Source organism: Carya illinoinensis, chromosome 3, assembly GCF_018687715.1.
Source record: "Carya illinoinensis cultivar Pawnee chromosome 3, C.illinoinensisPawnee_v1, whole genome shotgun sequence".
Lineage (NCBI taxonomy): Eukaryota > Viridiplantae > Streptophyta > Magnoliopsida > Fagales > Juglandaceae > Carya > Carya illinoinensis.
This window is the reverse complement of record NC_056754.1, coordinates 16,454,703-16,526,791: the sequence shown is the minus strand read 5'-3', so window position 1 is coordinate 16,526,791 and position 72,089 is coordinate 16,454,703. Positions and strand designations below refer to the sequence as shown.

General features: G+C 34.5%; 4 protein-coding genes across 7 annotated transcripts; 2 read left to right on the top strand and 2 right to left on the bottom strand.

Annotated features, from left to right (window-relative positions):
• The first annotated feature begins 17,175 nt into the window (after positions 1-17,175).
• Positions 17,176-24,334, top strand: LOC122303499 (26S proteasome non-ATPase regulatory subunit 12 homolog A-like). 3 transcript variants are annotated; one of them, XM_043115305.1, is made up of 12 exons: positions 17,176-17,330; positions 17,431-17,625; positions 19,312-19,419; positions 19,520-19,624; positions 19,760-19,816; positions 19,967-20,163; positions 22,785-22,884; positions 22,956-23,068; positions 23,181-23,334; positions 23,433-23,510; positions 23,705-23,945; positions 24,124-24,334. In XM_043115305.1, exons 1-11 carry the CDS (start codon positions 17,328-17,330, stop codon positions 23,921-23,923), a joined length of 1,329 nt encoding a protein of 442 aa, XP_042971239.1. In that variant the 5' UTR covers positions 17,176-17,327; the 3' UTR covers positions 23,924-23,945; positions 24,124-24,334. The 3 variants fall into 3 exon arrangements, with proteins under 3 accessions (XP_042971239.1, XP_042971238.1, XP_042971240.1); XM_043115304.1 differs by having other exon boundaries at positions 24,073-24,334; XM_043115306.1 differs by having other exon boundaries at positions 24,060-24,334.
• Positions 24,335-25,798: 1,464 nt separating this feature from the next.
• Positions 25,799-26,461, top strand: LOC122304562. Its single transcript, XM_043116824.1, has one exon. It carries the CDS (start codon positions 25,799-25,801, stop codon positions 26,459-26,461), a length of 663 nt encoding a protein of 220 aa, XP_042972758.1.
• Positions 26,462-37,151: 10,690 nt separating this feature from the next.
• On the bottom strand, positions 37,152-45,506 carry LOC122303497 (protein FAR-RED ELONGATED HYPOCOTYL 3-like). 2 transcript variants are annotated; one of them, XM_043115301.1, is made up of 4 exons: positions 42,312-45,506; positions 38,362-41,085; positions 38,130-38,267; positions 37,152-38,025 (listed from the first exon to the last, which is right to left on the bottom strand). In XM_043115301.1, the coding sequence occupies exons 2-4, from the start codon at positions 38,869-38,871 to the stop codon at positions 37,996-37,998; spliced, it is 678 nt and encodes a 225-aa protein (XP_042971235.1). In that variant the 5' UTR covers positions 38,872-41,085; positions 42,312-45,506; the 3' UTR covers positions 37,152-37,995. The 2 variants fall into 2 exon arrangements, with proteins under 2 accessions (XP_042971235.1, XP_042971234.1); XM_043115300.1 differs by having other exon boundaries at positions 38,362-45,506.
• Positions 45,507-47,376: 1,870 nt separating this feature from the next.
• On the bottom strand, positions 47,377-49,705 carry LOC122303496 (ethylene-responsive transcription factor ABR1-like). The gene is made up of 2 exons (XM_043115299.1): positions 49,137-49,705; positions 47,377-48,348 (listed from the first exon to the last, which is right to left on the bottom strand). Exons 1-2 carry the CDS (start codon positions 49,582-49,584, stop codon positions 47,612-47,614), a joined length of 1,185 nt encoding a protein of 394 aa, XP_042971233.1. The 5' UTR covers positions 49,585-49,705; the 3' UTR covers positions 47,377-47,611.
• Positions 49,706-72,089: the final 22,384 nt, after the last annotated feature.

Sequence of the window (72,089 nt, the reverse complement as noted above, 5' to 3'; positions counted from 1 at the left end):
GGAAGGGTTTGGGATTTTAGGGTTTTTCGTGAAATGGACGGCCAAGATATGTTTGCGGTGGATCTGGCGGTGGAACATTCTAGACCGACTGTAGTGTTAGGACCTGTCTTGATTTTTCTTTGTTTTCACGTGGGCTAGTCTTCTATTAGGATACCCATTTGGGTTGGGCTTCACGCCTTATTGCGAAACTGCAACTTCAATGGCCACACACGTACCGGCAGCTTAGGCACTAGTAATAATTTATGAATCTTTATTTTTAAAATTATATCTTAAAAATTTATATATTAGATTATGTATTTTTTGACTAAATAATAATAAAATATTATTATAGTTTTTTTTTTTTTAAAATCTGGATAGTCCAATAAATTTAAGTTAAATTCAATATCCAAGTCCAACAAATTCCGATCTACTATATATATTCAGCAACATAGAAAAATCTACACATACTCTATGTGTGGTCTAATTTCATACAAATTCATAACTTGGACAAAGAAAAATAATAAAAATAATGTTTGAAGAAATAAAATGACACATTAAAGATAAATAATGATTGTTCATAGTTATTCAAAATTATAAATATAGATAAGCCAATGCAGATAGTTTTAAGGGAAATTTATTCAAATCTGAGAATAAATATGAAGATAGATAAGCCATTTCTAGTGCTCTTACTCAATTTCAGCTCTTCAAGATGCAATAGTGATGCTACAATACCCTGCTTTTCTTATGGGCACCTAGGGATGATATCTACACCCGGATAGGGGTGCCCCTATCCCACCCTTGCTCCTCTATAAAGGGATAAATTTGGGCCCAAGCTCCGGCCCTGCCTTTAGTGGGTGGGCCTTCTGTTTGGCTATCAGGTGGCGGATTAGCCCCTTGGTTTGTTAGTCCACCCTCTATCCATGTATTAGAATGGACCTTGTAGCTGAAAAGTTCTTATTTTTTGAAATGTAAGAGTCGAAACGAAATGAAAGGTTTTGAAACAGAGCACCACCACTTATCCACAGCTGCCAAAAAAATAAAAACTCACCCAAACAAAAATCAGTGAACCACCAACCATTGGTTTCTGCAGCTACTTTGACCCCAATAAACCATCAACCAACCAGTGAAGTATTAACTAGAGAGATACTTGTTGGGGGTGACGGCGAGAGGGAGAGAGACCACAATAGTGACCAAATTATGCAAAAGGACGAGGTATTTCCAGAGCCCATGCCTCATCCCTTCGTGGGCTCTCAAGTGCGAGCAGAAGTCTGCACCTCGACTATTGATGGCCAAGGGTGCTTGGCTGCCCAAGTGGTGGCAGGCGGACTAACTACAGGGCCCTATCGCCCACCTCTATGGGCACCCCACACCAGATGCAATCACACGTCTTTCTCAAGTGCAAACGAAGTTATAAATTGTCAAGTTCTAACGAGATAAGTGCTCTAATTATAAAGAGATCCTACAATAATAAATGTACAAATTGATATAGGTTCATATAATACGTTAAATCTATTTTACAATAAAAATAATTTTACAATCTATCATATCAAATCGCGTCATTTTATGAGTTTACTTTTATGATATCTCTTTGTGGTTAAAACGTTTTTCTTCTAATTATTAAGCAATTTTACTACTTTTTCTAAATGAGAAACCAACTATAACGGAAAATGCTCCAAAATAATATGATGTAGCACTATTTTATCAATTATAGGCATGTTTGAGGTTGCGGTAAGAGTATTAAAAAGTGTTTAAATAGTCTTAAAAGCACTTTAATGGTAAAATTGTGTTGTTTGGGTAATATATATTAAATTACTTTTTATCATCCAATAAGTTAGAAAGTATGTTTGAGGATAAGCATCATTTTAATTTTTTTCTGAACGTGATTATTCTCCTATCCCAGAACATGGTGACACTTTAAAAAAAAATTGTAAACAGACGAAAATACCTATATTAATTTATAATAATTACATATTTTGCCTTTCTTTATTCGTGAAACACGACACGTTTCTCTCTAGCTCTCTCTCCCCTCTTTTCCCTTTGCAGATTAAAGAGCTGCTCCTACATGTTGTGACTGTGGAGGTCTGTCAACGACATACACCCAAAAATAGTAGGGTATATTCTTCATAGCTTTACCCAAATCATCTTTTCTATCTTCGCAAGTATTGCGATGGGCTTTAAATCACTAGGCAAGGTACTAATGATTTCTTGTTTATGGAGATTCTAAATGGTCATTAAGATAGATTTCATCAACATTTTAGAATGGAAAAATATGTATTTTATACTTAATGCAAAGAGTTGAATGGAAGATATAACTTAACTAGTACTATAAACAACTATTGAAGAAACGAAAAGAATTCTCTTGATTACATTAGGTCATGGATTTGGGAATAAAATGGCGATAAAGATTTTAACATTCGGAAGAGACTATTAGTAGGCATTTTAATAGTATATTAATAATTGGTTCACGAATATCGGTCAACATTGTCAGTTCCATTGATAGAGAATTTAAAGATGTTCCAAAAAAGATCCGTTAATATAAGTGATATTGGCCATGCTTCAAATAGTGTATTGGAACTATTGATGGAACTCATGTGCCAATTACTATTTCTTCAACAAAACAAATTCCATTTATTGGTAGAAAATGAATATCTACTCAAAATAACATAACAGTTTGTGATTTTCATATATGCTTTACCTTTGTTTGGGTTGGATGGGAAGATATAACACATGATATACTTATTTTTATGGAAGCTAATCGAAATGAGGAACTACGCTTTCCACATCTACCTAGAAGTTTGAATTTAATAAGAATGACATTAACAAACTAAATAAAATTATTAATTATTTTTTCATTACATATTATTTATTATTATAAATTTTATGCAGGTAAATATTAAATTGATAAATATTGGATATCCTTATACGAATGAATACATGGGGGCCATACAGAAGGGAACGATACCATCTACGTGAATTTTATTATGGTCCTTGCCCAATGGTTATGCATGAAATATTTAATCATGCACATTCTTCGCTCAAATACACTATTGAGAGAACATTTGGAGTTTGAAAAAATAGATAGAAGATATTGGATCACATGCCAAAATTTTCTTGTGATAAACAAGTTAAAATTGTCCAAACGTCTATGCATATTCATAATTTTATTAGAAATCATTCATGGAACGATCTTGGATTCAAGTCATACAATGATGATGTGGATTATACCTCCTAAAAATATGGAGGATGAAGAAGTATAAGAATACTCAAGCATGCAACAATTAGAGATATCCAATGAAACTGCTATGACTATTAAGTGTATTTGTTTTGCTCTTTCGCTTTTGTTATTATGCTTATAAAAATCATATTAGACTATTTTCGTTGTTATTTGCTTATAATATTTGATTTCTATTAAAGATATTGTCATCATTTGTGAAAAATCAAATGCCCTTTTGGGCTATTTCTACCTTAAAAAGTGATTTTTTTTAATTTGTTTTAAAAAAATGTAATATGTTTTAAAGTGTTTTAAACATAGTTACTATAATAAAAAACTTTTTAATAGTAGAACTTATTATGCTAGACTCTTAAGTTCTGAGTGCATGTTCGAGATTCTGGTGATAAATATAGTTTATAGTTTTAGAAAAATGCTACTGTCATCGATGATTGGGTCCAGACAAATTTATTTTTACTTGGTGATTAAAAAAATATTATTTAATGATGTTGTGAATTTAAAAAATATATATATTTAAGGGTATACAAAAATGAATTAAAAAGAAATTGCCCAGTGGGAGTAGCACTGTACATAGTTTTAGGGTTTATAGCCTACAACTTAAGTAATAAGTTCTATTATTAAAAAATTATTTACTGTTTGGTAACCATATATTTAAAATACTTTTAATCACATTATATTTATTTGAAAACAAATTAAAAAAACATTTCCGAGGTAGAAATTACAATTATTTGATTTTTTAAAAAATTTTGACCATATCCCTGAAAGTTTGAAAGTTGTGATTATCTGAAAGTTGCATGAATATTTTTGTTCATTGATAGTATTTTTAAAATTCAAATTACGTTTCACATTATCTATAAAAGTATGTTTGAGAAAAAAAAACTTCAAATATATTTTTTAACCTATTTGAGATTAAAAGTATTTTAATATGTAACACCCAAACAATATAACTTTTCTATTAAAGAGCTTTTAAAGTTATTTAATCACTTTTTAAGACTTCTACCATAATCCCAAATAGGCTAAAAGCCTTGAACTAAAAATTATATTTTCAACTACAATTCCAAATATACATTATGACTTGTGATTGCAACCGTTGCAACAAAATGCTTCATTTAGCCATCTCTTTTAGTTTTTGGCTCTTTTTTTCTCAAAATTTTCAACAATTATGGGCTCTAACCTTTGATCAATTGCCTCCTTTTTCTCTTATTTTCTAGCATTGCTTCTATCCAAATATGACTATCAATTTTTAAAAATTTTTAAAAGCCTTTTTCTTTTACTGTAAATTTTTCAAGAAATAAAATAATGTTGAAAAAAATAATAAAGGCAATGAATTAAATCTCAAAAAATCAAAATAAATCTTAAAACATTGAACATTGTCTAAAATAATAAAATCACATTAAAATAGAACTAAAACTACAAACAAATAATTACATTTTTAATTAAATGCAGGTAAAAGAAAAAAATAAATCCAATATTCATATGTAGAGTGCACGCAACCCAAACAATGCATATATAAAATAATGTTGGAGATCAAAACTATGTAGTTTTGTAAAAAAGAATTAATTTTTTAAATAATAAGACTCAAGTACTGGTTTTTACCTTATATCCGTATTCTATATCCGTTTTCGCCTCCATATATGGAGAGATAGATAACCCAATTATCAACTCAAATTTTAACCGCACATATGAACCCATATTTTTTATTCTGAATTGGACAACAAAAAATGGGACCTAGATAAATAGTCTTAACAAAGCTGCTTCTAAACGGTCCGGTTGATATTGGGTTGTTAACAGCCAACCAATAAAGTAAGGACACGTCAGTTATTACACTACAAAAGAAATAGACCCGATCACACATGATAGAAGGCAACAACAAATAAAACCGAGTGAAAAACTTCCAACCCTGAGTGCCTTCCACCTGAGCGCCATCCACCTCCACCAGTCCACCACCACGATTTCGAGGCTACCACCTCCACCACAGTGCCTGAAAATACACCAGCTTTGCCCACGATTTAGTCACCCAACGAAGTCGATATTTATGTCCACCTCCTGAGCGCCTTCCACCTCTTGACGCCACCTCCACCAGTCCACCACGATTCCGAGGCTGCCACCTCCACCACAGTACCTAGGGCTGTACAAATTATCGAAAAACCGATCGGAACCAACTTAGACCGGCCGCCGGAGATCGGAACCGGAGTAGAACCGGTCGGCGCACAGTAGCTTTTATGAAAAACCGATGTCCAGCGGTTTGGTCTCGGTTTGAACTTGGGCCGGACCGCTGAACCGATCGATGGTTTAAATCTATTTTTTTTGAATTATACATATATGAAACGACGCCGTTTCACTTAAACTTAAGTGAAACGGCGTCGTTTTAGGACTTAGTATTTGAAAAAAATAATAAAAGGAACGGCGCCGTTTAACCCTAGGGTTAACACAGCGCACGTCCCCTTTCTCTTCTTCCCCGTTTCTGTTCTTTAACACAGCGCACGTCTCAGACATTTTGCCGCCGCCGCCCCCTCCTCTCTCTCTCGCTTTCTCTCTCTCTCAAGGCACACGCAACCACGCAAGGCCAGCTCCCTCTCTCTCTCTCTCTCTCTCTCTCTCTCTCTCTCTCTCAAAAATCTCAGTCACCGCGGCTTCATCTCCCTCTCTCGCTGTGACGCCCCCAAATTCCGTTTGGGATCGGACGGACATTTGAAGCGTCGAGACATGCAACACAAGGTTACCTGCCCCCGTTCATGACATATAAGATGCAATAATCCTAACATGCATCTAACATTATGCAATATTCGCAGTGGATAATTTTTTTTTTTTTTTAGCAATACTATGCACCAAACTGAAAATATCCCAATACTTAAAACATATTTCATACATAAAGATCCATTGAATAACTAAGATCACAGCACTATTCCAAAATAGTTATGATCTAATAGTATTAGAGATGCAACTCCATCGTACAAGTAGTAATTTAACTACTATATTAACATTAACGACGCACCGTCGTTCAATCGACTGTGTCTAGTTGGTTAGCTCCTGATCCTCCTTCAGGTCCTATAACAAGATCTACCATTCGGGGGGAATGGTAGTTGGGACTACCACAGTGAGATTTGATTACAAATCTCAGCAAGTTAACAAAAAAACTTCCACACAGACTAATGATGCATGGATGATAGTAAAAGCATAAATGCATAATCAAATTCATAAGTAATTCAAGAATAACTTAGCGTACAGCATAGCATAATTGACATAACTTAAATTGAAACATGAACTGGACTTGACTTAGCATGAACTTGCTCTGAAACTTGAATTAACATGAAAAATACATACTCCACAGTTGTTGTGGCCCCATGTATTCTACGTGTAAATACATACTCCACAGTTGTTGTGGCCCCATGTATTCTATACAAACTTGACTTAACATTAAAAATACATACTCCACAGTTGTTGTGGCCCCATGTATTCTACACAAACTTGACTTAACATGAAAAATACATACTCCACAGTTGTTGTGGCCCCATGTATTTTACGCATCACAATTGTAGTTAAATACATACTCCACAGTTGTTGTGGCCCCATGTATTCTAGACAAACTTGACTTAACATTAAAAATACATACTCCACAGTTGTTGTGGCCCCATGTATTCTACACAAACTTGACTTAACATGAAAAATACATACTCCACAGTTGTTGTGGCCCCATGTATTTTACGCATCACAATTGTAGTTAAATACATACTCCACAGTGGTTGTGGCCCCATGTATTCTACACATCATAATGTACTCAAGATGAAACGTGACTGGAATATGAAAGGACTGAACCCCTGACGTAACATAACGTGACTTGAACATAATTTGAAATACATAACCAACTTGAGATAGTAACATTTCGTAACATGGCATAACATATAACAGACAACATATTTAACATGACATATTTGTAATGTATAGTAATACATGACAGAATATATTGTGTAACAGATAAAAATTGATGACAGAATAAATTCTGTATAATAGACAATTACATGATAACTTGACATGGCATGACACATATGATAACATACATACATACACTGTAGTTCTTTTACTTAGCACACATACACAGTAGACTGCTAGTAAGTTAAAAGCTAACTTACCTCGATCTCCGCATTTCTTATAAAACTTCAAGTGCGATCACGAGGAACTGTAATTAGTGATTCTAAAAGTTAGAACTAAATCACTAATAATTTGAAATATGGAAAATACTAACTTAAAGAGTAAAATTTTCATTTTACTCTCTACATGTGGGAAAATGACCGTTTTACCCATAACTTAAGGATTTTGCATACTAACTCCAAAAGTTTCCAAAATTTATATTCCTCATGTAAATCTTGTCCTAAACTTAAATATCAACTCAGAAAAATTTAAAACAAAACACAACTATGAAGAACACACTATGGTCGAAACATCCATAGGCCATTTCCCCTTATTTTTGTTGCAATTCCTTCCAACTTCAAAACTCATGCTTAAACCAAAATTTTGCAACAAACATCTTCCAATCCTAAGTTCAAAACCATACTTAAAACATCCATTTAGAAAAAGCTAATAATCAACACCAAACTTTTTTGTAAAAAGATCCAAGCACTTGAATCACAAGTTTTGACCTTAAATCAAAACATCTTCAAGAATTTCAAAAATCAAATCTTACTTCTAACATATTCATAATATCATCCTAACATCAACCATGCTTTAAATCATCAAACTAAAGTCACCAAAATCACAAAATAATATTTGGAGTTTTTAGTTTTACACTTAGTCCAAAAACATAAACTTTTCCCTCAACTAGTTTTGATAAATCTCTTGATCTATGACTTATAAATATATGATCTTCAAACCAAACCATCACATGGTTTAAAAAGATGTCCTAAAACATATATAAGCTTCTAATTCAAGATCATATGGTTAGAAATTAACCAAAACATAAATTTAGCCAAGAATATCCACACTTTGACTTATTTAAATATCTCTTTGCATAAAATTTCATATCTTTGAAACTAACATCAAATATCTTCAAAATAATAATATAACATGTATATAAGATGTTTAGGATCCTCCAATAAAATTATCAAAGTCATTAGAATAGGTTTAGACCACCAAAGAGTTAAACTTTCTCAAAACAGAAACTGTTTTTCCTCTTCCAGTTTCTAAGTTTCTAAATCTAAGAAAATCTTTCATCAAAACCTTTAATCATGCAAAAATCCTCAACCAATAGTCATATATACATGTTAAAAATACTCCATAAAAATTTCGGACCAATATCTATGCATTAGCTTGGTCAAAAACTCCAAACTATAACATACTCTCCAGATTCACGCCCAGAATGACCTTTCTATGGTTAAAAATACTTTTGACCGACCAAATGACTATGTAATGATACGAAAAATACATCTACGGAAACTAGACTCAAAGAGGAACAACTTATATGAAGGAGATTTTATGATAAAACACTTACAAAAGCTTCGAAATGGGTGTGCAAAAGAACTTCTAAAAGCTGTCCGAGAGAGAGTGTTTGGTATTCTTTCAATGGAAAGCATAAATGAAGTAATTTCGTGGGGAGGGATGGCTGGAGATATTTGTGGATAAGATATGGAAGAGATGAGGCTGGAGTGAGAGTTAAGTGTAGGACTCTCTTACCCGAAGTGAGAGTTAAGTGTATGACTCTCTTACCGGAGTGAGAGTGGAGTGTAGGACTCTCTTACCTAATAATATCTACAAAAATCAACTCAAGATATTTTTACCCAATAATATCCACGAAATTAGTTCAAAATATTTTCTAAATGTGGAGTAGACTTGGAAGAGTAAGGTGGTTAAAATCTTTCCATGTGTATTTTAAATCTATGTTCTTAAGATATTTTCCAAATGTGTATTTTGCTTAGGTGTCATGATCTCACACCTTGATTTCCTTCACAATTCTATCTAATGGTTTCTCTTTGTGCTAAGTATCTAATACTATTCATTATGTGTGGTTAAGATCTTGCCAAGTATCCAAATAACATTTCGCTAACCTACTTTGGACATTTCACACTGTGATTTTGAAAATACTGCATTTAGTACGTTTACCGAGATTACTATTCACCCCAAAAATAAACGTAATAAACTTAATACTGAAAAATCCTAAATATTCAATTAAGCCTAGTGGTGTAGACTATAATGTATTCTGACACTTCTAACTATCTCAAATAATTAAAATCGCATTTCTGACACCATAGTGAGTGATAACACTAACTATGTTGACAGGCTAAAACCTATGCGATTAGTCGATTCGTGTAAACTTACGGAATTTTCACGAGGTTCTTAAGGTCAAAAGAAATTTCACAATTGAATTTCTAGCGGGCTGTTACACTCGCTCTCTCTCACTATGCACACAGCAACCGATGACGCCGACGAACCGACTGAAGTTACGCCGAGACCGAGGATGACGGTTTCCTCCCCATTCTCCGGTCGATTTCAGTCGAGATTTGTGTTGTTTTCCCACGTCGGTGGGGTTTCGGTTTGACGCCGAAACTGATGCCGACGCATCGGTTTACACCCCTAACAATACATGAAAATACACCAGTTTTGCCCACGATTTAGTCGTCCAACGAAGCTGATATTTACTCTTCTCCAGGTAATTTTTTTTTTCACCCACTTTGTTTTTTTTGTTTTTAATCAGTTAACAGAGGAGAAAAAATAGCTGGGTAAAATGGGATTTGTTAGGTGTTTATGTTTTCCTCTTGGATTTCTCATAATTCCACTAAGAATTGGCCAGACCGCTTAGATTCGGTTATGATTGTTATGTTTTTCATATTTCCCCTGTATATGACCAAAATATTTCCCCTATACCTCCCATTAGATTCTTCCCACTACTTCCCACGGCTTTGAAACATAAATGCAGTTTGAGATGAAATATACGACCAAACAAAAGCTTTTTATTTTCAACCTGAAGCTTATTGTTGAAATGCAGTTTGAATTACAAATATTAAGATGAAATATATTTTTTTATTATAAATATAACCACATACATAGCCCGTGCACTGACTTTTTATTTCTTACTTTATAACAAAGGACCAAACAATGAGTTCTGATAGTGATGAATTTGAGATATTGATGAGTCACACAAGTGTACAAGGTGTTGTGAATTTAGAAGATGTGAATTTGGAACATGTGAATTTAGAAGATGTGAATTTGGAACATGTGAATTTAGAAAATGTTGTGAATATGAAAGATGGAGTCCGAGTGGAAGATGGAGCGAATGTAGATGGAGGAGTCAATGTCATTTCCTCGTCAAGTAGTGGTCCTTCGCAGCCATTCATTGGTATGTTATTTGAGGATGTGGAAGATGCCCAAGCATTTTACAAGGCATATGCAAGATGAAAATGTTTTGCAATTAGGACGAATCATATTCGGTTGTCGAAAGATGATAAAACTTTTTGTGCAGTAGACTATGTATGCACAAGAGAAAGATTTCGGCGGGTAAATCGAAAAGAACAAGATTGAACAATTCCCGAACCAGCCAAGATGAAGATTAGATGTAAAACAATAATGAGAATAAAAAATGATGGTGAAAAATGGATAGTCAACACGTTTATGGTTGGACATAACCATATTCTACTTATACCGAGAAGTACTAGTTTTCTTCATGGACATAGGGGAGTTAGTAAAGTTCAAAAAAAGCTTATTATGACTTTGAATGAGTCTGATGTACCAAAAATAAAGATTATGTCGGTCTTGAGTAAAGAATCTGGTGGTGACCTTAATGTTGGCTGTATTAGCAATGATGTTAAAAATTACGTGGGAAACAAAAGGAAAAAAGTTTTTGAAGAGGGGGATACACAAAGGTTATATTCCTACTTTGTTGATTAACAACTCAAAGAACTTGGGTTTGTTTTCTCCATGTAAGTTGACAAAAATGGGTGAATGAGAAGTTGTTTTTGGGTTGGTGCGTGATCAAGAGCTGCATACTAGTATTTTGGAGATGTTGTTACATTTGATGCCACGTACTTGACTAATATTTATAAGATATCATTTGTGCCATTTTCTGGAGTTAATCACCATCATCAAACCATTATGTTTGGTTGTGCTTTATTAGTTAGAAAAACAACTGAATCATATACATAGTTATTACGAACATGGCAAGAGACAATGCTTGGTCGTACTCCTTCAACTATAATTATCGATGATGACAAGGTGATGTCGAAAGCCATTGAAGAGGTACTCTTGAATACAATTCATAGATTGTGCTTATGGGTGTATAAGAAACCGACAAACCGGTTGTGACCAACATAGACCGGTCGCCGAAGTCAGAAACCTGCTGAAACCACCAGGGAACCGGTCGGCGAGTGGCAGAAAATTAACAAAACCGACATCCGTCGGTTCAGTCTCAGTTTGAGGCCAGCTCAAACTACTGAACCGGCCGACCACATATACATATATATATATATTTTTTAATTTATACCTACATAAAACGACGCCGTTCCACTTAAACTTAAGTGGAACGGCGTCGTTTGATGCTATCAGTTGTGATTAAAACACATGTAAACGACACCGTTTGTATTAAAGTAAACATTATCGCTTTATCTATGAGAAACGAAAAAAAAAAAAAAGTAGAACGACGCCGTTGGATTTAAAACCAAACGGCGTCGCTTTGATTTCCTTCTTCCTTCTTCTTTTTCTTCCTCAATTCACCTGGGTTTCATAGCCTCTCTCTCTCTCTCTCTCTCTCTCTCTCTCTCTCTCTCTCTACTCTTTCCGAGAACCAGCGCCGCTAGAGGAAATGAGAACTGACTGTGAACCGCCAAAGAATCGCTAGAGTAGATACGGACGATTTTCCTCCTCCCTATCGACCGGTTACGGTCGGTTGCTCTAGCAAATCTTACCTTGTCGGTCGGCATAGGTTTTACCCAAAAACTGCGCAGATGAGGTCGGTTTTCACCCCTAACTGTGCTTGTGGCACATTTTACAAAAGTTTCCCGAACACTTGGCTCATGCATATAACAAATATCTGGAGTTTCAAAAAGATTTTCGTCATTGCATCCATGAGACAATTATAACTAAGGAGTTTGAGCAGGAATGGGCTTTGATACTAGTGAAGTATGAGTTATGAGAAAATACTTGGTTGCAAAATCTTTACGCCCGACGAGATAAGTGAGTTATAGCCTACTTGCGTTTAACATTCTGTGCTGGTATTTCAACAACTTAAAGGAGTGAAAGCATGAATAAATTTTTTAAAGACTATGTCAAATCAAGCACTATGGTTAGTGACTTTGTTCATCAATATGAAAAAACTATGGATGCACGTTAGTTCAAAGAGAAAGAGAAGGATGTGCGGACAAAATCTACATAGGCGATAATGAAGATACCTCTTAAAAGTGAAGAGGATGCGGCAATGATTTATACAAGAAAGTCTTTTATGATCTTCCAAAATGAACTATTCGATAGTCTACGATACCAAGCAAGAAAATTGTCAAAAGAATGTGAGACTAAGACATATGAAGTCAATGCTTATGGTAAAGAAACACCTCTTTACCATGTGACGCTTGAGGGTGATGAAGAACATGCAACATGTACTTGCCATAAGTGGGAGTTTATGAGAATTCTTTGTAGGCATATCTTGTATGGTTTTTGCAAGAAAATGAAGTTAGATAGATTGGCACAACATTATATTCTAGAAAGATGGACTATTAATGCTAAGAGTCAACCCATTCCTAACATACCATGTCCCGAAGGGCAAGTTCAGGAAGGACAAAATGAGCTTATGATGAGGAAAAGCAAAACGATGTTACAACTTTACGACATTGTCGAACTAGGGTCACAGTCAGCAGAGAAACATAATCACCTCACACTTGCATTGAAGAAGGTTCACAAAGAATTACTTGACATGGAAGATAATGTAGAATGTTCGCCAGCATGGGAACCAACCAATGACGATCACAACATGGGAAGTCAAGTTATATCGAACTTTTCACAAACGGTCCAGGATCCTCCAAGGGTGCCAACAAAAGGACGTCCAAAATCTTTGAGAGGGAAGAACCCAAAAGAAACACATGCAACAAAAAAGAGACACTGTAGCATTTGCAAGAATGAGGGTCATGCTAAAAACAATTTTCCTTCTGTGAGGTAATCTTTATTTATGATTATTTGTCTTTTTTTAGTTTTTAATTGAAGAAGGAAATAAATTTTGTGTTTTCTTGTTGTTTATGTAGGGATCTTGGGCCAACAACTGACAACATATCGTAACATGTGGATTCATAGTGCAAAATTTATCATATGTGAATTATTTGTCTTTTAGCTTTGTATTGGTCGGCATTGTTAATTTAATCCGTCTTTATTGTTAATGTGATAGGGAGTAATGTGGGTGGAAGCTTTGGAAGAGTGGGTGGAAGCTGAATCCGAGCTTTGTAAGAATGGGAACCAAGCTTTATGTTTATAAAAAATAAAATGAATGGTAATTTTTTGTTTATGCTACTTTATTGTTTATTTTAAATTTTTTATTTGAGCTTTGTATAATGAATGATGTAAGGATTTTGTAAGGCTTCCTTATTATGTTTTTTTTTTAGGAAGTACTGATTTTATAATGATGTGTTGAAATTTTGTAAGGATATGTTTTTTAAAATTTTTCTTGGTTGATCTAAATGTTAGACTACTTTACCATGGATTAGGAAAATTGTTTAAGGAAAATTGTTTCACTTTCAATTAACATGGATTGCTTCTGTTTATGACAAGATGGACTTCAATTTGTCACAAAAAGAAAAGATAAAGCTCCAATACGTGGTCCTTCTACTAAGAAAAGTCAAGAACCACAATTTCCACAACAAAAATGTAACTTCAGAATCAGTTCAATTTGAAAGCCTATTTTTAGCTCCAATTACCTCGGTAATCAAGTACAGGTCTTCCAATTTACAAAGGTTACATACACTAACCAAAACATGTCTTAAATTACATTAACCAAAACATGTCTTAATTACAGCACAAACCAAAAAAAATAAAACCATGACAAAATTAACACAATCAAGACTCTATTATACTTCTTCTCCATTGATTTGAATTTAGTTTGTTTGATGCGTAGATGCTCATGAAGTACTCTCTTGTTCATTCTTTCAGCTAACTCCAATGTCATTTTATAGCAGTTGTTTTGGTCACTTTGAACATCAATTCACTCAAAAAATTCACATTGTTGCTTCATCTTATAATTTGGACAATTATAAAATCTTCTACCAAAACTATTGGATTTTCTTCAAATCTGTAGCGTTGCTTGGCAGCCACAATAGCAAAATGGTCGCTCCAAACTAGTTTTGTCTTCCCCTTTTCCATTACACTCACTTGAAGCACAAGAGGATATCATTCTCTAGAACTTGCTATCAAAAAGAGGCATGAAAATATTTCTAAAAAACTAACCAAAGTTCCAAAGTCTTAGGGAATAATCATACTAAGCAGCATATATTAATTAAATGTATGTTTTTCATAAGCTTTTTTAGCATACACGTTATATCTAAAAATACTTATAAAAAACTATGCCACAAAACAAAATGTTGAGAATAATAAGTGTTGGATTGCTGAGAAATAAAATGCAAAGTGAAATACTTGGAAGGGCTATGATTTATGGCTGCTAAGTTTTCAACTTTGGAAGGCGTATAGTCAACTATATTTCCATTGATCCTACTCATATTTCATTTCATTGTTAAAATTTCAAGAGTTTATGTACTCAGCTTGCATTATTTTTTTATATATTAAGTTTTTAATTTTTATCAAAAAGATGCCCAAAATTAAAGTCTTATACATATGTGATCTGTTAATTATTGACATATAGAAATCTTTCAAATAAAGTAGAGCAGGAAACTAATTCATGGCTTCAAGTAGGACAAGAAATGCATCCAAATTCCTTTTAAATTTGAAGAATAAGCGTGAAAGGTGTATTTGTGCTATCTGATAGGGGTGTTACTGATCTGTTTTGTGAACTTCATGAGGGCATTAACAATTATATCCACAAATCTAAGCAAGTGTATATAGAAAATTGCAGAAAAATACGAGCCAAATGTTGGAAATAGAATACTAGTCCTACTCAGAAATCTTTCAAATAATGTATTCAAGTTTATATAGGACATTCAAGTTTTAGGTTTTCAATTTAAGAGCGGCAATGGGCATACCAGGAATGGGTGTCACGACTCCGAAGGGACTACGTAGATCTACTCGAAGGGATTGTGTGCTGCTGTGAACGGAAGACCCGATTCCGAAGCTGCGATGGGGATGGGAATGGGGTTTCGTTTTCGCTTATGGGAAGGGGTGGGGTTTTAGATTACGGGAAATGGTGTGGTTTTAGCTTACAGGAAGGGGTTGGGAGGGGGGTTTTGTTCGCGGAGGCAGCTTACGGGAAGGGGTGGGGTTTCAGATTACGGGAAGGGGTGGGAGGGGTTTCGTTCGCGGAGGGTAAGGGGAAGGCAGTGTTGCGAAGGGAAGAAAGTGGTGGGCGAGATTTGTTTCGTAGAAGGACAGAGAAGTCTGAAGGGCACTTGAGACGATGAAATTCATTTTCAGTATTCAGTGTAACAAAGGTTCATATTAACTATGGTGGAAGTCTTACGTATATAAATATTAGTGGGTGGCTGTTATATGGGGAATGTCAGCCCGACCGGCTAGAATGAATTCTCTAGTCTTAATTGGCATTACTTGATATTGTTTATCATATTTATTTTATTAATAGGTGTCTACAAGTAAAACAACATGATCGCAAGTTGAACTAGGTTGGAGAATGTTGTGACCAAAATGTTTTTTGTTGTTGCTATTATTAATCAAATGTGTGTTTGATATGTATATTGTGTACTGTGCACTAAAGACTAAACACCCATAAATTGAAAGAGTTTCATTAATTAAACATGATTATTTGCTAAATTTGTTACATATAAGGAATGCGATCAAAGCTACCTCTTTCAAATAAAATGGAGATCTTCATTGAGGTTGTTAGGAACATTTAATATTAATATTAGTAATTGATTACATCATATCTTAGACTATTAATCTTTTTTGTTAATATATAATTCTATTTAATGAAAATATGAATTTTCTTATATATTATTGGTTTGGATATTGATAATAAAATATTTTATCAGGAATCCAATTCTAATTATGAATTATTTATATAATTATTATTGGATTATATATAAAATTATATTACTTGGATTAAAAAATAAATATGCGGGATAGATCAACCAGTATAAATGAAACAGGTTAAACAAGTTGAAATGAGTTAACCAGATTGAAACATATTAAATGGGTAATATTTAGGTAAAATCATTAAAAACTAATTACTAAACAAATTAAATGAGTTCTTTCATATTATTCGTTCATTAATGAGTTAAATTTAAGTTAACTAATATAATTTAATACTCATAATTTCACATGAAATAATAGGATCCGCATAAATTGTTACTCTAGTCATAGACTTGACATGTAAGTTTGTAACTTTTGTCTTTTTAAAAAAAAAACATATAATTTTTAGAAAAAATCTATTCATCGTCTTAATATTTATCATTTTATAATAATATTATATTAGATAATAAGTTTATAATTAAAATATAATAAATAATTTTTAATTATTTAATATTATATTATGAAATAATAAGAAAATGATAGGAATTAAGATAATAAATAAATTTACTTTAACTTTTATCGCTCTTTCTAATTTCTTTTTTGTCAAAGGAAATATATAATTGCAAGTATAATTGTGCATTAATTTATGTATTAATTTGATGTGATTAGTTAAAAAATAGATTTTATTAAAAATTATGTTAATTTAAATTTTAAATATGAATGAATCAATATTAATACACAGATTAATACGCGACTTTACTTGTATATAGTAAAACTCTTTATCAAAATTTTCCGTAAATGCAACTACTAAAAATGAAATATAAACAAAGATTCGGGATTCCGGTAAAAAAAAAACACAAATATAACGAATCTCAAGGACATTATTGCAATTTTAAGTTTTAATCAAAGTGCCTTCCGTGTTCTTCAAACAATTACAATCGCTTTTATCCACGCGCCTCTCTCGTCTGTAGTCGCTTCTTTTTTCTCTCTGCTAGGGTTTTGATCGAATTTCAGAACGATTTCAATGGTAATCTCCTTTTTCCTAGATATGAAGTTCAATCTAATTCATAATCTCTCAGATTATTATGAAGCTTTTATTTTTTCTACAATTCTTCGAAAATTCTCAGGAAGGCGGGGGCAATCTAGAGGCTGCGATAGAGCAATTGCTGAATGTGGAGAAGCAGATGAGGCTGGCCGGTGATGTGGCCGGCACCAAAAAGGCTGTCACTGACATTCTTCTGCTCTGCTTCGAAGCGCGAGCCTGGGCGACCCTCAACGATCAGATTGTTCTCTTGTCGAAGCGCCGGGGTCAGCTTAAGCAGGTATCTCAGGGTTCTGGAGGAATTGTATCTGTGGTTGATTTGTTGGTTCGGTTTAAGTTTGTGTTCATTTCGGTTGCTGCTGTGGTGGGTCTATAGTGATTTAGGAACAGTAGCCTGGTTGAATCTTTAATGTTTGATTCAGGGTTTTGGTTGCTTTTTCTCTCTGGGTAGGGTTCTGGTTGTTTTAACAGTGTATTAGTTTCCCTTTAACGACGATTTGACAAGAAAAACTGGGAAGAGGGGGGTCGAGGTACACATGAGTATGAGACTTGATTTTATCGGCTTGAGTTTTGTATACTTAGGTAAGGATTCTTTTTGTTCCAATTCTCTTCTTAGGCGCCGTTTTTTCAAAATTTATTCGAGTTGACAGGATAATTGGGACTCTATGTATGGTAAAAGAGAATTCCTCCTTTTAAACATGAGTTCTACAAAAGTGATTTTACATGCCGAAGTATTAATCAGTTTTCCCATGAGTTCAATTCTTTAGTTAACTTTTTGCTGAGTCAAGACTTTGCCAACTGAGCATGTAACTTAATTTTTATAAAAAGCTTGTGTAGATGTAGTAGTTCTCATAATATTTGGTCGGTAGGCTTTCAAGTTATGCGCTTAGCTTGGATATGCTTACCGTTTCATGACTTTTTTTAATCTCATTTATTTTAAATTGTGGCATTAAAACACTAATTGAAATATTTTGGGGCTCTGGATAATTAGGTAGGATAAAACATATCCATTTTTGAGACGCATTAGTTGGAATGTACGTACTTGTTTGTCTATGTTTGTAAGTATATGTTGGCATTGTTTGTTTTAGTTTTAGTCATCTTGAGCAAATAATAACACATCAACATATTGATCAGTAATATCTTATTTTGGAAGTTTTATACACCGTGTGCTGCAATGGATCATAAAATGATATGGACTACAGACTGCAATAATATTTAGAAGGGAATATTGGTTTGTTGCAAATTAACAGACAGGTTATTGAGGCTATTGACTGTATGAAGGATTTTTTTAAAGTACTATATGAAGAAATTAGGATGGTATCTCTATGCATATTCTTGCATGCAATCGTATGATCTCATATGAATTTGAGTGGATCTGTATTTATGTATGGCGTGCCAAATGAATTTGCCTGCCCTAGGCATGGACTGCTTTGAACTTCATTTAATTTATTGTGGTATGATTCAAGAGTTTCAATCATCTATGCATCAGTTTTTTTTATAAGTAGATATAAGACTCGGGTTACAGAGTCCTGAAATAATCTACGCTTCACTTGAGATGCTGAAAACAATGATAATTTTAGTGGTAAATTTTGTTTTCACAAACCAACTCAACTCATCTCATTTCATCTCATCTAATTTAATCAGTACAACTTTCCTAAGTCCCCACACAAAATAAGATAAAAAATTCAAAATTTTCAAATCCCAAAATAAAAATAATATTAAAAAAATATATTCTAACAATATTTTATCCAACTTTTAATTTTAATTTCAACTCATCTCAACTCATCTATGAAAACAAACGAGTTAAATTGCAGCTAACAGTTATTTGGTTCTTTCCTCTCTCTCTCTCTCTCTCTCTCTCTCTCTCTCTCTCTCTCTCTCTCTCTCTCATGTGGGTGTCTTGTTTTTCAATGCAAAAGATGCTTTGGTCGATACTTTTTTCATGGAGCTTTCTGTTTGTACACAGGCTGTGACTGCCATGGTCCAGCAAGCAATGCAGTATATAGATGAGACACCAGACCTTGAAGCCCGTATAGAGCTCATTAAAACACTAAATAATGTATCTGCGGGGAAGGTAAGCATATTTTGATAGGTTTCATGCCTGTAATCAGGTAGCTAGTTTACCACTATATGTCTTATTGTGCTTTATTTAAATAAAGTCCATTGCCCTTTAGATATATGTGGAGATTGAAAGAGCGAGGTTGATCAAGAAACTTGCAAAGATCAAGGAAGGACAGGGGCTTATAGCTGAAGCTGCAGACCTGATGCAAGAAATTGCTGTAAGTTTAGGTTGTCTCATTTCGTGATAGCATCCTTATATATTTTATTCTGATCTAAGAACTCAATCAATAGTTGGAGTTATGAGACATGCATTCTTTTTCCTTGTACATCTTTTTGATTACCAAGCTTTGCAGGTGGAAACTTTTGGTGCCATGGCAAAAACCGAGAAAATTGCATTCATTCTTGAACAAGTATGTGCCTGCCTTTTCTGTTCTCAGGACCTGTGGTCGATAGAAGGAGACTTCTCTTTTTTGATTTGTTTTTCTCGTGGAGCCCCGAGTGGACGGGGGAGTTGTTTTGAAACTGATGGTAGTAACATTGCTTGGTTGATAAATTCCCAGGTACGTTTGTGTCTAGACCGCCAGGATTATGTTCGTGCTCAGATATTGTCGAGGAAGATCAGTCCAAGAGTTTTTGATGCTGATACTTCAAAAGAAAAGAAAAAGCCTAAAGAAGGTGACAACATGGTCGAAGAGCCTCCTGCTGACATACCATCTTTGTTGGAGTTGAAGCGAATCTATTATGAATTAATGATAAGGTACATTGGTCCTACCTTTTTTTTTTTCTTCACTGGAATTTATTTTTTATCTTTTGTTATGATCTTCTTGTTTATGATTGATTTTTTATTCTCTTTGTGAAGTTTTAATGAAGTCACATTCTTAGTTCTTCATGTATGATTGCCCTGGTTCTCTGTTTAGTGTGCTTTGTGTTGGTGAAAGTATTTTGCACTGTAAAAGTTTTTACATATAAAACCACCTTCAGAAAGTGAAATTGATACACAAGTACCCAGTGAAATCTTCCTAGAAAAAATGTCTTGTGAGAAGTTGAATTGTTTCTAATTCCAGGGGCATGGGTTAATGGCATATATTATTCTGGTACTAGTTGTACTCCACATGCTTTCTTACTGGATTTGAGGTTTTTTTATTTTTTTTTATTTTATCAGTAAAGAAGAATTTTATTCATGAGAAAAGTAGGCATAGCCCAAATACATGGACATAAACAAGAGCAACACCTATGCATGATTGTCTAAAGATACAAGTCAGTCATGAATGTTCATGCTATTAAAATCTATTACAAACGACCAATGGAATAAAGATACTGGATTTGAGTTATTAATGACTTGATTGTTTCCACATTTGTTTTCCTTCATTCACATTATGTACTGTTTACTTGTTTCTACAAGAATATCAGGCTTTATTAGTTGGCCATATCTGTCTTAGCTGCTCCTGTGTACTTGGGCTTTGCCTTCTCTTATGAATAAAACTTCTTGATTACCTATCCAAAAACAAAAAAAAAAAACAAAAAATGTCTTGGCTCCTAGTCAAGTTGGTTTTAGCTATACTATGTAACTATGTCAGTTTTATTCTATGAACCAGTAATTTGTAAACCATGCCAAACCAAGACCGATCAATATCTGAACAAATGAAACCAATTTGAACTTCTATAATAGTTTCCATTGCAAAATCAATTCATAGGATATATATATATATATAAATGTATATATACGTGTGTGTGTGTGTGAGTAATTTAAGAAACATGAATGTTGGATTGGATTTGATTTATTCCAGGACTAACAAAAATAAATAGGATTGATTATGTATCACAATATCCAAATAATAGTTTCCTATTAAATATATTGGTACTTCAAATCCAGGATAATATATTGATACCACATGCTTTGGTATCACAATATCAAAGGCTTTTCTGTAAATATATTGATAACGTAGTTTGGTACCCAAACTGTATCAGTGATTGTGATCCTCATTACACAAATGATCAAGATCCATGTGTACATAATTCATGTTAGGATCTACCTAAGATTTGTTTTTGGGTATGGGGCATACAACAAAAGAGTTTTCCATTTGTATGGGTCATAAATCAAAAAAAGAAAAAGCAGACAGGAACAGTTTGATCCTCCCTGTAAAAAAAATAAAAATGAAATATACCTATCAAAAGTTTGATCCTCTAAGCAAGCAGGTTTTGGGTTATTGTTCACTGTCTCATGTCGTGAGCGTTGTGATAATGATGATTTACTGTTACTTTAAGAAGCAATAAATTTTTCTTTATTTTACACAAGTGCTAGTTGTACTAGGCTGTGAACCACAATTGAATTCGGTTTTGAGCTCTGTGAATTTCATCTGTTGCTTGGTGCAGATGCTAGAGGTAGAAAATGGATTAAACAGTCCTGTGATTTGGTAGGAAAGAATAATACACATGAATTCTTGTGGTTACAATGTTTTTGGTGGGCATGGGCTTACAAAAAAAAAATTGTCTTTCTTATAGAATGTATTTAGCTGTTTTCTTCTGTATACATCCTGTGTACATGGGCTTCACCTATTTCATTCGATGACTAAAACTGTCTTTCTTATAAATAAAAAAAATGTTTTTGGTGGGCAGTTCTATCTTCTGTAAAGATAGCCTAGTGCATGCACATTAGAACGCTCACAACCACCATCTCGGAACTTCCACTATCACTATTTTCCTTGGATTTGTAGTACTAATTATTAAGTGAATGTGTCGGTGTCTTCTAAATGGCCTGCTGGATCAGAGAAGTAACTCTCTAACCATATATCTGCTCAAACCATGTCAATCCTGATATCTGGAAAGACGTCCAAAACACAACATTATTATTTTTTTGATCAGTAATCAAGGTATTTTATTCATAAAAGTAGGCAAAGCTCAAGTACAGAGGGAGTATACATGAAAAATACCTAACTAGAGTTCACAACTGATAGTGAAAAGTCAAGGACATTTAGTCCGTTACAAACAATGGGCCCCAGCCATGAGAACAATGTTTTAAAGAAAAAGATTTTCAGCTCCTCCATTGTCTTCTCGCGGTTTTCGAAGCTTCTGTCATTTCGTTCCTGCCATATACACCAACACATGCAAATAGGGACCATTTTCCAGATTACTGCAACCTGTGAATTACCTCGGAGACCTCTCCAGCTAGCTAGAAAATCCACAAATCTAAAAGGCATGACCCACGATACGCAAAGTCCTGTAAAAAAATAATCCCACAAAGTCCTCGTCACCTCGCAGAAACACAACATTATACCATTCACATAATTGATTCCGTAGAACTGTCTTTATTGATGATGCTCGATGTGAGGATTATATTTTTGCTTTTATCGTATGCTTGATCTTTCATTATCTCTGTAGGTATTACACCCATAACAATGACTACCTTGAAATTTGTCGTTGCTACAAGGCAATTTATGACATTCCCTCTGTCAAAGAAAACCCAGAGCAGTGGATTCCGGTAATGCTCTTTTACATTCCATCTCTTTCCTAATACTGTTGGAACTTCCTCTGACATTGCCCTTCTTGAAGATTCTGAGGAAAATCTGTTGGTACTTAGTGCTGTCACCACACGATCCGATGCAGTCAAGCCTTCTTAATTCCACCTTGGAGGACAAGAATCTCTCCGAAATTCAAAATTTCAGGCACTTCTTTTCATTTGTGTTATTCTTGTTTTCATGTCTTCCTCTGGTTTACTTGTTCAATAACTGCTGTTATTATTGGTTGATGCTGGAGGCTGTGTTTGATGTGCTATAGGTCACTATTAAAACAGCTGGTGACAATGGAAGTCATCCAATGGACGTCACTTTGGGATACATACAAGAATGACTTTGAGAATGAAAAGAGCATGCTTGGAGGTGATCTAGGCGACAAAGCCGCAGAAGACCTTAGACAGAGGATAATTGAACATGTAATTTTCTGTAGTTTCAAAAGTTAGATGCCTTCCTTTTCACCTAATATTGTTGGCAATCACTCTATTCATTAGCAATTCATTTGACGATTTTTCAGAATATTCTCGTTGTTTCAAAGTATTACTCGAGGATTACCTTGAAGAGACTTGCAGAACTGTTGTGCCTTAGTATCCAGGTTTGTTATTGCAACTTTCCTAAAACGCACATGAATATTTTATGACATCCAGTCCTGGTGATTAATCTGCCTGACACTGCTCTAATTCATTAGAGTCTGGAAAATTGTACATGAATATTTTAATTTGCTTGGTTCCTATAAATTCAATTTATCTTCCAGTATGAAGCATTGTAATTTTCTTGTCCTCAATTTAGGAAGCTGAGAAGCATCTCTCAGAGATGGTTGTGTCAAAGGCACTTGTGGCAAAGATAGACAGGCCAATGGGAATAGTCTGTTTCCAAACAGCGAAGGATAGCAATGCCATCCTTAATTCGTGGTCAATGAACTTGGAAAAGCTGCTTGATCTTGTCGAGAAGAGTTGCCACCAAATACACAAAGAAACAATGGTTCACAAAGCTGCTCTAAAAATTTGAAAAAGACACTCCCCGATTGCTGGTAGAACTCTCTCTCTCATCTTTATCCTGAATTAGAAATACAAGAAAATGAATTGAACACTTCTTTCAGGTGACACTGTTGCTTAATACTTCTTTAAAACTTGCTATAATGAAGATGTCATTTTCAGGACTTAAGAGGCGCTTAAATCAGTATTGAATATTGATCATCGCCTTTGCAGATTGGATTGGTCAGGCATGCATTATCAGGTCTTCTCTCCGCAAGTTATTATTTTGTCTGTCGGGTCAAAAATACCAAACTTGGACATGGTTCTGTATACTAACGGCACATACCTTGCCACTGACTAATAACAGGAACCTGAATGGGCTTGCTTTTAGCAGTGGAAGGAAATTTTAGTGCACTATTTTTTCTCCGTTTATGGAGATTGGTCATCTTCCAGATAGTTTCCACCCGATTTCTTTCATCATCTTTTTTTTTTCTTTTTCTTTTTTAAATATCAATTTTATTTTTACGGTGCAACATTTTGATTAATGAGTGTGATCAGAAATTATTGCTTTCCCATGTGAATCTTCGTAGTTCAGTAAATGCAGAATATCCAATTAGGAAAATACTAGAATGATACTCAAAAAATGTCCACTAAATGTGACCACTCATTTTATTTTATTTAATGGTTAACGATGCTGAAAAAATGCTTAAAAGAAGAAAAAAAAATTATTTGCATTGGTGCACATATTTGGTATTCAATAAACTGTCATAATATAACTCAATGGAGGCGTGGGCGCTTCATTCTGTGCAACAATGCCGTTTAGGCGATGCTTGGGTAGTAGAGTGTTCTTTATTATTCAATATTTTATTATTATTTACAGAATTGCAATCTTAAGATTCTTTTGGCAACACGACTGTTCTAAAGCATTTTTTAGAATTTTTTTTTTTCATATATCATTCAAATATATAATATTTTTTAATTTTTAATTTTTTCATTTAATTACTACTTAAAACACAATTTTTTTAATTTCTAAAAAAAAAATCTAATTTTTCTAATTTAAAAATAAAAATTCTATTCAAATAAAATTTTAATTTTATAATATTTTTATTTATTTTTTTTCAAATTACAATAAAATACTTTTAACTCAAATAGCTTTACTACTATAATAATATATATAGGAGTAGGCTACTCTGCCGCTTGAGTAGTACGGTTCCTTCTAACCGTTAGCATTTATTTATTTTTTTTATTTTTTTCATATTTTTTAATAGATTTAAATATTTTTAAAAAATAAAAAAATATATTAATATATTTAAAATTATTTTTTTAATCATTAAATAAATATATATATATATATATATATTGACCAGCGGTCAACATTGGGGCAGCAAAGAAGCTTTTCTCATAAATATATATATATATATATTAAGATATTCTAAATATTTAAACCTCATTAAACAGATCAATATGCCTGTTCAACCTAGCATTTAGTTGCAACGCAAACAACCAGGGCGCCCCAACTTTTCTACACTATGCTAGATGTCAGAGTTGTAAACAAAAGCGAGATAGAGTTAGGTTTTTTCCCACGGCAAAGAAGCTTTTCTCATATAAATATATATATATTCTAAATATTTAAACCTCATTAAACAGATCAATGCTTGTTCAACCTAGCATTTAGTGCAATGCAAACAACCAGGGCGCCCTAACTTTTCCACGCTATGCGAGATGTCAGAGTTGTAAACAAAAGTGATATATAGTTAGGTTTGAAGAGTGAGATGAGAATTTTTTTATTAAAAGTTTAAAATATTATATTTTAATACTAATAAGAAGTGCATGCAGTCTCCTCTCTAGTTTTCTCTCAAGAGAGTTAGAGGTGGTGTTTGAGTGCATCCTCACCGGAGGTCATTTTCCTATGAAAAAACTTCAAGAGATATGGGAGAATCTACAATTAAATGAGGATGAATGGGTGGCCATAGATATCGAGGGAGATGGGATCATTGAGGTCCTCAAAAGGGGTGATCGAAGTTTAATTGGGAAGATCTGGTCTGAGAGACAGATTGGGAAAGCTGTTGTTGAATCAACTATCACTGAGATGGGGCAAAACATTTTTATTATCACTTTTGCTACCCACGCAGATAAACATCGGGTGGAAAATGAGAGGCCTTGGCTCTTTGATGGTAATTTGTTCGTGATGAAGGAATTTGATGGGTTTACTACTCTCGAGAATGTGTCTTTTGATATGGCAGCCATGTGGGTTCAGTTTCATAACTTGCCTCTCGTTTGGATGTCAGGAACAAAACTGGAGAGTTTGCTTGGAGTAGCAGAGGACGTGGAAGTTGATGATGATGATGATGTGGGGTGGGATATCTCTTTGCGGGTGAAAATCTTGTTAGATTTGAGGAAACCACTGGCGAGGGGAAGAATTGTGATGCTGCGAGGATTGAAGACCTGGGTTCCCATACAGTATGAAAAACTTCCAAGGTTTTGTTTGCAATGTGGTTGTGTTATTCATGAGAAATCTAGATGTCCCAATTTCACGTCTGTGATGGTGGACAACAAGCAATTTGGTAGTTAGTTGCGAGTGGAATTAGGGGGTCGAAAGTTCAATCATTTGTGCCGTCTGGTAATAGCACGACAGGGAAGAAGATACACTCGGAGATGGGGAAGTAGGGATATTCAACACTCAAATAGGATAACTGAAGTAAAAAATCTATGCAATAGACTAGAGATTATTGTCAAAATGGGTATTAAAACCAAGACAGACCAGATCAAAGCTTTTGTAAAAACTCATGGCATATTCAACACTCAAGTAGGAAAAATGTATAGAAGATTGCAGCTCACTAAGTGTAGCAAGTGTGTGGCAAGATTACCAAGGTTGACTAACATTTCGTTATATCTTCACCAATATTAGCACCTTGTCATAAAGAATCACAAGCGATCTTACTCTAATTTAAAACCATTGCGATCTTATTTTTTTTCTTTTTTTTTTTCTTTTCAGTTTCCCTGGGGGGGGTCAAATCTATAAATGTGCGCCTACCCACACTTTCACAAATAAGCCCTTACCACTAGGTTGCCGCACCTGTTGGTTTTCTAGGGGGAATCAAACCTATGAATGTGCGCCTACCCACACTTTCACAAGTCGGCCCTTACCACTAAATTACTACACCTCTTGGTTTTTTAGGGGGAATCAGACCTATGAATGTGCGCCTACCCACACTTTCATAAGTCGACCTTTACCACTAGATTACTTAAACGATGTGTATTTTATTTTATTTTTTAATTTTATTATTATTATTATTATTTTAAAAACCGAAATGATTCATTAGAGTTCTTGTTTGTTGCAATCTTAAACTAGACTTATTGAAATAGAAAGGCAACCAAGGTATTCAATTTGTGTACTGTCAAAAATAGCAATCAGCTACTTCATGCATCTCCCTTTCTCAAGTAATTGAATATAAAATATGAACTTCTATGTTGAGCTAAAATCCGAACCATTCGGGGTTACCGCAACCCATAATTCCAACACTCCTTTCCCAAGTATAGAAGTTTGAAAACAGTAATTTCTAAAATTTAGTCAAGAAGTTTCATAAAAGTGAACATCGAACTCCATCAAACTATAGGAGGGACACACAACAAAAGGGACACCTAGCATGTGAAAGAAAAAATGAAATTCTCCACCCCCAACTTAAAATGAGCATTGTCCTCAATGATAAAAACAATGTCAAAAGAAAAAACAAAGTGATAGTGAAGGGAATGAAGGGTTATCTGGTCAGAAGAGAAACATATGACAAGAAGAGAACAACGAAAAATAGAAGAGAGAAAAACACACCTGCATAAACTAAAAGGTAAAACAGAAAAATGCAAGAAAGAAGTGAAATAAGATGACAAACAAGTCAAACATCAAGGCTCGGTTGGAGGGTCAGGGTCCAATAGATGGATGGTGGTATCCTCTGGTGAAAAATGGTCAAGAAAATGTTTGAGTCGCTGTCCATTAACCTTAAAGATATTACCATTGTGTGGATTGAGGATTTCAACAACCCCATGAGGAAACACTGTCTGAACAATATAAGGACTACTCCATTTGGATCGAAATTTACCGGCAAACACGTGGAGTCTAGAGTTGTAGAGGAGAACCTTTTGATTGGGAAGAAAAACTATTTCTCAAAATGTGCTTATCGTGGAAAGCCTTAGTTCTCTCATTATAAAGTTTGGCATTATCGTAGGCATCGTGTCTCAACTCTTCTAATTCATTCAGCTCTAATTTCCTTAAAACACCAGAATTGTTAGTAGAAAAGTTAAAGTGCTTGATAGCCCAATAAGTTTTGTGTTCTAGCTCAATAAGGAGATGACATGCTTTACCGTAAACCAAATGATAGGGAGACATGCTTAAAACAATTTTAAAAGCTGTCCTATAAGCCCATAAGGTGTCTGAAAGTCTTAAAGACCAATCTTTCCTATTTGGGTTGACTGTTTTTTCAAGAATGGTTTTGATTTCACGGTTGGCCAACTCAACTTGGCCATTGGTTTGAGGATGATAAGGAGTTGAAATTTTGTGATGGACCCCATATTTTTTCATTAACGCCGCAAATGGTTTATTACAAAAGTGGGAACCTCCATCACTAATTAAAACCCTTGGTATCCCAAACCGAGTGAAAATGTTGTCTTTCAAAAATTTTAACACCACTTGATGATCATTGGTTCTACATGGTATTGTCTCGACCCATTTAGAAATATAGTCCACAGTAACAAGAATGTAAAGATAACCAAAAGAAGACGGAAAAGGACCCATAAAATCAACCCCCCAACAATCAAAAATTTCTAATGCTAAAATGGGTTGTAAGGGCATCATGTTTCTACGGGTGATTCCTCCTAACTTTTGACATGGTTCACATGCCTTACAAAAATGTAAGCATCCTTGAACATGTGGGGCCAATAATAACCACATTGCAAGATTTTAGCCACTGTTTTCTTAGCTGAAAAGTGGCCTCCACACGCACTACCATGAAAAAAATTTAATATGTGTGGAATGTCACAATTAGGCACACATTTCCTCAAAATTTGATCAGAACAATATTTGAATAAATAGGGGTCATCATAAAAGAAAGATCTAACCTCCAATTTAAATTTTTTGATGTCTTGAGAGCTCCAATGTGGTGGGGTGTGTCCTGTCACCAAGAAATTGACAATATCAGCAAACCAAGGTAAAGAATCAACAGCTAAAAACTGTTCATCTGGAAAGGAATTTGAAATGAGAGTAGTAGGTTCAGAATTTTCAACGACGAGTCGAGATAAATGATCGGCAACCACATTTTCTACTCCCTTTTTATCCTTGATGTTGATATTAAATTCCTGTAATAACAAAATCCATCTAATCAGTCGAGGCTTGACATCTTTCTTTGTGAGCAAATATTTAAGAGCTGCATGGTCAGCGAAAATAACAATTGGAGAGCCTAAAATGTAAGTTCTAAATTTATCCAAAGCAAAAACAACTGCTAGTAACTCCTTTTCAGTGGTGGAGTAATTTTTCTGAGCTGCATCAAGTGTTTTGCTTGCATAATAAATCACAAATGGAAGCTTACATCTCCGCTTACCAAGGACAGCACCTATGGCAAGGTCACTGGCGTCACACATGATCTCAAATGGCAATGACCAGTCAGGTGGTTGATTTATAGGTGCAGTGACAAGCATAGATTTGAGTTGCTCAAAAGCAACTTGACATGCATCAGTCCAATTAAACACGCAATCCTTAGCTAACACCTCACACAAAGGTCTTGATATGGAGCTAAAGTTTTTTATGAAACGCCTATAAAACCCGACATGTCCAAAAAATGATCTAATATCTTTGACTGATTTTGGAATGGGTAACGTCGATATTAGATCAATTTTAGATTTATCAACTTCAATGCGTCGGGCTGAGATGATGTGACCAACGACAATACCTTGCCGCACCATAAAATGACATTTTTTCCAATTTAAAAGCAAATTTTTCTCTTCACATTGAGCCAAAACAACAGTGAGGTAAGTAAGGCATGCATCAAATGAATTACCATAGATTGAAAAATCATCCATAAACACCTCCAAGATATGTTCAACCATGTCACTAAAAATGCTTAACATGCATCGCTGAAATGTGGCGAGTGCATTACAAAGTCCAAAGGGCATTTTCTTAAATACAAAAGTTCCAAACGAGCAGTAAAAGTAGTTTTTTCTTAGTCTTTAAGGGCTATTTCTATTTGATAATATCCCGAAAAACTATCAAGAAAACAATAAAAACTATGGCCCGCAACTCTTTCCAAAGTTTGGTATAAAAATGGTAATGGAAAATGGTCATTTCTTGTGACAGCATTTAGTTTCATAAAATCAATGCACATGCGCCATCCTGTGATGGTCTTAGTTGAGATTAATTCATTTTTTTCATTTTTCACAATTGTAACCCCAAATTTCTTAGGAACTACTTGAGTAGGACTTACCCATTGACTATCCGAGATAGGATAGATGATACCTACATCCAAGAGTTTCAAGACTTCATTTTTAACCATCTCCTTCATTGTAGGATTCAACCTCCTTTGCATTTCTCGAGTTGGTAATAAATTTTCCTCCAAGAAAATTCGATATGTGCAAATGGTGGGGCTGATTCATTTTATGTCGGCAATCGACTATCCAAGTGCTCATTTATGTTGCTTAAGAACCCGTTGGAGTTGCTCATCTTGCTTAACTGACAAAGAAGATGAGATAATACATGAAAAAATGTTAGTTGGCCCAAGAAAAACATATTTCATCGATTCAGGTAATAGTTTCAAAACCAGTGATGGAGAAACTTCATCCGATGGTTGCTGATATATGGATTGAAGTGGTAGATTTTTGAATTTGAGATGCCACAATGAGTCCATTTTGCTACGTGCACCAGAATTTACTGCATTAGTATCCAACAATTCACTATTTTCTAAGGTTCCAGGTAAAAAATGTTCCATTTGACTCTCTTGCTCTAATAAAAAAAATTCTTCAGCAAGTAAAAATTCCAAACAATTCATTTCCTGGAGTTCTTTCAAATCTTGTGGTTCCCTACAAGTATTGAACACATTTAACTCCAATGTCATATTTCCAAAAGTCAATTTAAGGATGCCATTTCGACAATTTATCAAAGCGTTGGAAGTAGCCAAAAATAGCCTCCCTAAAATGACAGGTGCTTGAAAAACAGAGTGAGGAGTTAATTGAATATCTAATACCACAAAATCAACGGGATAATAAAATTTATCCACTTGCACCAACACATCTTCTACCAATCTCCTAGGCTTTTTAATTGAACAGTCGGCCAATTGCAAGATGATAGAAGTTGGTTTCAACTCTCCTAAACCAAGTTGTTCATAGGTGTTATAAGGAAGCAAATTGATACTAGAACCTAAGTCTAGTAGTGCTTGGCCTATTTTGGGGCTTCCTATAACACAAACTATTGTTGGAGAACTCGGATCTTTATACTTAGGAGGAGTATTGGATTGGATAATGGTGCTGACTTGTTCCGTGAGAAATGCCTTCTTTTGCACATTAAGTCTTCTTTTAACCGTACACAAATATTTCAAAAATTTGGCATATGTGGGGATTTGTTCAATGGCATCAAGAACATGAATGTTAATGCACACTTGTCTGTAAATGTCTAAAATCTCATCATGATGTTTATCTTTATGTAAAGGAACCAATCTTTGAGGAAAGAGTGCTGGAGGAGTTACCTTTGGTTCCAAAGAAACATTAACATCAGAATTTTTACCTTGTGCATTAGAAATGAAACTTTCACATTTCTTGCCAGCTTTATTACCCAATGTATCAACTTCTTTGCCACTATGGAGAGTTATTACGGTCTTGCAAGTCCTGACATTTGCTTCTGAAGAAGATGAAGACTCTATAGTAGCAATTTGGACTTGAGGATTTGGTTAAGGTTGAGATGAGAATTTTCCTTTCTCTTGCGTACTCAAGGTTGTGTTCAGCTTGGTCAAATTATTCTTTATGTCATTGATGGCTTGAGAAGTTTGGTTATTTATGGTGGTTTGACTTTGCATGAACTGCTGAAGAGTAAAGCCATTTGTTGAAATGGATCATCGATAGGTCTTCTAGGGGCTGGAATTAGTGCATTTTGCTGGGTATGAACTGAATATTGAGGTGCACTAGCTCCTGGATGTGCTGAATTTGTGGGATGATCATTTCTCTAATTGAAATTGGGATGATTTCTTCAACCTGTATTATAAGTGTTAGAATATGGTGCAGGGAAATGCTTAGAAATCATGTTCACAGGGTGAGAAGCATCACAAAAACTTCTTTAAAAGCTGGAATGGTAGGACATTCAGATTTTAGATGGCTAATATCCTCACAAATGTTACATTTTCCTTGTTTTGGAATGTCCTGAATTTCATGCACTTTCTTCAACTCAATCGCCTCCAATTTTTTTGACAATAAGGCAAATTTGGCTTTCAAATCATCCTTCTCATTTAAAACATATTTACCCCCCCCCCCCCACTTATGGTCCTCAATGGTTCAGCTCTATCATAGACACAAGAAGTGTCCCATGATTGAGCGTTTTCAGCCAAGTAATCAAAATATGCAAATGCTTCTTCCGGTTCCTTATTAAAGAGTTATCCATTACACATGGTTTCGACAAATTGTCGCATCTTAGGTACCAAAGCTTCATAAAAAAAACTAATGACGCGCCAATTCTTGTAACCATGGTGTGGACAAGCATTTAAGAGATTTTTTAATCTTTCCCAACTTTGATAAAAAGTTTCATTTTCTTTTTTAGAAAATTCATGATTTGTCTCTTTAAAGAACTGGTGTAATGTATTGGGAAAAACTTTTTCAGAAATTCAGTTTGCATTTCTTGTCATGTTCCAATGGATCTTGGCCTCAATGCATTCAATCATGTTTTTGCTTTGTCCTTAAGAGAAAAAGGAAACAACTTCAATCTAACAATCTCTTCAATACAATTTTGATCCAAAAATGTGGAGCATACTTCCTCAAACTCCTTGATGTGCAAGTAGGGATTTTCAGAATCTATCCCATGAAAATGTGTCAATAATGGTATCATTCCAGATTTAAAATTGAAATTATGAGCATTCCAATGTGTAATAATGCATGCTGGAGTGGTGGTCCTAACAGGATGCAAATATTCTCTAAGTGTCTTGTTGGGATTTATCATTTCCCTATCATTGTGTCCTTCTTCTTCAGTCATGTTACTATGAGTGTCAAATGATGATTCAAATGTTGAATTAAGAGAAACAGATGATGCACTCGATGATGAGGTTGATGATTCAACCCTAACAAGTCTATATCTGCTACCTCTAGCCCAACTAGACATGCAAGTTTAGGACAAAATAAGATAAAAGTAAACAAGTAAAATGAGAGGTAAAGATATCACCCAGGCTGTGAAAATGTTCACAACTCCACAAACGTCCTCTCAGGAAAAAGAGAATGCTTTGACAAACACTCGTTGTCCTCGGTAACGGCGCCAAAAACTTGATCAGCTTATAATTTTGTTTTCCAAGCGTAGAAGCTGTCAAAATAATACAAGGGTAAATCCCAAAATCGAATTCACATGGATAATGAGAATTAAGAAAACCTTTTATAATCACAAGATAAAATATTGACGTTTATGGTGACAAGAAATTTTGAAAAGAAGAAAGTCTTGAACTAAAATGTGGACTATTTATTAAGGAAGTGTGAACTGAATTAAGAATATGATTAGTGGCTGTTTTGGAAGTTCAAACTCGAATTAAACTGAAAATAAAAATAAATCTATGATTCTAAAATTACCAAAACTAAGAGACTTAGAAAAAGTGTGTAACAAATGAATTAAACTTGTAAAAAACAATAGAACAAACACTTGGGATGCAATTTTCACCCACTGATTTGGAGATGGATTTACTTCTCTTTTCATCTTCTCTCAACCATGCTCTTATTCCTAGAAGTCATGGTCGGATAATATAGTAATGAATCTCAATTCTTAGCCTAATAACACTACTTGACAGATTATATAACAATTTTAAAATAGTGAAAGAAAGCCATCAAAGTCTTGTTACTTGTTCAAGTATCAATTGTGCCTTCAAAAAAACTACTCAGCCTCCGGTTTTCCAAATGCACTCTGCACTCCTTACGTGGCGAACCCGGTTCGGAGCCACATCACGATTTTTTCACCCAATTTCAAATCAGTCAGTGGAACCCAGCGTCATTCTCCTCAGATCCATCTCCGAACGCTTCATTCTCCTCAGACCATTTTCGAACGCTCTCCCTTAGTCCTTCTCCCTCTCACGACGCCGTTCGGCTCTCCCTCAGACCATCTCCGATCTCTTGCTCAACTCCTCCCTCTCAGTCGACGGCTTCTTCTTCTTCTATCTCACCCATTCTTTCTCACCTGAACCCTAGAAAATTTCTTCTCCAGCTAGAACCACGAACGCACGTCGAGAAAATTTCTTCAGCACGCCAAGAAAATTTATTCACCACTCGCCTAGAAAATTTCTTGTCCAGATAGAAAATTTCCTCTTCTTCTCCCTCTCCCTCTCTCACCCCTTCTCTTCTCTCTCACCTATCTCTCACCCGCTCTCTTCTCTCTCACCCCTGTACTCCCTTTCACCCCTTCTTTCCAAAAGCCCCAAGCCGGTGGACCGATTCGTCGAAGGTACATTTTTTAGTTGTTTTTTCAATTCGCATTGTCAAATCGCTGTCTCCACCGTACATGCCTACATAGGATCTCAATCTTAAGTAAAAATATGTCTGGTAAGCTAGATTGAAATGGCTAGGTCTGCTCATTTGTTTGGTTTTGTATAAAATGGATTGACTTGAGGTGTTGAGAGCATGTTAGCAAATTTTTGTTAATTTCTTCACATTGTGTTTTTTTTTTTTGGGAATTTCTTCTCATGTAATTTTTCTGTTTCGATGTAGACTTTTTCTCATGTAATTTTTCTGTTATGCTACGTGTTGTGTTGCTTTGTGTGGATATAATATTGCATTTCTGGAAGTAAGGTTGGCAACATCTTACGAGTATTTTGTGGCCTTGCCAATATACATGTGTTGTGAATTTGGGAGTTGGTGTGGGTTTGGAGTAGAAATTTTGACCTATGTCATTTCTAAGATAAATCATGTCTACAACTGCAGGTGAGGCAAGGCCTATATTTGGAGCATAGGCTATGAATTATTTGTGTCTTGTTTACTGATCTGAAATTAGTTTTGGTCTGTTGTAAAGTGGAGGTCATTCCCTTTGTCATTAAAGATGGTGGCATCTGCATCTGAGATTCTTCCAACTAGAATCCCTTGTATACAACTAGAATCCCTTGTATGTTTCTACCCGTGAGTTTGTTTGGTTTACTGTTGCCTTTTGGGTTATAGATTTTTTGGTTTGGTTTATCCTATAAATGTAATACAAGATTCTTCAATGTTTTTAATATTTTTTACTTCCTTTCCTCTGAAGTTCCTATATTTGCTAGTGTTTTGGTATGGTAATGTTAGAAGTCCTGGAATTAATACTTTGTGTTGATATCTGGAATTGATCCTGGAATTTGACCCGAGTAGAAAATTTTTAACTAGTTTTCAGGTTAAGTTCTTATATTTGATAGTGTGGATTTGAGGTATATGTTTGTGGACAACCCTGTTATAATAGGGAAGTCAACAAACGTATTACTACCCTACTGCCCCATTCTGTATTTGGGGATGAATGTTTCTATTGCTAAAACAGGAAACATCGTTCTTATTCACATCTGAATTTTTCATGATATTGTTGGTATTCGGTTCTATATAACTTGATTATTTTTTTTTTTTTTGGTATGCAAAAGCAGGAATGGAGTAAGGTTGGCAATGGCACATGCTTTGATTCCCAGAATGCAATACAATTACCTTGTTGGTAGCATTTTAAATCTGTTTTTGCTTGTTAGCATTTTATAGTTTTATCTACTACACCCATCGGTATTTATACATGTTTTCTTTAAAAAATTATATAACACTTATGTGAACAAAGTGTTGCACCCAGATTTATACTTGCCTCGTGGTTTATATGATGCTCGAGTTGTTTAAATCATTATTTATATTCTGCTTTATATTCTGCTTCTATCTTGCAATACTTATGAAAATGAATCCTAACCATTAATAATTCTGTTTTGCACTTAAAAAGTAATCAATGCTACCTTATTGCTTAATATTTTTGGACTATAAATTATTATGATCATCATGTAGATCAACTATGGCATCAAGTCAATCATCATTCATTGTAGTTAATGATATTGAAATTGAATCACCGAATTGTTGGTGTGGGTTGAAATCGCCATTAAAGATCTCCCACACCCACAAAAATCCTGGAAGGAAATTTTATGCTTGTCCGAATTATTACACGGTAATGAACCTCCCCTTTTTTGGATTGGTTTTGAAAGTAAATACAAAAATTTCCTTTAATGGAGTTTGAAATTCTTGAATTGTCCACAGGGAGAACCAAGATGTCAATTCTTCATTTGGGAAGATATATTTCAATTAGTAGTACGTGAGAATGTAAACAAGACGAGAGAATGAACTTCGGAAGATGGAGGATGCTTTACTGTTGCGTGAATATGAAGCTAAAAAAGAAAAGGACAGACTACTGGACAGAGAGCACATGGTTAACAAGCAAGAGGGTGAACTGGGAAGAAGGATATTAGAGAATAGGATTGGCCGTATTCTATTGTGTATATTTTGGATTTTATCTCTTGTAAAATCTTGGTTCTAAATGTTCATGTATCGGATTAGTTTTAGATGTAAATGGCCTTATCTTATCCTAAGCCAGATGTACAATTATGACAACTTGGTGTGGATATTAATTTTGCATGACACTCCGTAAGGTTGGCAAGATTTTTGGACTATTTTATTGCCTTGCCAAGATTATGTACTTGTCAGTATCATCTTGCTTTGTAATATCCACTGATTTTGAGTTGTTTTATGCATTTATATGCCTACATTTACACTTTCTATGCATGTCTTGTAAAATGCCAATTGAATATTATGGAGTTGTGAATTAATTAAAATCTGCCCCTAAAAGCATGTTCTCTTTGTATAGGATTGGCTGGATTTGGGAATTCTTGGAAATGGAAATTGTCTATACCCATGGTCAACTCATCTCAATGATTAGGCAAAATTTTGCCATTATATTTGTGGACAACCTTGTTATATGAGGCAACCACCATAGCTGTTGTAATATCATAGGCAATATTATCAAATACATCTTGAAAAATCCACTAATATTGGAGTTATTTGCAACTCATGACCGATTTCTGCACTACCTACTGCATTCAATTGCTCCACTTCATATACAATCAACATTTACAAATACACAATTCACATTTTCATTAACAAATTCCTGCACAAAATACTTTCTCCTTTCAACTTCCTCTACAAAAGTTAGTTAAATTTCAACTCCTATGCCATAGCCTCCAAAATATTGGCAAAATACATACACATTCCACGGAGTTGAGTGGGATAAAAAATCACCTCCTATCATCTGCAAATAGTACCTGCAAGATATTAAATGAAAATATAAAAAATTACTGGTGTTCCGCCACATATATAATAAACTTGAGAAAATAGAAATCATTCATAACATATTAATTAGAAAGCACAATGGTTCAGAAGTGAAGCTTCTAAATCCCATAAATAAAATATATAACATATCAATGGTATGTTATGTTTCACTCCGTATGGGTCGGACGCCGAGATAATATTCGCTACACTCCCCACATTTCAATGGTAGTAGACCAAGATGATGATCATCATCATTCTCTCCCCCCATAAAAACTGCATGTGCACAACCACAGATATGTTAAAGAGCGAAAATTATGGTTACCAACATCAAGCGTGTTCTCAGATGTGCTAGTTAGATTATATATATATACACGCTATTTGAGGAAATTAAAATAAAGCAAACCTAGTAAAACATAAACCCGATAAAAATTGGATGCTATGTGATATATCTTTGTATTGCATAAAATTAAAAAACATCTACTAGATTTCAAACATGCTTACCATAGTTGCTCAAATCAAATGTCCAAGCTGTATCTTCCACCTCAGATGACACAAAATGCTAAGATATCCAAGATACACATACAGTATCCAATTCTAAGTATCATGGGGCAAGCTTGGCATAGCCTAATCACATGCAAAATAAACATATTACTATAATAGAGAAATTAAAAATGAAAAATTGCTGTAAAAAATAGAAAATCTTAACACCCATGGAAATAACCTCACACCTCGTCATTTGCTAGTGGCGTTTCTTGTGTTAAATTACTATACTGGGTTGGGATAACAACATCGTCAACATTATGACCAACTTCTGACACCAGATAGTTGTGATTTTGTGGTTCGTTGTAAAATTTTTTCCTCTTGATCTAATTTGGAAAATAGAAAATAACACAAATTACGAACCCATATGTATGCAATTCATTTTTGTCGAAATACAAGCGACGAACCAAAATGTAATACCTGTTTCTTCTTTCTCTTCCCAACAGCCTTCTCAACCATCGGGACCTTTCTTCGCGTTGGCGGCCTCCCTTTCCCCCGAACAACGTGTGGACTTAATATTTTATTACCCCTATTAGCGTCCACATTCTCTTTCACCTTTGTTGAACAAGTGACAGGCTCTACTCCTACCAACTTCAGCTCAAAGTCATCCAAAAATTGAAAGAATGCATTTACATGCTCTTCATTTCGAGATACACATATGGCCAATCTTATACATCTTTTAACAACTTCCTCATACCGACGTGCATTCGGATTGACCCGACAATCATCGTAGCTACTCTTAACCAGTATGTATCTTCTCTTTGTATCTTTCCGCCATCGATTCAACAAATATTTATCTGGCAAAGCATGAATATACTTCATCTGACATACTTTAAATGAATGCCTACAAATAATCCCCCTCATCTCAAAGAGGGCGCAAGTGCATTTAACTTCCAATTCCTCTTCATTCAAATAAACTATGTACTTCATAATTTTGGACTGGCCATCGGGGGTGGAAATTTCTTCAAAAACATCGAAGGTAGAAATGCTACCTTATGTGCTGACAAGTGAAAAGTTACATAAAAGCATCCCTATAACCTCTGCTTGGACCTCTTTATCGACAAATTCTTTTAATGTCGTACCGGAATGCACGAATCCGTCGAAGAAGGCGTTCATACTTTCAGACCGTTGGGTAGTACTCATACCAGCCCAAAATACACATTGCAAATAAACTGGTACCCAATATGATCTCTCGGTGTACAACCCCTGCAACCATGCATTATCAGTAAGAGCATAGTTATGCATTAGCTGTCCCCACTTCTCATCAAATTCTTGGCAACTCTGTGTATCGTAGACTGCATTCTGAATGGCAGTCTTCAACCCATGGTATGCTTAGTGGGATCCCAATTTTTCAGGAAGTTTCCGCATTATATGCCAGAGACAATATCGATGCCTTGTGTTCGAGAATACAATGACGATGACATTCTTCATTGCCCTGTCTTGGTCTGTTATGATGGCGTGGGGTGCCCGTCCATTCATGCATTCTAACCATGCTTCAAATAACTATACGAATGTACTTGTACCTCGCTTGAAATCAAGCCTGACCCTAAAAGTATGGATTGTCTGGGATGGTTGACACCAACGAAGGAAGCAAATGGCATTCCGTACCTATTTGTGAGGTATGTCGTATCGAACGTGATCACATCACCAAAATACTCATACGCAGCTCGACTTCTTGCGTCAGCTCAAAAAACATTCCTAACTCTAAACTCATCATCCACATCCATGACGAACATAAAGCCATCATTCATTTTCCTCATTCTCTTAATAGTCATTCAGTGCTTCCCCACCTCCTTTACCCATTCTCAAATGTCGAGCTCTGTCAATAAAATTTCTACAATCTTTCTCTTGGAAATCTAAGTTCTCATACCCCCCGACATCAGTCACAAGTGCGTTGAAATTTTTATGCATCCGAATACCTGCTCTATCATTCAAGTCGAGCATCCTCTGACTATATTAATCAAAATTTTTGTGAGATCTAAAAAATCTTTCTTTTTTAGGGCTAACAATACTATGATTGTGAACAAGCTCGACACTGGTCACCACCCATTCTCCATTCACTAGGCGAGCATTAACATTCGCCTTACAATCCGTTTTTGTCGTTGGTCGTGGCTTTGATAAGTTACTATGGCATGGATAGTACCTGCCGCCACGTGCACAAGCAATCGTCACATACTTTGCATTCCCATCTATATCTCTCTTCGTCCTTCTTATAATAACCCCAAAACCCTCTTGTTTGGCATATCGTTTGTAATAGAATAAAACCTCTTTATCAGACCCAAATTTCATACCAGCTTTCGGAGGCTCAACTTTATTATCTTCATCTGATACTTCAAACTGATCCTCCACATTTGGGGATAAAGTTTTTTCAAGTGAAGTTTCTAAAAAGGAAATGCAAGAAGGTTAGGAAGCAAGATTTTTATTATATACAATAGATGTTAATATGATATACATAAAAATGTATCTCCAATATTCTTCTCACTTTCGACACTAAATGGCATAGTTGGTTCGTCATGTGGCATGGATGAATGCTATATTTTGAATATTGTTTTATTTATTAAGGAAAATACGGAGGTACAAGAAAAACCATAAAATAAATGACCTTAAATAACAACCTGCGTTGTATCTTCACCTAGTCTCGGCTCCTCCGGATTAGTCGACAGAGGGTATGGCATGGTTGGCCCAAAGGGTGGCATTGCCAAATGTTGCAATTACCCACTCCATTACAATGAGTCAAACCCATGAAGGCAAAAAAACAATACCGACAACAATATAAAATAAAACGAAACATTGAATATACAAAATAATATGACCTGGCTACCCCAAGTATACGGATATGGATTTGGATATGTAGGCATCATATATGGCGGGTTATATGGATTTCCAGTACCATGATATCCCTACAATATATATACATAACTTGCATTAAATTAAAGCTACAGTCCGTACCAGCATTTGAGTTGACAAATTTCCAATTCTTGTATCATACCTGGGTCGATGTAGAAGGCATGGCTGGCCTACCAGTTTCCTCTTCACCCATCACCGGATTTGAGGAGCTCTTTCAACTCTAGTACAGCATCTACTACACCCAAATTTAGTGGGCAAAGCTTATCTAGTGGGCTGAAACCTCACAAGGCTGCATGGCTATAGATGAAGATGTAGTTCAAGAGAACTGTAGTTCAAGAGATCTATCTAGAATAGAAAATTGTTGTCATTCAATTTATATTTGGTCATCTTCAGTCATTTTCTTTGGTACGATGAATTTTAACCGACTTTCTGTTTAAGTAATCGATATAGAAAACCATTGAATATGTTATAGATCAATAACTATAACTAATCATGACATGTATTTTAGAAAAATACACATAACATGTTCTTCTACCGTTGACACTTGATTTTAAAATTTTTAATCAAATGATATTACATAAACATGCTGGATATGCAGAGAAAATGGCAAACGTGTGGGAGAAGCTTGCTGAAGAAACAAGTGGGTATGCAAAAGATGGAAGCTAAAAATATTCATCTGTTGTTTTTCAGACTTTCCTCTCTACTTTCTTCTGTAGTTCATGTATGTTGAGAAGTTGGAATATTCAACCAAGTTTCATCGAACCAAGTTGTGTTTCTTTTTTTGGGTTGGTCGTATCCTTCCTTCTCATTTCCTAATGTTTGAAATTTCTTTATGATCTTTTTTTTTTTTTCCAAAAATTAACTGGCTCAATGCTTGAAGCTTTTATGTTGGGGATGAGCTAATTTAAAAGGTGCTGGACATAATACACTACAGTCAATTTGTCGAGACTTCTTCAACTACAATTATGTTTTGATGGGGTAACTCGAAATAGACTCCCTCGAATTGGCAAGACAAAAGAGACCCTACCCTCCATCCAATAAATAGAAAAAAAAAAAAAAAAACGTATATTTACAGACGCTAATGCAATAAACTAAAAAAAAAAAAAAAAAGTAATGTCCAAGAATGAAAGAATCGTGGACTAACTACCAGTCTTATTATGAGCTACCACTCTAATCACTTGTTGAAGGGACTCCAGCTCCATCATCACTAGAAGTGGGAAACAAATGGGACACCATGACCAGAAATTGGAGAGAATCGGAGTGAAGAGGGAGAGAAAAAGGGAGGCTTGGGAATACGATTTCAACGTGGAGTTCAAATGATATCAACAACCAAAAAATCAATGGCAAAAAATCAGTTCCATACATACAAAATCAACAACCCAAAAAAACCCAACAAAACACAGGTCCAACAAACATCGGTCTGCAGATCCATATCAGGAATAAACACAAAATCAGAGTAATGCTAAAAATGGAGTGATGAAACCAAAATATTCAAATAAAAACCCTTTCTTTTAATTTCTTACCCTTGTAAGACGACAAAGGGTGGCTCTCTCCAGCTACAAGAACAGCGGAAGACATGAACCCGTGCAGGAATGGAAGCTAGAGACGTCGTACGGAAATGGACAGAGTAGAGATGATCTTTTTCTTACACGGTGCCGAAATCATGACCCACATTGCCAGCGTCTTGGAGCTACTCAGTTTCGGAGTGAAGGAGCCGCACGGGCTGGCCAGAGGGTGACGCCGGCGAAAGAACAACAGCAGGGCGAGTTTGGAGAGAACGCCGAGGAAGCTTTCTAAAGAAGCAACTGAAGAAGAATGCGCGGGGAGGATGTTAGGGGGGGAAATTGAATCATAACCCATGACCAAAACGCTGCCGTTTTGAATTTTAAAAAAAAAAAACAAAAGCCACGTAGGCTGGAGTGCGGGGGTTGCGTGAATAGTGGGTGGTTGTGTAGATGAACTCTTGTGCCTTTACGTCTACAACTAATCTAAATCAAGAACAAAGAACTTCAATCCTTTCTAAATGTAAACTGAAATATCATCTAATAAGTTAATCATTGAAATCACATAACATTGAAGAAAATCCACTCCAAAATAGTCATAGGTTACTCATTGAATCCCAAACCCAAAAATCTAGCCTATCATTTCTAAATTAGCAAAATATTCACAAATGATGAATCTTAACATTACGAGTTGTTGTATGAAAAATAAAAAATGCTGAATAGAATAAAATCTGAGAATAAACGAAATGAGATAAATCCTAGGAGAGAGAATAACTGATGCTACACACAGGAGAACTAAAGTAAAATAAAACTGAAACCGAATGAAAGGAAAAAAAAAAAGGCTATGGAAAGCAAAAGGATGGAGCAGATGCCGCCCAAACGAAAAAAAAAAAAAAAACAGAAAAGAAATAAAATGAAACCGACCCAGCCCCTATGAACTAACGGAAAAAAAACTAAGAATGAAAAAAACAAAACCGGAGGGAGAGAGAGAGCTTCCATCGACTCCACGCCATTTCTCCCCAAAATGAAAAATTGAAACCTCCAAAGGAAAATAAAAACCAGCTGCCGCCTGAAGAAAAATGAAAAAGAAACTAAACTGCCGAAAAGAAAAAAAAACAAGCCGATGCAGAAGATAAAACTACAGAAAAAATAAAATGAAATGATGAAAAGCAATAGTCTGTAAGTGTCAACCCCACTAAGAATGAACAAGCAATAAAATGAAATGAAAAAATAAAAATAAAAACTCCAAATGAGAGAGAGCCTCAGCTTCCGTCCGTCTACCTAACGAAAACGAAAAAGTAAAAAAAATAAATCTTTGCAGCGGCCTCAAGGGTCTGAACCGAAAGGAAAGAAAAATGCTAAGAACTAAAGCAACCCAAAATAATAATACTAAAAAAAAAGAGTGAGTTCCGTCGCTCTAAGCAGACGCCTCCCAGGTCTGAACGAAAAAAAGACTAAAAAAAAAGCGAAAAAGAAAATAAAATTAAAGATGCCATTTTTCTCTGCTTTTTGGTCCTGCTCTCCTGTCCATACGTGATTGGCTCTCCTCCCTTAAGGCCACGCCGTTTCCTCTGCTGTGTCCTAGTGCCCCCTGTGTTCCCTTTCTGTGCGTGAGTGTCTAGTGTGAGACATGCCGTGAGACATGCCTCTGTTGCAGCTTGCAGTAGACTCCTTTTGCATTTATTCGTAACTTGTCAAGAATATCCATTTATTATAATATTTCTCTATACTCAAAAGGGATGGCAGCAACTCATGTATGTCTTTTTAAAAATAATTAACCTGCAGCGTATAAATATGATATGAGAAGAGTAAAATTGAAATATTTATTTTAATGTGAAACAATTGCATTATAAATCTTTTTAAGTACAAAAATATTAGAATTTATCAATTGACTTAAGTATCATAATCTATTACATGATTAAGTACAAATCATTTTTAGTTAAACAATTTATTCACTTAAATAACTTAATTATGTAGTTTTAGTACTTCATCAAGAGTATGTCAAAATGGCTTGCCAACTCTTAAGAACTTGCAAGCAAAGAAGGTGCTGACAGATGTAAGATGCAAATGGTGTAACATGGAGGAGGAGGAGGATATCAATCATGCACTACTTTATTGTCTTAGACTCAAGTCTGACCTGTTAGAGCATCGGCAATGGCCTCGCTATTGCCAATTGCAAGTCCAAAATAAAGGTTGTTGGAAGCGTTTTTGGTCTGCAATGGCCTAGCGAAAACCAAAAAGTTTGACATAAAAGGTACAGTAAATGTAAGGTGCTCTCCATGTCTGGAGAGCAACTGTTCTGAGTCTATGAATTTTTTTATTCTTTTTCTTTCACCCGCTCTCTCCCCTTTCCCTCGGTTTCTCATTTCTCCCCAACAGATTCACTTTTTCTTTCTTTCTCCCAAACTGCTGAGCATTCGCCCTTCTTCTTCAGCCGCCGCCTTGAATCAAGTCCAACGATCGCCTCCTCCAGCAGACGCCATCGTCTCCGAGCGCTAATGTAAGTCGCTCTTCCTCTCTCTTCCTCGCTCTTCTCTCCCTCTTCTCTGTTGAATACTTCGAACGAAACTCCAAACTCTTCTCTCCCTCTTCTCCGATTGCCTCCTGAAATGTCTTGTTTTTTCATCCATTTCGTGCCCTTATTTTCCCAGCCAGGTCGAATCAAAAGCATCGGCTTTTGATACCCGTCCCACGCCGAAGTCTCTTCCTCCACGAATCTCCCACTACAGGTATCATATGTTCGCATGAATACAATGTTTTTGGTTTTTTTTTTTTTTTTGTTTTGTAGATGAAATGGTAAACGGTTGGCATTATTGTTTTTATTTTTTCTTGCATTTGGGCGAGATTCTTGGTTATATGTCAAATCTGTTGGTGCTTAGACCCTGATGCCTCATCTTGACGTTGCTTGATCATAAGATTTGGGGTTGTTGCTTGACATTGTTGTAGATGGAGGCTTGTTTGTCTATTTTATTTTTCTTCAATGTGTTTATCAATTCTTGGTCTGTAGTTGGGGAAATCAAGTGTATTTGGTAGACCACAATCTTGAAATGGCAGTAGTCGAACTCTGCCACTTGGGAAAAAAAATTAATATTATTAAAATATATAATATTTTATTATTAATTGGACTTTAAGATAGCTAGTCCAATGTGGACTAATATATCTAGAAATGTATTTTAGACTTGCAAGTTACCATTCTAGCTAAATTATGGACTTGGCAATGGCTAGGCCATTGTGAATGCTCTTATCTCAACTAACCTTCCTACAGGAAAATGCAATACAACTCGATTTTGTTCATGTTGTGGATCAAGTAATTTGAAGAAATAAAGCTGGGGAATTGGAAAAATTATTTTTATGTGCTCGGGGAATTTGGTATAGCAGAAACCAACTCATCTATGAGAATAAGAGGGTAGCTCCTGAACAGGCAGTTGATAATGCTATTTCAATTGCCAATAAGTATAAGTTTGCAGCAGCAGAACAGAAAAATGGAGTCACAGCTACTGGTGGTTGGATCCCTCCACCCGTTGGTACTGCCTTGTTGATGGAGCCCTTTTTCATGACCTGAATTGATCTGGTGTGGGAATGATTCTTTGAGATGAGAATGGACAGGTCCTCTTTACTGCTAGCAAACCAGAACATGCAATTTTTGATCCTATAGAAATTGAATTACTAGCTTTGTTGAGGAGTTTGCAGTTATGCCTTCCTTTAGGAATTCCCAAGCTTCAAGTAGAAAGTGATGCTTTGTTGGTGGTTCAAGAGATTACAAAAGAGGAGGAATCGATGTCTATCTGGGGAACTCTTGTAGTTGAGATTAAGAATTTGTTAAACAGATTTCCTAAGGTTGTAGTACAGCATACAGGCCGTATGGCCAACACATCATCCGATTGTTTTGCTAAGTATTCTTGGCATCTACATGACTTAATGGTTTGGTAGAACTCTTTCCCTGAGATTGTTTCCCATATCATTTGGCATGATGCCATGTTGTAGTTATTTCCAGATTAATGAAGTTCTTTGTTTGTTCTAAAAAAATTATATTTTAATATTATTGTTATTTTGATATTTGAAAAAACTAAATTGAGATTGGAAAAAATTGAATTGTTTATTATATTTTTTTTATAAAAATTTAAAAAAATTATAATGATAAAATGAGGTAAGATAAAAATTTTAAATCTCATCACCCTAAGTTTGAAGTTCTTCTCGACCTACAGAAGATCAATGCCTTGGCGAGTGAGGCTGCCATGCAAGCTCGTCTCAGCTATAAAAATCCATGACTTCCGCGCGTCACACCAAAAAAAAAAATTAAAAATATTTTAATTAAAAAAATTAAATAAAAATAAATTTATAAATATCAATCATATTAATTTATAAATTTATTTTATAGATTTTCTTTTGAGTTTATAACCGTTATCGTGAAAAATAGAGGATATTCATGTAGGAGTAGAAACCATCGAGTAGGAATAATCTTTTTGGTTTCGGTGCCTAAAATTCTTTACTTTTATAGAGCATTATTCCAAATATAATAATCATAATAATGAATATAATAGGAGTATATGCGAGTGATCGTGGTGTGGAAGCGAAAGCCTCCTTGGATTTATTAATTAGTCCTTAAGTTCGAACAGTTGCTTCGTCAGCTCTCCAACACTTGCTTGGTCCTCAACATTTAACGTGGAAACTTAAGATAAAGTCACGTGTGCTTGCACGTCTTTAACGCCTTCAAAAGGTGAAGCTGCGAAGGAATCTCTGCATGATAGGACAGGAAATTCTTTGCTTGTACGCAAAAAACGACCGCTCTAGAAGGGCACTTGAACTTTACTTTACATTGAAAAATATTCTGGTTATAAGTAATTTTATAAATTAATATAGTTTAATGTAATTTATCATATTATTAAATTATTTTTATTATAAAATAAATTTAATAAATTATATAAAATAAATCAATTTATAAAATTATTTTTATCTCTTTTTTTTTTTTTTTTTTTTGATTTAGCATTACTCTCACACATTTCAATCCCACTGCGATACATGTTTCGAAAAAGGGGTCAAAAAATCCCACAACAACTTTATGAGAAAATATAGCCGAACCGGAACGGAACCCTGAAAAGAGCTATGCTCTTAATGAATTGATGAGACCGGCGCTCAGCTTGCATATGAGCTAAAAAACATTGCGATAGTCAACTCAGTCATATTTTTAGCTTACTTGGCTTGTCTTCAACTTTAGTTTGGAATGAATAAATTTCCACCAAGTCACGAGTAATTTAAAAAAAGAAAAAAGAAACTGAGAATACAAGCAAGAAAAAGATAAAAATAAGAATAAAAAAAGAAAATTATTCAGAGGGTGGAGTATGGTGACCAGGATCCGACCAAGCTGATGCTGGAAATGGGGGCACGGCACCATGACTAGTCACCGGCGGAAGGTCATGAATCGATGACTGAGCGGGGAAAAACCTAGAAAATGAAGGTGGTGGAGATGAAGAAGACGAAGAAACAAATGAAGCAAGCGACGAAGAGGAGATTGATGATGAAGGAGAAGATTGAAAACTTGAAGACATTGAAGATAACAAAACCATCTGATCATACAGGCTGATCATGGGTTGCGTCTGAAAATCAACCAACTGATGTGAATAGTCAGCCTGAGAGCCATGCAACTGGTGAAGTGCCTGAGTGTGAACAATAGGCTCAGTGGATGTTGGAAGGGCCAAAAGGGTATTTGGAGAATCCGATATTATAAACTGGGACGACGGAGAATGGGCGGATGAAGACCGGAGGCTGACATTCTCGGGGAAGTTGAGTTTGGCCTTGTTGCCTCTGAACCGGAGGGCGGCTTCGTCGTAGGCTTGTGCTGCAGATTCTGCTGTGTCGAATGTGCCTAGCCAGACTCTGGAAGCTTTGAACGGATCTCTTATCTCTGCTGCCCATTTGCCCCATGGTCTCTGTCTCACTCCCCTGTACCTTCTTCTTGGTTCTTCTGTATAAGTTTCTTTGTTGTATTCATATGCTGGAGTTGATACTGTTTGTGTTGGTATTGTGGTACTGCTTGTCCTAGTGCTCAAGCCTTCTGTAGCTGTAGATGTATGCATGGTATAAGATCAATAAACGGAGCAAATTTACTTCTCACTAGAAGCTGAAGTGAGAAGTAAGGGTGGTCCTATAAGCGAGGAAGTCAGGGTGGTCCTATAAGCGAGGAAGTCATGGCGGTCCTATAAGCGAGGAATAGAATCAATTACTGGTGGTAATGATATCACAACATAATCATTTTTGCCTCTTTTTTTTTCTCCATAAAAAGATAAGCTTTATAATAATTAACACCGGTAGATTGTGTATGATCAAGAATAGGCCCCTAATGCATGCAATATCAAAACGTTTTGCAGGAAAGTGTACAAAGAATAAGAAAAATAAAGATAATATTTAGATAAGGTAAGATAATGGAGCTCTGTCCCAGATTCTTTTTTTCTGTTCATTTGATTTTGATATACATGCTGATATTAGTTGACATGCTGTTTCGTTCTAAAATATGTTTGTGTCTTTATTGCTTGATAGCGAATTAAGAACTAGCTAGAAGGTGACAGATATTTGCAGAAGTTTACAATAGCGAACAGGTGATCAGGATAATTTATGGTTTTTTTTTTTTTTTTGTTTTGCTAGCTTATGGTTTAACTTTTAACACAAAAATTTAAATTTATGGAGAAATATTTAGTGCATGATATGAACTGTAGAGGAAACATCCCGAAAAAAAAAAAAAGTTCAAACCCGAGGAAATGAATGACAAAGGGAGGAAAAAAACATTGTATCTGTAAGCGATACGACAGCTCTTCTGGCTTTAAATTAGCATATATAGCACTAGTAGCTAACCTCTCAGGCCAGAGGATGAACCTCCATGTGTAAAGTCACCAGAAGCTCTAAAACGACTTGTAGCCGGTTCACAAAACTCTCCACCATCACCACCCTCCACTTCTCGTCCTCTCTTCTGCTCAACTCCGATATAGGACGAACCAGAAGAATAAGAAGCCCCAGAAGTAGAAGCCAAGCTTGGTGTCAAACCCAACCCATCATCCATCAAGCCACCCGGGACCTTTCCGGAGACCACATGCGTCAAAGCTGACACCATCACCGACATCTCCATCTCCCTCATCATCCCTGAAAACATCGGAACCTCCATTTCTGCACCAGTACTCGGGCCAGTTTGTGTCGTCTGGTAGGACTGGTTTAAAAGCCATTCGTCAACCTCTGTTTCATCGACTCCAACCCTCCTTGTATGCTCGCGTTTATTTCTCGGAGGAGCCACCTTTGGCATACACATGTAATCCTGATCTTGCCTTCGGGATCGTTATGTACTGCAGCTGCTTTTCAGAGACGGAACGAATTGAAGTGACAACAATAAATTAATCCACGGCGGGTTGCGTTTCTCGAAAGAGGTTTATCTATATATATACGTGTGCGTGTGTCACAGTGTGCTGTTAATAATACTGTGTGGAAACCGTATATGTTTCAGCGCCGCCGAGAATAGTATTCAAGTCGGTTGGCACTTGGAAGGGTTAATTCGCCAACTTGGTCTACTTGAAGCAATTACGTACGTACTGATATTCTTAAGGAAAAATATATTTGTAAATATAATTATATATTCATTTGTGTATTAATTTAATATAATTATTTAAAAAATAAATTTTATTAAAAATAATATTAATTTAAATTTTAAATATAAATAAATCAATATTAATATATAAATTAATATGTAATTTTATTTATACGTAATAACTCTATTCCTAAATATACTGGTCATCTATCTTTACAAAATACGAAGTTATAATTTAAGACTGAAAGTAATCATAAATTGTTTAAAAAATAAAGTATTTATTTTTAGTAACTTGGGAAACAAAAATGTTGAGCTGAGTTTAAAGAAAAATATAGTTATAAGTATAATTGTGTATTAATCTGTGTATTAATATGATGTGATTGATCAAAAAATAGATTTTATTGAAAATAATGTTAATTTAAATTTTAAGTATGAATAAATCAATATTGATAGACAGATTAATGCGCGATTGTATTTGTACGTAGTAAAACTCTGTCTTTAATCCTCTTTCACTGTTTGGGTCAAAACATGGGTGTGAACGTCAAAAGCAATGGCGGTAGGGATATATGACCAACGTGACAACATCACAGCGTCTTGTCGGCGTTGAAAGCTGACAGAGTAATATAGAAGCCGACGTAAAAGCGACTCCCATAAAGGGCCGACTAAACCTATTTTACTGTTAAATTTAGGTTTAATTTATATATCACTTAAAATAATATAAATTAAAAGTTAAAATAAAATATTATATTTTAATAATTTTTTTAATTTAAAATTTTAAAAAATAATTTATTTATTATATTTTATTTAAAAAAATTACAATAAACGAGACTGCCTATTTTGTTGACGTTTATAATCTGAACAGTTGTCTTGTATAAATGGTAAATCTGTACGGGAAAGTCGGCGTTAATCAATTTCTTGTCGATCACAGGAATGCATAAACTGGTACAATGATAGTCAAAAGAAGAGTTGATTCACACCCTACGTCGTTGACAATTGGTGTGGCTGCAAACGTTTTTAATCGATACCTTCAAAGATTGCTTTCTATATAGTTTGAGGTGGAAAAGGGCCAACTATACCTTCTTTTGTGAAACCAAATTCATAAAATTTGGCTCCTTATGTGTTGCTTTGCTATCACTGTATAAGATAATGACTCTAAAATGCAATTCTGTAAGGGAAGAAAAAGTTTATTTTAACATAAAATAATCATTTTTATAAAAAAAATACGTGATAATAATTATCTAATTTTTTTATAACGAGTAATATGATTTTCTTCTTCGGCCTTAAGTGAAATAGAGACAAATATATGACGTATACAAAATTTATTGAGTATTAATGCTACCTAACAACAACAATATCATAGACCTTATCCATCTTTCTCTTGTGACAATACATTTGAAATTGTAACTCATTGAAAATTTAGGATAGAGATAAATACATATAGTGGGTCTTACAAAACTTATTGACCATTGGCGCTACCTAACAATAATAATACTATATATAGGACTTATTTTATTAGTCTATCTCTCTATAAATTTTGAAATTATTATTTATTTTTATTTTTTCATATCGGAAAATCTTCCTTCGAGCTCATCCCTACGTTTCACCCTATTGTACACGCCATTTAATCAGTTTCGTATAAAGAAATTTCTGAAAGCACAGTGAACGATGCTTGTAATCAAGGGAGGGACTGTGCTTGTAATCTAGCTGGGTATAAAGTGGAGTATAATATCCTGGTATATGCCCGGCCTATTGAGTTCAACTTGGCCTATGATTCAAACCAAAGTACAATGGTATTAAAGATGTTTTTGTTGTTGTTTAATGCTTATCCTCTGAATGATTCAACAAGCCAAGTATCGAAAGGAAAGGAACATCATATGTCAACGGTCGGCAAGTGGACGTCCGTGATTTGTTGACGCAACGGTGGTTATTTAAGAAAAATTAAAGTTGAAATTAGGTGTTGGGATATATTGAGATATGTTGTGAATAATAATAATAATATTTTTTAATAATAAAATAATAATAAAATAGGTTAAAAAGTGTTAAAAATAATAATAAGTAGACGTTATCTCCTTGGATTTCTTCAAACGGACGACTTCAGTCAAAGCACAACGCGTTTTTAGGTGTCGTACGTGTGGCCAATATTGCTTTGTTTTGGTTGCTGTTCATATTGTTTAGTATTTTTGTTGATTTATGTGAGAATCCCGCAACCCAACTATCTCAAGTCTGAACGGATGGACCACAATCATATCGTTTTCCATTTTTAGATGTCGATGGATCGACACTCCATATAAGCCAAAATATAAAATATCCATGCACAGTACTGCTGCTGATGCAGATGGTGTGAATAACGCAGCTTTTTTCGTGAAAAGTGAACATTGGGAGTTTCAGATCACTTCGATATAAGGAAAAGGGTCAATACTCTAACAACCATAATAAATTTTAATGTCATTCGTTATATTATAAAATTTATAAAATAAATTTTACAAATAAAATAAAATTATGTTAAATTATAAAATTATTTTTGTTTAATTTTTTTTTTATAAATGCAACAATATTCTTAATTATTAAAAAAAATATCAATAATCTTTAAAAAAATACACAATAAAAAATTCTTAACCCGTTAATGCATTGTTCTAGAAGGAGTGGAAAATTGTCTCTGTACTTTTTCTGTACGAAACAAATTCCACCTTGGGTTGGAATGTTTCATATATATATATATATAATAATGTTATATATAGGTATAGATTATGCAAATGTCACATAATTATTTTAAAAATAAAATTTATGATTAAAAGATTAATTTTTTTTATGTAAATCTTATATTAATTTTTTTTTAAAAAGACTGCGTGACGCTTGCACAACCACGATTATAAATACTATTTATCATATATATATATATATTATTATTGTTGTGGTTGTTGGAAGATGACTAAATCATTAATTTTTAAATTAAATTAATTATTTGTACTTTTTTAATATTAGATCCCAATAAAATACAAATTTTAGAAGAAAAGTATATTTTTTCTTGTCCAACAAAGAATAAAAATTAATTAAAAAAAACGTATACATAAGCATTACTTCATATATTTTATTGAGTTGGAAGTTTTTTCAAATAACTTAAAATAAGAATAAATACTACCTATCTACCCATTGAAAACATTAATTTATATATAGTGAATCATGCTAGAAAATTACCTCTCTGTCTTTGCCAAATACACGTGCTGATATGCCACGTCATTTAAGTGCGTTTCATATGTTTACAATTTTAAATAAACAAGAAGTTCAAATGTATAAGTGAGACTGAATATTACAAATTTTCAAAATAAAGAACATTGTTTTAATTTTATATATAAAACTTTGAAAGTGAAGGTGCATGTACTTAATTAGTTGAATTCATTGTATTTAAACTAATAAATAGTCAAAGAAGGTGAAAAAACCCATGTGCTTTTTTTAGTAGTCCACGAAATACTATACATATATGTGGAATGTTGGTGACTATATATATATATATATAATAGTTAATAGAGTAACATTTTTTCAAAAGAAATCTTTCGATTATAATACGGTTTTATTAGGAAAGTGAAAGTCAAATTCAAATTTGAAAATATAAAATAAAAGGTTGAAAGTTTATGCAACCAATTAAAAGAATAGAAATGATATATAGATCAATAATTCAACCATAGAACGTCAAGAATTACGTGATAGTGGAAAAGATAGTTGATAGGATGGATCATTGAATGCACTCTTAAAAAATAATAGTTATAGTCGTAAGTATATAGATGATGTATAATCACTTTAAAAAAAATAAATAAATATACGACTCGTATAAAAAAATTAATTTTTTAAAAATATATTTTTTTTTAAGTGACTGTACGATACTTACATACTTTACGATTGTGTATAACATTACTCCTACATAATATACTTTTTGAACATGTGCTCGACTTTCTTTAGTTTGTGCCCAACTTGCATTTCTTATGGTTGACATTTGAATACCACCAAAAAGACATTGTGCCATATATGACTGGAATTGATTAATGCTTTCTTCACACCCATATATGTGCATGCTTACAATAAAAGAGTAAAGGGAAAATTGATAGTCGTCGCATGCAGTGTACGTGCTCAAATTATCAGGAATTACTTTTATATCACTTTATATTAAAGACTATAAAAACTGACAAATTGCATATAAACTATAAAAAAATCGAGACTGAATTATGACCCTTGTGATGAAATAATTTTTCTTTTACTCTTTTTTTTTTTAGTTTGGGTTCACTTTTTTACAAGATCTTGTATAAAGTTTGTCTATTTGAAAATTGTCCAAATTATTAATCTAAACAAGAATATACCATGCGTGACACAATCTTAACTATCGAGTCCTAAATCTCATTCAGTTACACAAATCATTTTATCTTATCAAATAATTACAATATTTTCAAACTCCTACACCTAATAAAATAAATAATTTATTTTTTTAAAATTTTAAAATAAAAATTATATTATAATAATATTTTATTCAACTATCATTTCATTTTATCTGTATAAACAAATGAGACCTTAATGAATGAAATAAAATATTAATTTTTAATAATTTGACTCTTTGAGGTTACAATATATATGTTTTTTTGGTCCTTTCAAATGGAAAATGGGAGATTTTTTTATAATATGGAGATGAAAAGTATTTTTTTTCAAAACTAATAACCTCTTTTGAGGGTTTTGAGCCACTATATATATATTTAATGCTGTTTGAATCGATAATAGATCGATAGTTACCCATTTTTGTTTTTTTGAATTTTTTTTAAGTGAATGTTGTGATGACCCGCTTTTACGTATTTTTCACTGAAATGTTGTTTTTAATTTAATTAATATATTAGTTTATTTATTTTAAATTAATGTATTTTAAATGGTTTTTATTTATTTGATGTTGTGTTTTATTTATTTAGTCGTTTTACGGTTTTTAATCTCGTTTTCGACGGATTTGTTTTGTTTTCCGGAATGAGGATTGGACCTCGTTTCTTTCCTACATCCTTTCTTTTTCCTTTTTCCTTTTTTCTCTTTTTCTCTTTTCTTTCTTTTTCTTTTCTTTCTTCTTTCTTTTTTCCCTTCTTTCTTTCTCCCCCGAGCCCCCTGTGCGTCGACTCTCTCTCTCTCTCTCTCTCTCTCTCTCTCTCTCTCTCTCTCTCTCTCTCTCTCTCTCTCTCTCTCTCTCTCTCTCTCTCTCTCTCTCTCTCTCTCTCTCTCTCTCTCTCTCCTTCACGCCATTCGACCCACCAGTCTTGACCCACTGTCGTCCGGCCACCGTGGTCGACGCCACCCCCGCCGGTTGACTCCCCTCCAGCCGGCGCACCACCCCACCGAATCCCAGCCCCAGCCGTGCCGCCGTTTAGCCGGAAATAGCCCTTTAAGCCACACGGATTTTGCTTTGATCTGCCGTCGCTCCACCTCCAGCCACTACCTCTTCACCACTTCATCACCGACTCCTTGCCGTCCTAACCCACCTATTTCCGGCCTCTAATAGTCACCGGAACAGCTCCCACGAGCTAGTTTTCGTTTTGGAAAATCCAGCCTTCAACCGCCGTTTTCGCCGCCACCCACGGCCAAACTCCACTTCCACTAGCTTCATAAACATCCTTAGATCCTTCCCTATCAATCCCGAGCCTTGGTTTGTCCCCGTTCAAAAGTGGGTATTTTACAACCCACGGCCACAGTGAAATTTCACTATTACGTTGCTTTCCTTCCGTCGTTTGCAACGCCGCGTGTTTTCTAAAAATAGCATATAACGCTGTAAGTATTTTTCAAACTCTACTTTTAGATTTAAATATATTTTACTCATTCAATAATTATTTGTTGTTAGTTGGCTGATCACGAACTGAGTCTGAGGAGTTCGGGGGTCGGATGGATGGAGGACGGAGTTACTTGTTTTATTGATTTATGGTTGGTTGATTTTTTTGTGCATTGATATTGCATTTACATGGTGCATGCACGTGCATTTTAATTTTATTGAGAAAATCTTGTTTTTTGGCGTAAGTAGATTTTCGGGTGCGTGTGTATCACGACCCCAAGCCAGGATGGGGTATTATCTTAGTAGAACTCCTCTGGTCACTCGAGAGCATAATAAACTGAGTGATGTCCCCTGAGTTGTCACTGGGCGACGACGGGAGCGGGGGCTAGAGGATGCTTGGCTACGAACGCACCGGGCGCGGAACCGGGCATCGCTCTACGCACCGACTTCGTAGCCCTTCGCTGGCGAGGGCTAGAGGATGCTTGGCTACGAACGCGCGGAGTGTAAAACTGGGCATCGCTCATTTAGGTGTCACATGCGTGGTCATTACTTGCGGTGTGGCACTGGAGCTAGGGTGTGCGGATGACCCCTAGGGGAGGTCATGGTGCATACGGATTAATTTGGTAAATGGTTTGAGTTTGATATGGGCCAAATGTGATTTTTGACGTGATATTTGGAAATGATTTGTTTTTTAGTCAAGTGGGATTTTTGGCGTGTGTGGAAAAATATGATTTTATGGGTCTTGTGCATTGGCATCATAATTAATTTATATTATGGGTCTTGTGTATTATATTAATACATAGTTATATTTATAATTAATTTTTTTAAATATTTTTATCATAAAATAATCGTATAAAATTAAATTTATAAATTGATGTGATTTAATATAATATATTAAATTATAAAATTATTTTTATTATAAAATAGATTTAATAAATTTTATAAAATTATATTAATTTATAAATTTATTTATATAAATTTTTTTTTATCTGTACAATCGTTAATAAATAATAATAATAATAATAATAATAATAATGTTGATCCACCTACCAAAATAGGCTCTTATATCAAACTGTCTCAGTCCTGACAGTTTGGTCCCTTTAAAGTAGGGGAAATACTATTTTCACAGAAATTTCTTACCGAAATTTCTTACCGAATTGCATTTTATTTTTTTTAATAATTTTTTTTTACTTCATGATTAAGAAACTGTTTTTAAATGAATTTATAATTTTATTTTATTTTTTAAAAATATTTAAATAGTTTTAAAAAATGTTTTAAAAAAAAGTAAAAAATAAAATGAAATAAATGTTGCTGTTCGGTGAGAATTTTCGGTGAGAATTTTCTGTGGCCGTAGCACGTTCCTTAAAGTAGTACACGTTACATGAAAATGCCACGTGAAGAACATACATACGCGAAACACATATTTATAAAGGGTTTTCTCAGTGTTTCGATCAAAACCTTTGCAAGGACGAATCAATGGCGGTACATAGTCAATTCAAAAAGCTTGCGCTAGTCATTGCACCTACCTGCACTAAACTTACCGTTCAAGGCGTTTGAAAATCCATCCACACCCACCGCCATAAAATAAAGAAAATGCATTGATGCTTTATTTGAAAGGGAATCTGCAGCTTTAGATGCATCTAGAATGTGCGAATTTTAATTGAAATAAAAGTTGGAGTTTGAAAAGTAGGAGTCGGAGTAGGCCAGTAAACTCCTTTTAACTCCTTCTAGAAAATAAAGGAAAAAAAAAAATGATTTCGACTCCGACTCAACGGTATGCAGTCGGATTTTTAAATTTTTACTGATTATTATTTATAAAATTTCTTTATATTCAAAGCACTTTTCATTTTGTTATTTTAGGTTGGACTGTTTTAATGGGTTAGTGAGTGAAGTGGCTAAAATGTGTTTGGACTCAACTTTTTGTGTGGGTGCAAATATAAAAATTAAAAATCAAACAGTTTTCATAAGTTCATCCAACTATATTTATGATTTTAATGGAAGCAATGATAAAATAACTTTATAAATTTACTTTATAAAAAATTTATAAATTAACATGATTTTATATGATATATTAGATATATTTTATAAAATAAATAAATTTATAATCTGACATATCAAATTAAGTTATATCAATTTATAAATTTAATTTTATAAGATACACATGTAAGTGAAAATTTTATATATATAAAGAATTGTTCTATTATCAAACCGGTGTAAATAACATATTATCACTATCAGTTGTTTGTTTTTTTGTTTTTGTTTTTAGAAGGAAACTGTCACTGCTTTTACAACCACACTTATAACATGTATAGGACATTCCTCCATCCATATGTACTTTGATGGTAGAGAAACAAGTAGTTTGGCTAAGAGGTGTGCAGCCATGTTGGTCTCCCTATAATTCAATATGTTCTTTACATAGTGTGAATGTCATAAATCACAGGACTTGCTTCAATCCATCTATTCTCTGGTTGCTGGAAGCCATAACAATTTCCTAGCAATCTCCTTAAAAAAGGACCTTTGAGAAATCAAGATTAGAGAATAAATTCATAGCTCTTCTTAATGCTCTTGCCTTAGCAATTACAGATTGTAGGGTGGAATTTATATTGCAACATAGAGAAGCTTGAACATCTCCTTTGGAATATCGAATAATCACTCTTAGACCTGTAACCTGAGCCTTAGCATCCACTGTAGCATCCCAGTTAACCTTCATAAATTGCTCATCTAGCTTACTCCATTTCCTTAGCTCTCTCGTTGTATTACCATGTTGTTGAGAAGATTTGTAATCTTCCATATACTTAGCAGCTTTCTTAATAACTAGCACTGGCTTGTCAAACCTTGTTGTCATACATGAAAGCATTTCTTCTACTCCACGGATTTCTTAAGATGCTACCAACCAATTCTAACTCTCCATGCTTTAGATTTTCACACAACCTCTTCCAAAGTTCCAATACATTTGATTATTCACTTGACCATTTTTTAAGAGGGCTAGACTCCTCACCCCAAATATCACTTGCAGCAGGGCAAGACCACAGTTTATGGATAGTTGATTCCTCTTCCTTTTACAAACAGGACACCAAGGCCCATTAACTACCTTCCTCTTGAAAATGTTTTGTTTTGTAGGAAGTAAGTCATGGCAAGCTTTCAAAAGAAAATGCTTCACAGATCTTGACACATTTAATTTACACAAAGACTTCCATGCTGAGTTCTCAACTGGTCCTGCTGAAGCTTCACCTTGTAATATCTTGTTTATGTCCATTTCTAGATGATAAGTTGTTTTCACACTAAAGATACCATTCTTTTGAGGGCCTCCATACCATCTTATCCTCAGCCCGTAGTCTGCGCAGGGATATACTACAAATTTTGCTCAGCTTCCTTTTGTTGAAGGATCTTCTAAACAAGGTTTCTATTCCAATCACCAATGTTTTCATCCACCAACTCGTGAACTGTAGCCTCAATGTTAAGAACATCTGTAGGAGACTAAATCGTGTAAGAGACCATTGAGGGAATCCATTTATCCCTCCAAATTATAACTTTTGATCCACTCCCTACCCTCCAAAACAATCCTCCTTTGATTAAGTCCACAACTAATCTAATGCTCCTCTAAATTAAGGATGGTCGAGTCCCAAGTTGAGCTTCCAAAATCTTGCCATCTCTAAAATATTTCTTCTGCATAATCTGTGAGACAATAGAATTGAGTTGTTGTAGCAATCTCCAAAACTGTTTAGCTAATAGAGCCTTGTTACAAGCCTTTATGTCTCTAAATTCCAATCCACCCTTTGATTTTGACTCTCCCATCTTGACCATTTCCTCCACAGAATTTTCTATCATTAAACTTATGACTCCACCAAAATCTTGATATAAGAAGGGTAATTTCCTTACAAAAGTTTCTAGAAAGCATGAATACACTCATTGAATAGGTTGGAATAACCTGTATTACTGCTTTCAAAAGAACCTCCTTCCCAGCTTGAGAAAGAAAGTTGTTTTTCCAACTATTGATCTTCTCCCATATTCTGTCTTTTATAACTCGAAAGGAATTATATTTAGATCTACCCACAAAAGAGGGTAAACATAAATACCTCTCATAATTGTTACTAACAAAGGCTCCAATAATTCTTTGAAGCTAGTTTCTGACTTGTGGATTGGTATTGGAACTAAACATAATTGAAGTTTTTTCTTTATTCATACAATGACTAGAGGCCCATTCATACTTGCTCAAAATAGCTTGGATTTTCTGCCACTCTGTCAATAAGGCTCTACAAAAAAGGATGCTATCATTAGCAAATAAAAGGTGATTCACTAGCTGACATCCCCTTGCTATTTTCACTCCTCTGATATCTCCAGAATCTTCAACTACTGTCAGCATTGAACTTAGACTCTTAGCACAGATAATGAATAGGTATGGTGAGATAGGATCTCCCTGCCTAATTTCTCTTGTGGGCTTAAAATTAGTACCAGGCCGTCCATTGATTAACACATCATAAGTCACTGAGGATACACAGGCCATAATAAAGGAAATCCCTTTCTCACAAAATGAAGTTGTGTCATAATTCTTTCTAGAAAACTCAACTCTATACAATCTTATACCTTAGATATATCAAGCTTCAAGATCGTACTTCTAGTTTTCCCTCTTTGTCTAGTCTTGATGGAATGGAGTGTTTCATAAAATGAAGTGCTTTATAGGTTGTCATAACATTATCAGTAATCAATCTTACTGGGATAAAAGTACTTTGATTATTTTGATATGATATGAGGAAGGATCTTTTTTAGCCTATTAGCCAAAGCTTTAGACACTATTTTATAGAGCACATTATAAAGGCTTATTGGTCTTAACTCACTAGCACAAGTAGGGTTTTTTATTTTTGGAAATAAAGTAATATTTGTAAAATTAATACAATTAACAAAATCCTCCCCCCCCCCCCCCAATAAGAAATTTTAAAGTAGTAGAACATACCTCCTCACCCATAATGTGCTAATAGGACTGGTAGAAGCAAGCACTGAAACCATATGGGCTTAGAGACTTTAATGGAACCATTTGTTGTAAAGCCTCTTTAATATCTGCAGTTGTGAAAGGTGGCTGCAACTCTTTATTCATCTCAATTGTGACTCGTGGTCTAACATCTCTAATATAGTCATCAATAGTTGTTGGTGAAGGATTAATAGAATTGAACAGGTCATTGTAAAATTGCTTGAACACCATTTCAATCTCCCAAAGTTCCTTGACCAAATAGCCTTGAGCATCCTTAATAGACTTAATCCAATTTGTTTGCCTTCGTTGGTTAGCACATGCATGAAAATTTTTTGTGTTCTTGTCACCTAGGTTGTACCAATTCCTTTTTGCACGTTATTTCCACTTCATATTCTGTTGCTCAAACATCAAACCCAATTGCTTAGATAAATTCTTAATGGTTGCTGCATTGTGTGGATCTTCATCTAGTTGCATTTGTTTAAGAGGGCAGTCTTTTCTTCAATTTCCTTTTTAGTATCCATTTTCTTCTTTGAACCCATCTCTGTAATGCTCCACTACATGTCTGCAACTTCTTAGTAACTCTCTGCCATTGAGTCTGAAAATTATTATACTTTGACCAAGATTCCTTAATAATCTACTCTCCTTTCATTTCTAACATCCACTTTGCCTCAAATCTAAAGGTCTTCCTTTTAAAACCATTACTAGGATTACCCCCTTAACTGTCAGCAAGATAGTGTTATGATCTGATCTTCTTGAAGTCAGGACTTCTACTTCACTAGATCTGAAAATCTCTAACCACTCTTGGTTAATTGGCCACAGCTTTGTCCAGTCTCTCTTTAGTAAAAGATTCATCTTCATGTCTATTACTCTAGGTATACTTGCTCCCCTTCCAACCCAAATCATATAAGCCATTTGATTCCAAAGCCTTTCTAAAATCATTCATTTGTTTTTCAAGTCTTGGTCTGTCATTACTCTTCTCATCCTGAGCTATGATTTCATTGAAGTCACCCATAATACACCAACCCTATCTCTAATCAATGCAAATACTTGACGACAAATTCCATGAATAACTTCTCTTATTAGCATCAGGTATTTCATAGAAGCCAGAGAAAAACCAATTCATATTTCTTTTAGCCAAGTAAAGACACACATGTATATGTTAACTTGAGTAATTCATGACTTTCACTTCTTCATTACTATTCCAAAACAAAGCTACTCCTCCCTTCCTACCAATAGGATCAACTCAAAACAATTGATAAACCTCAATCTCCTCTTCACATTTTCCATGACTTGCAACCTCATCTTACTTTCAATAATGAATACTACTGTGGGCTACTTATCTCTAACTAAAAGGCAAAGATCGTGAACTAGCTGGTGATTCCCAAGCCCCTCGCAGTTCTTAGTATTTTCATAATGATTGGTAGGGCTGACTAGCAGACTCCACCAATTGCATTTCGTTGGATTCATCACAAAGCCGAAACCCAATTTGAGCCCTTCTTTCCCACTCCATACTATATCTAACACACCACCCTCCTGACTAGAACTCTTACGTTTTTTTTATCAGAAAGTAGAAGAGAATTTGAAGTACCTTGAGTTCTTGCACACCTTTTCCATCTTCTCTGATTCCTCTGTTCTCCTCCATTGATCTGCTCTATCTCCTCCTTCATGTTAGCTTCAAGAACAACATTAACATTATTTTTGTTAGGCCCCATGGGTCTTTCAACTGAAATAGGCCACAACCCATCCAATTTAAAAGTTGGCTCGTTACTAGTTGTAGCCCACCCACTTAAATAGAAACATTAGCATCTAATTCAAGAGGCGTTGAATTTGGGATTCCTTTTAAATTCTTTCCATCCATTATTTCCTTCAGTTTTCGTTGCCTCGTACTTTCATCCCCCAAATCCTGATTTGCCGCCATTTCCTCCATCTGTTTTCTATTTTCATTAACATTTCCAAAATTTCTGCAATCTATATTCTATTTTTTAAAAAAACCATTAGTCTCATCAACAGCATCCCTTCTCAGAGAGTGCACGGAGTTGGACCCTTAGCCGACTGATGAGAAACTTTTGTGACCTTTCCTCTCTACTGTTACTAACAAAGCCACCACCCACCGTTCATCGGGTGTTGATATCAACTCCCAACCAAAAACCAAATTGTTTTTTTTTTTTAATCAAACATTTTCACTCTAACTCATGAATAACCTTGAGGTCCCTAGACAATACGATCACACTTAAAACAAAGCTTTGGAAGCTTTTCTTATTTTAGGGGTATCCACACTCCGTTGCCTAACAAATTGATAGATCTTCCTCTAGATATAGGTTTATGTAAATCAATTTCAATTCCAGTACGTAGAAAGTGCTCCCATCCAGTGTCATCTTCTTAAGCATCAACTTCCTTTACAACTCCAATTGTCTTATCGATTTGCTTACCTATATCAACATTCATGCAAACCAATGGTAAGTGGTGAAGTTGGATCCAAAAAAATTCTAAGGAGAATTGCATTTTTTGAGGTGAAGTTAGCCCATCAAACAGTTTAAGAATAAATACATTCATGTCAGATAACCAAGGCCTTCCTTTCAATACTCGATCCTGATCTTCTTGAGTTTCAAAAGAAATGACAGAGAGATTGGGAGAAATATCTTGAAAAGAGAATGGCCATCCTGTTTTCAAGGTCTTTGTCATTGTTGAACGTATAACCTCTTTGCTAACTAATGGATTCGAGCACAATTTCCCAACTACACTTTGCTCTTCCTTTTTTGTTTCTACGACCAGATACTCTTCATCCACATTTATCTCTTCCATATCTTCTTTTTTGATCAAGTAAAATCGTTGTCACATCTCTTCCATATCATTCATCTCTCTCAATTCGACAAGTCAATTAGAGAACTAGCCTGACTCTTGCATAAGCAAGTTGTGAGAAAGACCTTTACATTGACTTCTCCTTACAGAGAATGCAGAGAAGACTAATCTCTTATTACTATTATCACTTGAATGATAAAATTTGGCCAATAAGATTTAACTTTTAAAATGTATTTTTTAAATTAAATTATATTAAATAAGTAGTATATAGCAGATAAAATATTAATATTCTCTTAATCATTTTGACCTATCACTCTCTGTAGGTATTATATTCGACTTGGAAAACACTAAAGTCACCTTTGGTGGGAGCCACCGTTGGCCCATTTTTTTTTTAATTTTTTCTTTTTCTTAATGATTAAGAAATTTTTTTTAATATTATTATAATTTTTTTTATATTTTTAAAAAAATTTTAAAACTATTAAAAAATAATTTAAAAAAAAAAACAAAAAAATAAAAAAATTTTTTTTACCTAACGGTGGCTCCCGCGGTGCCTTAGCACCATCCATTCGACTTTTATATCCTATGAAATTAGAAAGAATGCTTAAAAAGGCTGACTGTTGCACCACAAATTACAAACGTACGACACACTCAACAAAGCCACTTGCAGACTTGCACCCATTGCCCACCGTTTCTCTTCCATCTCCAGCATGGATTTGACGTCGAGCAGGAAGTATTTGTCTTGAAAATTCACGAAGGGCAACGACTAATAAATGTGCCTATTAAATGTATATTTTTTTATTTTTTTTTAGTTTTTAATATTTTTAAAATAATTTTTAACTATTAAAAAAACAAAATATATAAATTTAGGAATAGTCAATTTTTTAATCATTAAAATAAATATAAATAAATAAAATTTTATGAATAGACACATTTTATAAATATATTTGATAATCGTAATTTCATTTTCCATTCTTTAAGAATTTGGAGCTTCATAGGTTTGAATTTCACTAAAAATTCTTGACATTCAGAAATTTGAATTTTCTGGCCTGAAACTCTTCGTCCAGAAGCTTCAGAATTTGTCATGGCAGTTGACTTGTGAGCTGTGCCTAAGAGCATTTTCAATGAATTAGTTAAAAGTTAAATCTATTAAATATTAGTTATTAGAGCACAAAATGTGATCACAATAGATTAGTCAAATTTTAAATAATTGAAATTTAGCTACAGTTACTTTCAAAAGAATTTTCAAATTTGAAACTTACTATTTATACACCAAATACATATTTTATCAATTATTTCTCTCTCCCTTTCTTTCTGTCACATATTTTATGACATATTTTCTTTCTGTCACATATGCATTGATATATTAATTTGAGTTAGTGATATATGTAAGAAAAATGATAAAATATTTTTGATATATTAATTTGAATTATGTAGGATAGTAAAATATGATAAAATAAAATAAATAAAAAAATAAAATTATTAAATATTTTTAAAATTATTAATTACTCATTACTATATAATGAATATATAGATAATCTAATATAGAGATTTGATGTGAATAATCAAAGTTAAATTCATCTTATATTATTTTATTATTATATAATGAGAAAATAATTATTCCATTCATATGAAAATTTATGTGAATAAAATAGTCAAAATTCAATTTTTTTTTTTTATATTTATAAAAATATATCATTTTACTTTGACTAACCTATTGAGGATGTTCTCAAGTAACCTTTTTTAATGGATAATGGAGAAATAGAGTAAAGACAAAAGTTTTATTGATTTTTGGGTAAATGTGGGTCTTATTTCTAAAATATATTTAAATTTAACTTTTTCTATTTTAGAATTACAATATAAAAAATAGGGTTTTTATTTTATTTTTATTTAAGAGAAATGGGGTATTCTTACAAGTTTTACACAACTTCTTGTGAAATAGTACTATTAATTACTTTTTAAATTCAAACCTATCAAAATTAAATAAATACTATTTTTGTATTTCACTGAATAAATGGAAGGTACACAATTGATACATATTTTAATGATTCTCAAAATATCATTAGACATAGTTTTTGTTTAAAAAATAATAATAAAACATCTCGAGTTGGAAAAGTTATAGTTACAGATTTAAGGTCCATATAAAAAATATATATATAAATATATATATATTCTTCTTCTTTTTTTTTTCTTTTTTTTTTATAACTTCCATATACTTTGGGACATAACAAGATGGAAAACACAATATCTGTTTATTATTTCCATGAATGTGGATAATATAAATGGATAATACCGTTATGTTAGGTATTATTGAGCTAATGTTAATTCTTCGTACTTTATGTTGATAATTACGATAATGTATTTTTTTCACTTGGTAAATTACACATGTACCCTATGTATCTTATACTCTAATCTCATTCTAAATCTTTTTATATTATTATTATTATTTAAAGATTTGAAAATGTTTGTTCTGATTTTGAAAAAAAGAAGGGCTTGACCAGTCAAGCCTTAGCCATTCACTACTATAAGGAAAAGGAAGCATTTATCTTTTATTAGTGCTCCAAACCAAGTCCCCAAGTTCAAAGTCAATTCCCTGCAACTGTCAAAAACCACCACTATAACAAGCGAACCATTAAAAGTCTTTTAAGACATGTGGCTTTCACCAAGACGTTTCAAACCCAAAATCCTTTATATTGCACTAAAGGTCATTAACTACAGCACGCACTAGAACTATAATTCATAGACAGCAATTTTCATAGCCTAACGTCCCACTCGGCATAAAAAGGGTAATAAAATATAACAACTCGTCATGTCAAAACTTCAAATTTCAAAGTCACGAGGCATACTCAATCTATGGCCCATGTTATACAATAGAGCCACTTGTCAGTGGAAGAAACCAGGGTGCTGACAGCTAAGAGAGTTCTAAGAACATTAGCATTTATTTGACCAAATGCATTCTTAAATTTAATTAATATCAATTTGAAAATACATTTATCTATTCTATCTAAATTCAATTCTCAAGTTGGATTAGCCATTTATTATCTATATAATAATAAATTATTATTAAATTAATATTTTTTTTAAAAAAATTATTTTTATCACATTTTATAATTCTACCAATTTAATATTAAGCAATATTATATTATAATTAAATTAATATTAAAAAAACACATTTTCAAAGCTCATTTAATCCTAACAAAATTCTATCAACTAAATATCAAGAAAAAAATTCTAACCAAAGCTTATTTAATCCTAATTATACTTTTAGTAAATATCTTAACCAAATATCTAGCAACATATGAGAAGTCATGCAAAAAAGACAAAACTGCACTTACATAAATCAATATCAAGAAAACACCTTAATTACAAAACACCTTAATGAACACCCTAATCAAGAATTAGGAAATCTGCATAAACACCTTAATCAAGAAAACATGGATATTTCAATACTTCTACATAAACAGAATTAGGAAATCAGGGCTGATGGTTGCCATCTTAATTACAAAACAGTGACATAAACAACATCAGGAAATCTACACTTCCTCCACCATCTTAATTACAAAACACCTACATAAACACCTAGAGGATCCAAATATTCCAACACCATCTTAATTACAAAAAACACTTACATAAACACCTAGAGGAAATACATAAATCTGCACTTTAGTTACCATGTACAGCAGTACAAAAATAAACCCCTAGATTATATATAACAACAGTTACAAGTGATCAATATACATCCGAAAAATCAGTCAGTAGGTTCTAATCTGTCATATTCTACCAAAAAGTAGTTTTCCATCCAAAAAATAGCATTCCATTTCATAAATCAGTACCAACTGCAAAACAGAGAGATAGAGCAATATTAATCTGTGTTTTTTTTTTTTACCAAAAACAGCAACTAGTAATTGTTTTCGGGTGTGCAAAACCATCAGCAAATAAGTTTATTAACCAAAAATAGAAACTACCAAATATTTTTAAATTTACATGGTATTACCAGGTGTGCAAAACAGCAACTCCAGTGCACTTCTCCCTCCTCCAGCTACTGCATTTCATTCAATTCAGTCCTATGTTTTTCTAGGATCTCAATTTGAATTGACTTGAAGTATTCTCGCTGCACTGCATTCATGTTATCAACATTCAACATCATGACTTCCATCTCCATCTTCTTCTTCTTAAGTGAGATTATCTCGGCCCTGTCCTTTTTAGCCTTCATTGACGTCTCCCGTCACTCAATCATCATTATCCTCCTATCACTTTCCATGTTACTTAACTTTTCATCAAATTGACTATTACAAGATTCTTCATGTTTCCTTTTCATTTCCCTTTGTTTTTCAGATTTCTTGCCTAGTGGCCTCTCCAAATTGGTAGACATACTCTCATTTTCCTCAACATCTATGGCAATGGCAGCTGGAACAGTAGGGCAACCCATCTTTCTCTTTGTTGGCAAATTATCCATATGCACTTGCCACTTTGGTTAGTGCCTCAATAAATTCCAACAATGATCAAAATTGTAATTACTTTTTTATGTCGATCGGTACAATGCCTTTGCCTTGTCAATTCAAACATCAATCATAAAAATGTTAGTACATATTACAACCCAAATTTATGATAATTAGAAACATACATTGTCTTGTTCATTGGTACCGCTTGGATGCATTGATTCGACTTGGGCCAAGCAACCACAAAACTTATTTGTGGCTTTTTGGATAGTTGACCATTGATTAGTCAACGACCCCACAGAACGTTCAGGCCAATTATGTTTTTTATAAGTATTGAAGTAATTATGGATTTTTATCCACAATTGGGTGGACTTTTGATCTGCCCCCCTAATAGCGTCTATACTAATATTCAGCCACCCTGATACAAGGAAGTTGTCTTCATCCACGTTGAAGGACACACCCCATTGGGATAGTTTAGTTCGTGCCCTCACTTGCCCTTCGGGTTGTGTCACTTCAACCTCATTAACAATATTATCATGCAAGACACGAGCTATGGGTGGTTAATAATACTTTCTCCACCACTTTGCAATAGTGTGGTGAAAAATGGATCATCCAATAAGTGTGAATCCATCCTAAATAAAATAGTCAGCAAGTAATAAAGTCAATGCATCATTCAACAAGTAATACAAAAAACAATGAGCAAGTATGAACACTTTTAAAAATGGTGAGCAAGTAAGAACACTTCTAAAAAACAGTGAGCAAGTAAGACAAATTGGTTGCTAAAAATGGTGGAAAAGAAAAAAACGGAAATATATATTTAAGTATTTAATCACAACACATATTGCATCTTCTTCATCAGATTATATAGGAATGAGTCACTGAAACATGTTTCCATGGCCATGGCAGCAGCACAAAAAAACAGAGTAAGGCTCCTAATTCAATGAAACAATGAAACACCAATGAAACACCAATTTATTTCTTCAAGCTCCTAATTCTACACCAAACTGAAGCCATGTGCATCAGGTCTAGGGTTCTGGATGTTTCTCCCACTCCATCAAAAATAGGCTTCCACCATTCAAGGCACGGTATATGAAAATTCAAATCCCTCATTACCTTTTTCTAGTTGGTTGCATGGTTACCAAAAGCAAGCATGCATGACCTTTGAAGTAATCTTATTGTTTTATAACGTTTTTGGTGTCTATGTTCTGTCCAGATTGTAGCTGTTCTTGGTGTGTCAAAAGTCCTGGTATTTTCCTTCATTCATGTTTGGAAATAGGTGTCTGTGGTCATGTGCATCATGTGGGTTTCCAGGTTTTTATATTTCCCACGGATTGAAGTGGATGACTCATAAAATGTTGTTCTGTAAAAGAAAACAATCACATAAATCTCATAGTTGTTCTTTGAGCTCACTCGATTATTCTGTTGTTGGAAAACAAGAAAAATTCAAGGTTATTCCTTTGTCAATTATTCCTACCACTTGAGGTTTAAAATTGGTTATATGACTCTAAATTTCTGGCGACTCTTATGATATGTCAAAGACATCTTTAAAAGATTTCTAAATTCTGTTGCAGGCTGGAATGGGAACATACTCGATTCTAAAAATGGATACCATGACATTGTATTAGGAATAATTAACCTTCCCAGTTTCTGTTTATTGTTTCTTTTTTAGTGTTTTCTTTTAGGAAGAATTAACCTTCAATTATTGTGTGGCAACCCAATGCCCACTCAAGTCCATCAAACCCAAACTCAAAGCCCAGACAGGTTATCAGATTATCATAACACAATCCTACCAACCAAACAGAGCTTCAGAGTGCCCAAGAGAAAACCATCTCAAAAACCAAACAGATTCCCACATACTTCGTCTTCAATAACTCAATTCTCATAAACACCTACAGAACTACACTTGTTTTTTGTGCTCAAAGGAAAACCCTAACAATAAATCCCACTTCCAAATCTGTTTCTCATTATGGTAAGAAAACAATACACAATCTATAGTGTAGAAATACAAACCAATCTGTCATTAATCACTGAAAAATCGAGAGCAAAACAGAGAAAAAATGAAAGGAAACTTACAGATCGGGATCGTTCATGAGAGAGAGAGAGAGAGAGAGAGAGAGAGAGAGAGAGAGTGGCAGGCCCAGCCGTGGGAGTAGACGTGCGCAGTCGTAGGATTTGACGGGCGTAGCCTTGGGTCGTGGACCGTTTCCGTGGAAGCAAATCGAGAGAGACAAAGAAAGAGTTTAGGGAGAAAAAGGGTTCGATACCGAAATGGACGGAGTGATTTTTCCTTCCCGCCTTCTATGTGTCGGACTTCAGCTTCCTCGGTTCCAGTGATAAAAGAATTGTTTATTATTTGGCCAACGAAAACCATCTTTCATATTTGGACTGGGACTGTAGCAGAAGTCTAAAATAATTTACATTTGCCCAATTCAATGCAGTGCATTTTTGAGTCAAATTAGTCTAAATTTAGCCAAACACCTCATTTGGCCAAGCCAATGAGGATGCTCTAAGGATGTCTGAGGAGAAGAGAAGACCGGTTGATTGTGGGTTAGGTAAGAGGAGTTTGCGAGTTTTTTTTTTTTTTTTGCGCCTAAGGCCTATTTCTTGTTTGGGTTTCTTTTGCTTAAGTCCAGTGTCTATTTCCTAGTCCAATGTCTGCTATTTTAGTCCAATGTAAGTGTCTCGGTCCAATGTTGCAAGGGCCCATAAAGTGCATTAGAGTATGTATGTTCTTCGCATTAGATACATAGATTGGCAGCTCTCTTTCTGCTTTGATAAGAGTTTGTTATGAGGGAGGCAAATATAATATTCACGTTTAAGAGGATTTCCTACAAAATACAATACAATTCTCTCAATCTCTCTCCTCAATTTTTCTCATAAATTCTCTCTATATTCTTCTGGAGGTTACTCACCTTCAAAGTGAGCTCAACAATTTCTTCATCAGATCTGGCATGTAACGAGTTAGTACTAGAGTTGGTCATCTTTGGCAGCTCCTTCTCGTCACTGTGGCAAAAGGCATATGCATCAATCAGCTACAAGATGAGTTAAATCTTTTCAAGAAGGTGGCAAAGTCTCAGCTAAAGATGCTAGAAACTGATGCTGGCACTTAAAGGGTAATCAGACTTGCTAGTTTAGCAGCCGTCAGCCTTGACATTGGAGTTGCAGGCAAAAATAAATAAATAAATAAAAAATTAAAAAAAACCAAAGGCATCAACACAAAAAGTCTTCATCTGGGGTTTAAAATGGAGCATAAGCATATGATGAGGTCAGTGGAGACATTGTGCCTTAGTCAATGAGGATTGACTTACTTTCTTTTCAGGGTGAAGACCCTTTGGATTGGCTTTACAGGGCTAACCAATTTTTTTATTCCACAACACACTGCCTCACTACAAGCTAAGATTGGCTTCCTCCACATAGAAGGAAAGGAATTGGAAGTGGAAGGAAGCCAATGGTATGGTTTCAAGACCTAGAAGAGTCAAGATCCATTACAGACCGAGATTCCTTTGTTAAGGCCTTTTTAATTAGGTTTGGCCCTAGTTCATACGATGATCCCTAGGACCCTTATAAGGTTGAGGCTAACAAGCTCTGTTGAGGAGTATAAGGTGGAGTTTGAGGCCCTATCTAATAAACTACATAGGCTATCTTACCCACATAAACTAAGTTGCTTTTTAAATGGTCTGAAGGAAGAAATCAGTCCACTTATCCAAATGCTCAATCCTTGAAACCTCTTACAACTTTTAGCCTAGCTAAGATACAAGAAAAGCATGTTAAAATTAATAGGAGGTGTTGCAAGAGTACCACACCTAATTACCTTGATGCAAGCATTTAAAAATGGACTAATTCACAAGAATGTGACTCTAATAAAGCAGTCAATATTGTCATGGTACCAATCCAGAAAATAAATCCCAACCAAATGAAGGAACAAAGGGAAAAGGGCTTATGCTATTACTGTGATTCCAAGTGGACCCATGCCACAAGTGCAAGAATCCAAGGTTGTTTTTGATAGAGGAGGTGGATGATGATGGTGATAATGAGGCAGAAGTATCCACTAGTTTTCACAAGTTGATTCAGGTGAGGAAATTGTGGGATTCTTGAAGGTAACTAGTAAACCTAAGGTTTCCCTCCATGCTCTAATTGGTTCATCCAACTCTTGGACCATGAGGATTGAAGGAAAGGTTGCACAGCAGTGGATTGTGATTTTGATAGACTCATACATCACTTACAATTTTTTAGGCCCTGCTGAGGCAAA

What these genes read in the sequence shown, in the direction of transcription:
- LOC122303499 (XM_043115305.1), top strand. An exon ending in TTGCATTCATTCTTGAACAA is followed by an intron (nt 19,817 to 19,966) that starts GTATGTGCCTGC and finishes ATAAATTCCCAG; the next exon opens with GTACGTTTGTGTCTAGACCG. An exon ending in TATTATGAATTAATGATAAG is followed by an intron (nt 20,164 to 22,784) that starts GTACATTGGTCC and finishes TTATCTCTGTAG; the next exon opens with GTATTACACCCATAACAATG.
- LOC122304562 (XM_043116824.1), top strand. Translation starts at nt 25,799, where the DNA reads ATGAAAAAACTTCAAGAGATATGGGAGAATCTACAATTAAATGAGGAT.
- LOC122303497 (XM_043115300.1), bottom strand. Translation starts at nt 38,871, where the DNA reads ATGAAGTACATAGTTTATTTGAATGAAGAGGAATTGGAAGTTAAATGC. An exon ending in GGAAGAGAAAGAAGAAACAG is followed by an intron (nt 38,268 to 38,361) that starts GTATTACATTTT and finishes TTTCCAAATTAG; the next exon opens with ATCAAGAGGAAAAAATTTTA. An exon ending in CGCCACTAGCAAATGACGAG is followed by an intron (nt 38,026 to 38,129) that starts GTGTGAGGTTAT and finishes GCATGTGATTAG; the next exon opens with GCTATGCCAAGCTTGCCCCA.
- LOC122303496 (XM_043115299.1), bottom strand. Translation starts at nt 49,584, where the DNA reads ATGTGTATGCCAAAGGTGGCTCCTCCGAGAAATAAACGCGAGCATACA. An exon ending in TTCATCCTCTGGCCTGAGAG is followed by an intron (nt 48,349 to 49,136) that starts GTTAGCTACTAG and finishes ATACATCTACAG; the next exon opens with CTACAGAAGGCTTGAGCACT.